This window comes from Parasteatoda tepidariorum, chromosome 2 (genome assembly GCF_043381705.1).
Source record: "Parasteatoda tepidariorum isolate YZ-2023 chromosome 2, CAS_Ptep_4.0, whole genome shotgun sequence".
NCBI lineage: Eukaryota > Metazoa > Arthropoda > Arachnida > Araneae > Theridiidae > Parasteatoda > Parasteatoda tepidariorum.
The window spans coordinates 36989628-37060831 of NC_092205.1; the positions used below are offsets into that span (position 1 = coordinate 36989628).

The 71204-nt window shown below is 29.7% G+C and overlaps 1 protein-coding gene and 1 long non-coding RNA gene across 2 annotated transcripts; one reads left to right on the forward strand and one right to left on the reverse strand.

Annotated features, from left to right (window-relative positions):
* Positions 1-22147: 22147 nt before the first annotated feature.
* On the forward strand, positions 22148-57111 carry LOC139425082 (uncharacterized). The gene is made up of 2 exons (XR_011636281.1): positions 22148-22792; positions 56947-57111. It is a non-coding gene; the product is annotated as an uncharacterized lncRNA (long non-coding RNA).
* LOC107442484 (dynein axonemal intermediate chain 2-like) lies at positions 41093-42822 on the reverse strand. The gene has a single exon (XM_016056060.3). It carries the CDS (start codon positions 42804-42806, stop codon positions 41136-41138), a length of 1671 nt encoding a protein of 556 aa, XP_015911546.2. The 5' UTR covers positions 42807-42822; the 3' UTR covers positions 41093-41135.
* Positions 57112-71204: the final 14093 nt, after the last annotated feature.

Here is a 71204-nt window from a genome sequence, read left to right on the forward strand (position 1 = left end):
TCTTTCATCACTTAATGCATTTTTATACTTAGAAAACGATCTTTCTGCGTCAACGCTGTTTTTAGGCACCGACAAACATCCAATTGCCAATTTTGGAGCGTTCGGCCTTTGATTTCCAAAACTCGATCAATTTTCCTTCACCAACGCGCAATTCCTTGACCGTTGCTTTGTAAGAAGTAATTGCTGTGAAAACTCAAACATTCTACATTCAAACTACTAGTTACAAGTCCCTACTAACTACTAGTCCCCCCCTTCATCTAAGAAACTGATCCATATTTAAGAAATCACAAGAAGCCGCCTTGGAAAAATTAACTGGATATGTAGAAAGGCACTAGAAATTTCATTGCCCAGTGCAATAGCATGTATAAAAAATTTTCTGTCAAAGATTTGATTTATAACATTATCCTTCTGCTGTGATTCCAATTTCATTTGTACTCTTACTGACTTCAGGAAGGTAATTACCCTCCCTAAGTGTAGAAAGACCACCTTAGTAGACAAGATTGTGATTATCTCTTATCTCTGAACTATTTTCATGTCATTTTGCTATTGATTCACTCCCCTAAATATCTAATCAATTTTACATGTTCAATTTAAGGTTCAGGAAAATAAAAAATTCTGTTTAATAAAAATAACAAATAAAACATGGAAAAAAAATCAAATTTTAAGCAATTTTCGGGCAAGTCAAGACATATTGAGAAATTCGCAGATTTTAGGGAAAAAAATGACAATTTCGCGGAAATCATTGCGGAAATTCGTGCCGCGACAAACCTGCAGCCCTAGTAATAGGCTTTGGAGACTGCTTAATACTAGAAACTCTTCATGTGTTGAAGGGAATGGAGGAAACACTGTGGTGTCAACGCTAGGACTCGAGCCCCCATTCTATCAGTTACCCCACCCGGCTATAATATGCACGCAGTTGCAAGAAACTAAGTGCCTTCATTAGGTGGGCTAAGTTGGTGCCATAAAATTCTGTTTGTATAACCGCATTAGGTGAAAGCAGTTAATAAACGATTTTTCTCACGCTTAACATTTTGATTACTATCTTATTTATGGTAATTTGACTGTTTTGTTTAAATGCAGTAAAATGAATATTAAATAATTGCAATTTAAAAAAAAATTTCTGAGAAATTTCTAACAGTTCATTGTTTAGAAATTCTGAAAACTGAATGTATATTTCCTTTTTTTATGTAATACGTTTTTAATTGTACTTTATCGGAACTCAATTGTATCGCAGTGCCTGATACCAATGAAGTTTAAATAATTTCCAGAAGACAACGGGTAGAGCATATTGTTATTTTATCACCAATTAATCAAACAAAATTTCAACTGCTGTCTGCTTCACAAGAATTCCCGAATTCAACTATAAGCTCAGTATAAAGTAACAATATGATTTTCAAATGTTTCCTGATAACTACCAGTCAAATTTCATTCAAAAAAAATTTATTGTCAGCCTAAGTTTGATCAATTTTAAAAATAAAAAAAAACTAACAAAAATCTAAAATTATAGAACAGTAAAAATAAACGTACAAAACTAAACATTATGCACAAAACTAAAAAAAAAAGGAATAAAAAAGAATTTATAATACTTCTCGCATTTTAAATTTTTAATCTGACAATATAACTAATTTCTCCATTTTAATCCTGATAGAAAAAAGTGTTTTAGATTTCGTTAATGTATTTTATTCAATTCAAAATTAATTGGAATAATCTATTATAATAAAAGGATGAGTTTGTGTGTCTACCTGGGTAAGGAATGCATATTGATTTGGATGTTGCATCTTGTTCTCTTTCGCTTCCTTTCATCTCTGCCAAGCAGAGTCAATTTCCATACACAAATTTTCATTCCAACTTCAATTTTATATACACCGAAGAGCCATTACATTATGACCACCCTGCTAATAACATGTAGGACCACCTTTAGCCCTCAAAATTGCTAGCACCCGCCGCGGCATTGATTCCACAAGGTGCTGATAGGTAGTCTGAGGTGTCTGGTACCAAGCGCTCACCAACTGGTCCTGCAATTCCCTCACATTGCGAGGGGGTAGCGTGGCATCGCGAATTTGATTTTCCAAGTAGGACCACAAATGCTCTATTGGATTAAGGTCAGGTGAATTTGGGAGCCAAGACATGACTTGAGAGTCACTGGAATGTTCCTGGAACCAATCCATGACGATTCGACCCTGTTGACATGGTGGATTATCCTGTTGGTAAATATCTTCCCCAGCAGGAAAAACTGTTGCCATGAATGGGTGAACCTGGTCTGCAACTCTGATCAAATAGCTTACAGACGTCAGGGATTGTTCTATGAGGATTATGGGTCCTAATGTGCCCCATGAAAACATTGTTCCTGGGCGAGAAACCATGAAAACTTGGGCGAGCCCATTGTTACAGATGGAGTGTGGTCATAATGCAATGGCTCTTCGGTGTATATTCGTCCAGCTTAACTTCCAAAGACATTTAACAAACCCGTAATTTTTAAAGAAATATACAAATCACGAAATTTAGTTATTTGTATATTGTTAAGTGTATCGTGCAGTTCTTAAAATAAAACACGACCACCCTGAATAACGTTTAATCTAATAGACGGATCTTCACGTTATATTACTATATCTTGAAGGTTCAAGAGGGAGACCTCAAATATGCTAATTTATTAGTGCAAACGATAATTTAGGTTACGAAATCAGACACAAAACTTACTTTCGCTGAATAAGCATACCTTTTTTCGACGGAGTTGGATTTTTTTCTCCAAAAATATAGGGGGTAGCTGCAATCTTATGGTCCCAATAGTTTGATCTGGAGAGCGGCCTAAAGTTGGATCCTTTAATGTTAATTTTACTTTTTATGTATTTCGCCATATCTCCAAAACTTTTCAAACAAATCAAAACTTTTTGCACACAATTATAGAGTTCGTTTATCCTGAGAAAATTTTTTTGCAAAATGTAATTTTTTGTAAAAATTTATTATTTTTTTTTAATATTTTATTTTTTAATATTTTATTTTTTGATATTTTATTTTTTAATATTTTATTTTTAAATATTTAATTGTTTAATACTTTATTTTATAATAATCGAAAACTTTTGAATTGTAAAGTATACAATTTTTTACTTCATTTTAAAGAATGCTATTTTAAATGATGAACTACAAAATTTGATGAGGAAAATCNATTTTATTTTTTAATATTTTATTTTTTAATATTTTATTTTCTAATATTTTATTTTTTAATATTTTATTTTATAATAATCGAAAACTTTTGAATTGTAAAGTATACAATTTTTTACTTCATTTTAAAGAATGCTATTTTAAATGATGAACTACAAAATTTGATGAGGAAAATCAGAAATTTGTAAGAAATCAAATTTTGAAAAAATCGTACATTTAAAATTCGATTTCTCAGGAGCTATTCTACCGATTTCGCTGAAATTTTCTATTTTGTCATTTGAAATTATATTTTTTAAAGTGATGCAAAAGAATTTTATGTCTTATAATTCAAAAGTTTTTCGACTATTATTAAATAAAATTATACAAAATATTAAATAATTTTAAAAGTGATATTTTGCATGGAACTAGATTTGGATCGACGAATTTTATAGTTTTATGGCAGGAATATTTCAAGTTGCTTAAAATGTTACGGAGCTATGGTGAAATACACAAAAAGTAAAATTAACATTAAGTGGTCCATACTTTGGGCGGCTCTAGAAACAAAACTATGGGAACCATATTTCCAAGAATGCTGCGACCTTCTATATTTTGAGGGTTAAAAATCTGAATCTCTCTGGAAAAAAGGCATGTTTATTCAGAAAAACATGATTTTGTGTTTGGTTTCGTAACTTAAAATATCGTCGGCACTAATTAATTAGCATATTTAGAACTCCCCAAAACTATTAAATTGAGTCCTAGGATGTGAAGATCCGAACATTAGATCAAAAGTTATTCAGAGTACTCCATATACTTTTCGTTCTCGCTGTACGTTGTATATCGTCAGTCCCCAGTAACTAAATGGTGAATTTTCGTCATTTAGTTTCTGATGAATTACTATGGAATGACAAATTTTCGCTATGCAGGAGGATATGTGTTAAGTATTTTGTGATTTATATCATATTTCAATGAGAAAAAGCTACAGTTATTTGAAAATTTGGAAATTTTCTACTATAACCGTAACCATGAAAACTGAAAAATCTTTTATGACTCCCTTCATCAGCACTAGCCTTATATTGTCTTCATCCAAAACTGTACCGAATATTTTTGAATAAATTATTATAACTAAAGATATTAATACTAATCTTATTAAATTAACATTTAATTTACTAATTATCTGTTTTATATTGCATTTTGTATTGTTTAGTTAGTTGTTTCAGTATGTAATTTATTAAATTAATTTTAATATAAATTTCATTACGTATACTATAATAACTTTCTTCAATATAAGTACAATAAGTCATTTTTATAAATATCTGTTTCAAAATCCTACTGATCAGAAAATTTACTCTTAAAAACAAGCTTGTGTGAAACAAGTAAATTATTATTTCCTATTTGAAAAATATTAAAGACTTCTAATTTCGCTGGTTTAAGAAACACACTTTACTGCAAGTGAAATTCTAATATTCGAATATAATAAACTTTTATTAAAGAAACCCTAAGAATCAACACTGCACGAAATGAAAGTTTCCTAAACAATGCCCAACAAAAAGGTTTTATGACAAAAAGCTTTTCCAATATTTTTTTCCTATCCTTCATTGAAAGGGAAATATAATGACGAAAAGTTTCTTGCTTTTCTTTGAAAGAAATAATCCGTTCTAGGTTACCCAATTAGATTTGCTAAGTACCTTTTTAAAAAANTCAATGAATTCGGATTTCTGACTCCTAAAATATAGGGGCTAGCCGCAAACATGGTCCCAATAGTTTAGTTAGAAGAGCCATCCAAAGTTTGAACCCTTTAATATTAATTTTACTTTTCACGTATTTCGCTATATCTCGAGAAGTTTTTAAACGAATTGAAAAAATTTTGCTTGAAATTATTAATTGAATTAACTCATTTATTCAAAAATAATTCCATGCAAAAAAAATAACATTTTAGTATATGTTAACCATTTTTTATTATTTTATTTAATATTAATCGAGCAAATTTTAAATTGTAAGGCATATAATATTTTACATCGTTTCAGAAAATTTAATTTTATATGGCAAAAAGCAAAATTAGAGCGAAGTCGGTTGAATACTTCCTGAGAAATTGAATTTCAAAAAAGTCATATTTTAAAAATTCGATTTCTCCAGAACCATTTGACCTATTTCATTCAAATTTCGTATTTTTCCATGTAAAATTCTACTCCTTAAAATGATGTAAGAAATCGTATGCCTTACGATGCAAACTATTTTCAACTCATATTAAATAAAGAAAAATAAATATTAATTTAAAGTTATTTTTTGCTTAGAATTATATTTGGATAGATGAATTTTATAATTGCATATAAAAAGTTTTCAATTCGCTTTTATATTTCTCGAGTTATGGCGAAATACACAAAAAGTAAAATTAATATTAAGGGATCCAAACCTTAGAGCGCTGTCCTGACCACACTATTGGGACCATATTTACTAGATTGTGGCTACCCCCTATATTTTGGGGGTTAAAAATCCGAATCCATTGAAGAAAATCTATGTTTATTCAGATAAAGTATGTTTTTGTGTCTGATTTTGTAACTTAAAATTTCATCTGCACTATTTATTATTTAATTAGCGGTCACCATCTTGAACTTGAAGATCCGATCATTAGATCGAAAGTTATTCAGGGTGGTCAGTTTATTTCTTTGCGCACTTTACATAATTGCGCACATACTTCGTATGAACATATTCTCGCACTTGTATATATTGTATGCAGATACATTTATATATATATATATATACATTTTTGGTGTTCAGGTAAACTAAAATATTTTACAGAGTATTTACTTTTTCACTATTATAGTTTTATTTATTTATTTATTTATTCGTTTATTTTATTTTTGTTTGTTTACTGACAACTTATATTTCATGTGTATTGGAATCAATTTAATGACTTCATTGCAAAAGCATTTCCTTTAAGAAACATGCACATATTTGCTAATATATTCACATTACTTTTCAAAAAAATTTTTATATGGCAATTTATCTACTTTTTGTACGATAACTACAATTCTCTACGTAAAAGAATTTGCTTCAACACCGTAAAAGGTTGCAACTATTCGCCAACTTTTTTTTTTCTTGCTGTGTATGAATATCCTGCCGGGTGCGAAGTGGGCAACAATCAGAAAAGAATCACCGTAAAGGGGTTATGATGATTTTTTTGAGAAAAAAAAGCTTCCTTAATACTGTAAATAATTTCCAATGAAGTATACGAAGGCTTGTATCAGGCAAATAAGCTTTGTTTTGATTTGAGCTATGTATTTGTTCTTTAAATTTTAATTTTCAATATTTTAGGTATTTTCTTTTCTTTCTTTTGATATTTTTCAATCTAGAAATTATTTTTTGATAAAATTCAGTTTGGAAATTTTTTTTATGTGATATATAGCATTTATTATTATTATTATGATTATTATCATCATCATCATTATTATTATTGCTGAAACTTGAATTAGATTTTTCCATTTTGTATTAGTATGGGCCGTTGCGTTCAGAACTTACGTACATTTTTTCGTTCATAGTACAACACTCATTTCAACTGTAAAAAAATAAATATATTTTTTAAAATTATTAGCATAGCATGTCAAGAACCTTTTTTATAAAATAAAATTGAATAAAACTTCTTAGTTTCTTTTTTCTTTGAAAATACAGTAGTTTATAATTTAGAATAAGTTTTATCTTTCCCCATATCTTTTATAGTTTAAAAATTTAAAGTCTCAGTTAAGAAGGACATTTTATTTCCTGTGATGCTTCAAATGATATTTACGAATATTGTCTAGACAAAATAAAATGCATTCTAAATCTCCCGTTTAAGGTCATGAAAAATTGAATAGATTTTTAAATCGTTCTTTGGGAGATTTACAGAGCGAAAGAAAATTTTACTTTAAAAGCTTCTCCTAAACAAATTTCCTAGATTAAAAAGATTGTTTTAAAAAGAATGAAATATACGTTATTTCTGTAAAAAATATATTTGGAAAGTATAAGATGCTCCATAATTGATTAAATATTACATGAAGATAAATTTTTTTTAAGATTGAATTCTGTTCAATTCGGTTTTCCTTAAGTTTATGATATTGCTTCCTGGCATTAAAGATTGTCAAAATTTTTTCATAACAATTTTTTTTTAAATTGGAAGTATTTTTAATTGTATTTTTTGCAAACGTTTTCATGGATTAAAGAGGTTTCAAAAATAAATTTTAAAGTGCTTAGAAAAAAAATTAGCAAACATTTACTTATGTAATTGATCACTTTAAAGTGAGATGACTATTCCAATTGCAAATAAAAAAATAACCCTTTGAATAAAATAGATAAAAAGTCAGGCATTAAAAGTTGCCATAAATTTTCTGTATGTACCGGGAATGTCAATAGCGACAACAAAATACATAGCTTACAGTCTGTTTGTTTTTTTCTGTTTCCCACGGACACAAACCGTGGACCCACGGAAAAAACCATGATTCAGTTTCTTTCTGTTATGCACCCATAAAAAAAAACTATAACTTGAGATTTTTTTTTCCCTCATGGGTGCGGAAATTTCTTAAACATGCATGAAATTTCTGGTACCTTTTACAGCCAGACTTTTTTGTTATATTAAAGAAATATTTTTTACACACAAAAAATTTCTGTCTAGCATTGCCGCTAGAATTTTTTTTTTGTGATGCAGTTTTATATGAGCAAGCATTTTTAATAAAATTCAAGAGATATTGGGAATTTTGAATTCACTCGAGACTTCACTTAATATTTATGAAGTAACATTTTTTCTATGTTCAAAAAATGCATGAATTGGTTGACAATTTAGCAGTTATGTCTGTACCAGTAGTGATTATAATAACTAAAAATAATTACTGAGAAGATAATTGAGTAATTTTAGCATTTCTATGAATAATATTATGATATTCCATGTATTATGTTATATATAATGTATTTATTATTACAGTTGTTTTGCAAAATTATGCTGGGCATCATCCGTTCTGTTACAATTTTCATTCTAAAATTACGTTAAAATAACTTGCAGCAATCTTTCCACCCAATTAACCGTAAAATTTACGTAAGAAACATTTTTTACTTTTACAGTTGAGAAACCATTTACAACTTGTACGGTTAAAAAGCCGTAAATTCAAAACTAAATGGGTTCTTTTGAACTATTACAACAAGCTTGGTTTCAATACCATAAAAAAGAATTTTAGCATAGGATTGGAGCTAGGCTTTTCATTAGCTAATGGGCGTTGTAGTCTGGTTGTGGTTGAATTGTGTTTTGCTAATTGAACCGTGGAGTGTGGTTTAATTAGTTTATCTGGCTGTTAGATTTTTTTAGGATTTTTGTATAAAGCAGCTTTATGGTGCTGCCATCTATGCGTGAATGAGAGTATCGTATTCTAATAGTCCAGGATAACTCATTGGGGATAGCAGGGCACTGGAAATTCTTCATGTATTAAAAGGAATGGGGGAAATATTCTGTACAAATCTAATAGAATAGAATAGAGAAATATTCTGTCACTTACAAGTATAGATAAAATACATGTAATAACAAAAATTTATTATTTATCCATAGATTTTAAAATATAATAAATTAAGCATAATATTAAAAATATTAGAAAAAATATTAGGCTAATGTAACACAATTCTAATTTCTCAACCATTGCATCTAAGTTATGACAAGCACAAAACATTTATAACACAGAATACAAAACAATATCTATAATTATCTTTTAATTCATATTTTAAACAATTTAAAAATGATATTAAAATTTATAAAGCTAACTATAACTATGCTTAAAAGTATTATTAAAATTGAGAGAAAGCAATCTGATTAAGTAAAAATCTTCAAATTTCGGTTTAATTCAAATATTTCATGAACCTTCAATAATTTTCCAGTTTTTAGCCTAAAACAAGATATATTTATAGCCTTATCTTTTTACATCGAAAATTTGATTGATTCACATCTAATACCTAATTTCTTGCTAGATAAAAGCCTTAAGCCATCATCACGCATAGCCAAGGAGAAAACATCTCACCACGTGATTTTCTTTCAGTGAACTGGACTCAGTTTTCCCAACTTAAATCCAGTCATAATCAGGGTAAAATACATTCCCATGCATTATGGAGCATCATTATTCATCCCCCACCTCTCCATAACGCGTGGAAATGCATTTTACTCTGATTTGCCTCTCGGCCACTGTGATTTTCCTTTTTTTGTTTTTCATCTTTTTCTGCCTCTGCTTCGGTAGTTTTTCCAGTTTTGTTTCTCACTTTTATTTTTCCATATTTTGCTAGCTACTTTACGTTTTTATTTCAAATCATTTTTGTTCCGTTACATTCACGTCTGGCAAGTCTAGAAAATGGGAGCCGATTTTTGAAGTGCTTGAAACATATCGACTTTGTATTCATATTTGTGCATTTTTGAAGCGATTGAAGTTTTCAATCAAGTAATATCTTTCCACTTAAGTTTGTTAGGATTATTTATCAAATAATCACGAATTTTGATTTTTTGACTAATTGTCAAAATATTTGCACCCCGTTAGAATTTTAGGACAAAATAATTACCATTGGAAAAAAACATTTAATATTTTTAACTAAGCAAAAGTGTATTCTAAACTTATTTGCAGGTATTTTCAGAAACAATTATTTAAATAACATTTCTCTTATCATGGTTTTTTTTAATCTCCTTCACTAAGGGAAATAAAATTAAAAAAAACAGCATAGCTATAATTTTCTATATAATAATGGAATAACTTTCTATTCCATCTTGCAGTGAAAAATTGTCTGGGCTTTAGAGAGGAAAAATAACTTAAGTATTTTTAAAGTTATTACACTTTTCTTAAAATCACCAATTTTTCAACATTTTCCAGCCAAAGAAAATTTATGAAAATCAATGCCTTATTCTCATTTTTTGAAACTTTTTATGAACCCAGATAATACAGCATTGATGAAAATTTTCAAATAATAAAAAACTTTACCGAAAACGGTTTTTCGTTTTCTCAAAATAATGATTTTTCTCCATATTTACATTTTGCACCATTTTCAGAATAAATATTAGAGGAGGCTAGCTGACTATGAGCTAAATTTGACCTAAAAGTCTTGAGTAATTAATATAAACTCTCAGCAGTTGTGAAAATAGCATATTATTTGCTCAAAAACATCATTTCATGCATCGATAGAGCGTTTAAAAACCAGACTTAATTTTTTTAAGAACAATTTTGTATACTTTTACTACTAAGACATATTGTGGAAACGAAATATTTCTCTACATTTAACTCTAACAAGCAAACTCTAATTGTGCCTTTTAGAAATTTTAAGGATTAGTAGTTATTTAAAAATAGAATCATTAGAAAGTCACGATAAATCGCAATCAGTACTTCAGGATTTGAAGCAATTAAAATAAAGTGCAGAATATGAATTTAGTACCTCAAATATTTTTTACTGTTTTTAGCTCGAACAATCTTTTAAGAACTTATTATGTCGGCGTGGTAATTTATTCCTTTTTGAATTATGCATTGATCACAAATTCCTGTAACAGAAAAACTCTTAATAAGTAATGTTCCGTTTTAAAATATATATTATTGTTTAAACATTGGGAAATCGTTTCATAAATGTCATTTAAAATAGCAAGATAGTCTAATATATATAATTCTCTTACGTGTCTCCCAAATTTTGGCTGTATTTCTTTTCTGCCGGTGGCAACGTTTTCTTTGTTTTGTTTACGTTACTATTTCTCTTACACGGTGAATCGACCAATGATTGCCACTAAAAACATGTAGCGCTTTTAAAAACGGAAACTGAAATAACCAGAGAGCATCAGCTGCGGCAATCTCATACTATTAAGCTAGGCAGAAGTGAGTAGTCTTTGTCGATAGATCTCTATTTTAGTATTTTGTCGAAAGCGCTTTTTTTTCACGAATTTATATATTACGAATTTATTTCACGATTTTTGATTTATATCACGAATAATACTATAGCAAATTTCTAATAAGTTTAACGAATTACATGTCATTTATTTGAATTCAAATTTATTTTAATGACTTAGTATTTACTAGAAAGATGTAATTTTTAAGAAAAAAAAGTTTTTATATGGATTTGAATGATTGTTTTGAATTCTTAGAATTGTGTGCATTTGCAGAGCACCTAAGTTAGTAGCGAGCGAAGCGAGCTTGGTTAGCGAAGCAAACCATATAAGATTGCGTAGCAATTTTCGGGGGTTGGTGAGCGTTAGCGAGCAGGGGGCGCAGCCNATAAGTTTAACGAATTACATGTCATTTATTTGAATTCAAATTTATTTTAATGACTTAGTATTTACTAGAAAGATGTAATTTTTAAGAAAAAAAAGTTTTTATATGGATTTGAATGATTGTTTTGAATTCTTAGAATTGTGTGCATTTGCAGAGTACCTAAGTTAGTAGCGAGCGAAGCGAGCTTGGTTTGCGAAGCAAACCATATAAGATCGCGTAGCAATTTTCGGGGATTGGTGAGCGTTGGCCAGCAGGAGGTGCAGCCCAATAGTTTGTATTAATAACATGCAATGCACGAGATTTCTTTAAATAATAGACAGTATCTAACTTAGTTGAAAATATCGATCCATTTAAAAACATAGGAAAATTTTGAAAATTAAGTAATCTAAATTCACAAAATACCATTTGTATATGACTAAATCATTTTCGTGGAAATTCTACGAGAGAACGTTTTATCAAAACTCAAAAAAATTACTATCTTCACTTGTTTTAGGATATAAAATAGCAACTTAATGTAAGAAATCGATTAACGTAATTTTATAGAAAATACAACATAAGGGAAAATAAATGTAAGTGCTCATCTCTAGTAATCGTGCACGGAGAACCTGATTGATAAACAAGTGCACTAACCTCTATACCATCCCGAAATACTCTGAAAACAGTTTTAAATCAGCTAAAAATATGTAAATAAAAATATAGAGCCGCGATTGGTCAGTGGTTAAGGCACTAAACTGTCAGTGTAAAGAACTGGGGTTCGATCTCTGGTGACGACTTGAATCCCACCCAGCTTCAGATAAACGGGTACCAGTTTATCTAGGAAGTAAAGGCGGCCTTTTCGCAATGCCACAATCATGTTGTTGGTCTCGAAATCGTAGACCCTTCACCTCCATTTCCCTCGAGGCTCAAAACAGGCTGCTGCGAGAATTCTTTACTTTTTAAAAATATGTTATACAATTCTCAGTATCCATAAAGAGTACACACGAGAGAAGAAGTAGTTTCGTCAAACATTTCAGACATTACGTTTCATCAAATATCAGAATTCGTTTCATTAAAAATTACGTGATTTCTTGAAGAAATAATCACTGGATTCTGAAATACAGTCCAATGATAGTTAAATCGTCAAAAATGTTCAAGTTTTCAGAGTGCATGTAGACTTTAAAATTATTACCTTCATATTTTTACTGTATTGCTCACTGTAATGCAGTATATATTCAAGTTGTAGTTATTTCAAAATATCTATACTTCAGTGAACTATATAAGTAAAAGAATATCTTTACAATTTAAAAACTAAACCTGATCAATTAAAATTTTGTCGTTTTATTTCAAGTGCTTGAAACAGAAAAAAAAGTGAATGGAGAAATGTTTTTGCCTAACAACAAAATTTTATTACAGTATTTTAATGCTCATTTATACATTTTAAACAAGATTTAGAAACCGCTACTGAATTTTCAACAACAGAAAAATATTTTTCATGATTTAATAAATACAATTCAGTGCTTAGTTCTGAAGTTTTACTAAAACATAAGTACATTACTTTTCCTTTTTACGACATTTTTTGCCCGGTAACATTTTAAGAATAAATGAACTAAATTTGTAACAAATTGTCCCTTTACTTTACTTAAAAAATTTTTTAAAAATCTGAAGAAATTTCAAATTTGTAATCTTTTAAAAGCTGAAGAAATTGTATAGTCAAGAATATAGATAAGGAATTTAGTTTGTACTATATATTCTAAGCTTCGCTTTAAACCGTTTTAGTTTTTCAAAAATGCTTATGTTAATTTTTTTCAAGGTCATAAATCTTTCTTTTATAATTGTTTCTAAATTATGCAGCATAAACATTCCAAATGCAAACTATTATGCTTTAATTTTGTAATAGATCTAAGATAAAATTATTATGTTGACAAAAGAAATACATAAAAAAAGACATGATTTAAGTTTTAATAAATTATAATATGATCAAAAGAAGTTTTCTAATTTCAAGAGGGAAGGCACATCAATGCAGACATGTAATAATGTAATGTAAGAAGAATTTTAAGTAACTTTAAGAATTTTAAGTAATTGACTAAAAATTAAAAACAACAAGAATTTACTACTTATTTGATAAATTAAAAATGCTATTATAAGAGAAAAAATCATTAACCTTAAATAAAACACTCGTTAAAAATGCTTATTTTAAACATTTCTAATAGTGTCGTAACATGAACAAAAATAAATAATTAAATAAAACTTTTTAAATTCAGTTTACGAATTCAGTATTCCTTAATTTTTCCTGTACATACATATTATACTCGAATAATTCAAATTTTTACACAATTTGTTAGTTTTTCATTTTATGTATCTATAGAAGATCAGAATATTATTTAACGCTTAGGTAAATAAATTTTTGAAAAAATAATGATATCTATATTTTAAAGACTCTGAAATCAAAAAAAAATTATTATTCTATACTTAATGACATTCAGGCTTCTACGATAAAGCTGCTTACGATACTTTGCGTTATGCATTTAAAGTTTGCTTTTTTTAACGATATTTTTTATTTATTTATAATTTAATACCCCTAAAGAATTAAACTTAGAAAAATGGGCTGAAAATTACGTATTTAGACTTTCTCACTGTGGTTTTCTTTTCATCAGGCTCTTTAACAAGTTTTAGTATAAACTGGTTTTCTTAATAGTCACTATGGGGGCAATTTGCATTTCAGAGGAAAATTCGCTTCAAATTTGTTACAAAATAAAGCCGCTGCTTTAATCCAAGAACTATCATTAACTATGAACATTTGCAGCATTAGTTTTGATGAATTACTAGAATAATAAACATAACTTCTCGTACAAGTAAATAAAATAACTTTACTTAATACCTAACTAATGAAATTTCTAAATTAAATAAAATCGAGCTATATTACAATCTGAATTATTCACATTCCCTTTCTGAACTGAACTTATTTTTGCATCTAAGTTAACTGCGTAAATAGAGCCTTTCCCATTCAACTTTATTTATTTAGTTTAATCTTATAAAAGTGGTAAAACATTAAATTTTAAGAAAATTGCTAGAAATTCTTCATTTATTATCCAGACTTTTATTTAAATAAATATCACGAGCAATGTATTGACAAAAATATTTACTTAAAAATTAATTTGTCTTAAATATGCAAGACAATTTCTAATTTGATTCTGCATATGATCATGATGAAAGAGAAAAATGAAACAAGATGAAACAAAGCGCTGAAAATTTAAACCAACTTATTTAAATAAATTTGATCAGTGTGTATACAATTCATCATGCTCTTTTCCGGTATTCATGTTCATACATGGTATTTTTGCTTTTTATTTTTATTTACTTTCATAGTACTATAAAAAAATTTCAAGTAATTTGCAAAGTCAAAAATTGGTAACAATATTGTTAATATGCCCGATGAGTACTGAACTATCATATTCTAAGCAAGCAGGTGATTCAAAAAGCTTGGTTTTGAAATTAGCTTACCAAAACAAAATTTTGAACACCTTCAAAACGCACAGACCTGGTCATTAATTAGCATGTCACTGGAAATTTAATGATATACATGCCGGTAATTTTTTATTAATATTTAAACAATAAAGCAATAAATATTACTAAATATCCCTGATGTGTGTAAGAGTCAAGAAATCTTGCAATCAAAGTTTCTATCACTTTCTAACAAGAACACTCAAATCTCTACAAAACCTCCGCACCTGTCTGTATTAAAGCGAAAGTTTTAATTATTTCCATCCGGTTACAAGCCGGAATTGCGCTATTAATTGCAATTTCAATCATTGTTTAACAAGCTTAAATAGTCAAATTCAACTTGGATTGTGCACCTTCACTAGATTTTGAAAGGTTAAACTGTTAATCAACATTAATGCTTTGACGCCAGTGTTATCATCCATGAAAGAATAAGAATTAAAGAAAGAATGATAAAGCTATTCGAATTGTATAAGAACCAATAATGTGTTCTAAATTAAGACAACATGCCACATAATTTTACATTATCTTTCAAGACATTTCTAGCTAAGTACAACATCCCAGTGTTAGACCATCCGCCCTATTTTCCTGACCTAGCACCATACATTTTTTTATATGTTTCTTACGATTAAATATGAATTAAAAGAAACAAGATGTTGTGAAAGTGATGCACATTATAAAGATACTCTCAGAAGAAGACACCTATATGTGCTTCGAAAAATGAAAAATTTTCAGGCAGCGTAGTAGGGATAGAGGAGGAGTATATATTGAAGATGATATAAACTGAATATATTTTAATACAAAATATAATGTTTTAGAGCTACAATCTCGCTATTTAATAGCCACACATCGCGCAAATTTCATCATACAATAGTTCTCTAAACACTAAAAGCAACTTTGCGCGGCCATCTTATCAACAAATATGCTTCATTGTCAATTAAAACTTTGGCTACTTTTAAACTAACTGCATTACACAAATTTCAACTGGAGCTCTTAACCTCATGCTAATTTAAGCTACAAATGCTTCTAAAAGAGTTTAAGCAGACACTAACTTCCATTTTATAGCTTATCTACAAAAATTTAACCCGTTTCCGATCTAAACAAATTTAAAGATGCGAAACTAAAATAAATAAATACAAAATTTTAGCAACAGCATTTTATTTATAGGAAAAAATAATTTTCTTTCTGACAAACCCAAAATGAAAAATAGAAAGTGCCTTATCCTATCGTATAAAATTTCGATCCCTACCAAGCATTTATCCCACGTCTTCTCTTCAGTTTTGAAGATTTTATTTTTTGATTTTTTATTTTCGGAACAATGCAATAAAAATTTTCGAGCAACCAACTGCAACATAATTTACTAACAGTTACAAAACTGAAGCAAGTGTACTACATTTTCCTATTTTGTTTGCTCATTTTAGTTAAAACTAGTTCTTTATTGCATTCTTATCTTTTATGAAAATGCGAAAATCAATTTTTAACGTCAATAATTTTGAGAACATAGTCTTTCAATTTTAGCTTCACCTTTTTCTTTTAAGATAATCCAAATTTTCTAAATTAAGATTCGATCTGCAACATATGGCTCTTGACATGACTCTTTTATTAAAGACATAATTATACGTCTTTTTCTAGCGAATTTATTCGAAGCTTTTGGAGAAAAATTTCGCGAAGTATCAAAACTATTTTTTTTACCCTTTTATGCCTTTTCTTTTAGTTTCTGTATTAAATGGCGCAGTTTTTTTCTTTTTTCCTTCGGTTAACAAAATAAGTTAAGCTGATGAAATATGAAGTAGGCAAAATATTTGTCTTTGGTGGATAAATATTTACACTTTCTTCTTATTTTTTGTAACTATAAAAAGCGTTTAATTAATTTTAGATAATCATTGTTCCTTTTATTACAATCTTTCTAAAAAAAACTAAGAAAATGCAAGAAAAAATTTAAAAAAGTAAATATGCAAATCATCTCCTAAAAAAATAAGCAAAATGTTTTATTTTTAAAATTACTTATTTAAATAATTATTTTAATTATTAAGTTGAATAATAATTTCAAGAAATTCAATTAATTACTTTTATTCACTATTTTAATTACCTTTTTACTTTTTAATGCAGAAATTTTACTAAGAATATTTTCATACTTTTTACCTTATTATGAATTAATTTTGGTCAACATAAGAAAAATATTATGTTTGGTGGTGATTATGATTATGAAATACAGCAGATTATGATTATGAAATACAGCATGAAACACCAAGGTCTTTTTCTGCGTTAAAGGTAAAATCTTCCACAAACTACTTATTTTTAGTTTTTCAAACTTGTCCTTATTTGCTGTTATTTAGATCTAACAGAAACAGTCCTTTATCATCGAAATTTCTTTAATTTACAAAATTAATTATTGAAATTTTTTTGAATATGAATGAAAAAATTTCTAACTACTTTTATTGGATTTTACCTTTTAGTGCAAATATAATTCCGATAATATTTTTAGTTACTATTTGGTGGTTACAGATTCTCTTTAGTTATTATTTCGTGGTCTTTTATAATGAAAAAGTATTCCTAAATATATTATTTCTTGCAATTAGAGTGTCTGAAAAAACTATATAAATGTAATCGACCCCGTGTCCCATATTCATCAAAAGGTTCACTATACAAATTATACTAATCATATTTTTTGAATAATTTAAATTTTAAACATTAAATTAATTAATCACGAAATGGTACTAATTGAAGTAATATTTTTAATGGGAAAAATTACGCATTTAAAAAAAAATATAAAAACAAAAACTTAATTTTTCAAGCATGTAAACTAAATATAAGTTTGTAAAGATATTGTATACATAGATGACACTTAAGCAGAAGTAGAAAGTACAGTACTTTTTAGCACTTACGTTTTAATTTTTGACTTGCGTTTAAATTGTCTTTCTGTAAAAACTGATTGACAGTTCGTGCATGTATCGCTATCCTGACAATTTCTTTGCAACTTATAACTCGAAATCAAAAAAGAAAAATACTTTCATTAAATAGCTATCGTACAATTATTCTGATGAGTACCTGTAGGTTATTGTCCTTATAAGTTATATTATTACTCCAAATTGAAAAGTTTTTATTAAATAGCTATTGTGCAATTTTTCTGTATAGTACTTAAGTCAGGGCTACTTAAACCCTAAGAGGTTAAGTTGCAAAGGATGAATTTATAGAAATCTTTTCTGACATTTGATTAGTAAATTAGTAGGCGTAGTAGTCACAAAGCAAACTGTTTCTAAAAAATTAGAGAGCTATTGTACAATTTTCCTCCATGGTACTTAAGTCAGGGCTACTTAAACCTTAAGAGGTTAAGTACCCAAAGGATGAATTTATAGAAATCTTTTCTGACATTTGATTAGTAAATTAGTAGGCGTAGGAGTCACAAAACAGTTTGCAAAAAATTTGAAAATATTCATGCAAAAAAACTATCATTCCTTTAGCTCATCTCACCAACTTCTTACCTATTATTTGATTGGCTAGCTGTGATTATTTCATGAATTTTATATTTGTATATTTATGTATTCAACAAATAGTCAAAGTTTAAAAAGTGGTTATTTTAAACGACAGGTTCATATTTTACACCAGTTGTTCAGGAACAAGTTAAGTCTTGATTTCAAATTTAGTCACCAAAAACAAAACTATACTTCAAGTATTCCGAAACCACTAATAATTCAAGTATTTCTGAAAATTTAATAATTTCACCAAAACTGTGAATTTTGCCGAACAAAAACTTTTAAAAATCGATAAATGCTCCAAATTTTAATTATTGATTTTATAACTAAATATTTCTTTGGCATAACTACACATCGGTCATATCACCATTAGAAATGGAATTTCGCAGCTGAAGATTTGAAGGTTTAATTTACATTTCTATAAAATTTCAATTGAATAGGATCCTGGAAAACTCACTAGCACGTAAAATTGAACAATACGGTTAAATAGAAGCTTAAAGAGGATCATTAGATTCGTGCTGAGTTAAACCAGTCATTCTAATGACTCACAATCTTAATTGCAAGGATGTGTTGTGTGTATGTTAATAGCATTTATTTATGAACTTCTTAACGCTCTCAGAAACAACTGATAAATTAAATCGTTCGAATAAGATGATAAACCTATTTGAACAAGCTTCACCCGACATCTAGAATAGAGTAAAAAATTATAGTAAGTGTTAAATACATCATGTTTAAAAAAAGCTAGAATAGTAATAGAAACAGGAAATCATCGGTCAACTACATTGGCACAATTATTACAACACGATAAACTATACCTTAATCAACTGTCAAAGATAAATAATTTTATTCAGTAAGTTATTTCTCTTTATAACTAATTATACGATAATATAGTTCAAATTAAACAAAACACTTGATCCAACTTAATAACTTATTAAGGTTCATTGATAATTCTTCTATCATATGCTTTAAAGAAATGGTATTATAGTTTAAACTTAATACTGATTTTTCTAAAAGTGCATTGAATTAGATATCTGATTTAAAAAATTCTAATAGGAAAGAGGGGCAGAAAAATCCTAACAAACATATACATCGGAGATAGATAATATGTCTCTAGTTCATACTTTTATGTGGAGAAAGTCCTTATTGTATGAAGAGAGCCACCGCGTATTCCCTACCTATCCTTAAATGTTCGAGAAAAAGTTCTTTATGGCAAAAATAGTTTGCTGATATGTTCAAACATGATGTTACATAGCCAAACACTTGTTTGTATGACACTACGTCACCATGGCTATGTCTTTCAGAAGTAGTATGATTTAATCGGGGTTTAGGGTGATATCATGGAACCTTATGTTCACCTTTTTTAGGGATGTAGTTAATCCTGATTTCATGGATTACAGCAAGGTACTTTTTTGATCGTTGATTTTCTGTATAGTAAAGATATTGGCCGACAGGATCTAGAATGAATTTAAACTTGTTGAACATACTGAACATATCAGGATGTTCTGGAAATGGTGACAACTTGCAACTAAACTAAAAATAACTTAACTCAACAACTGGGATCAAATGTCACAGTAATACTGTTAATTTTTCCTGAATGAAATCATGGTCTTTGAGCTGTATGTCATTGAAAACATTAGTATAATAGGTGGCTATAACTTTCTTTCAATTCATTTTGTTGTATGACTTTCTGACCACTGTTTTGTGTTCATCGATGTTACCCTCAATCATGCGCGTATATTACGATTTTGAATCATTATTTTGTTTGCATATTCAACTTATCTGTACTCTAAATTTCAATTAAACTGGTTCAGTGGTTCTAGAGATAATGAGAGTAATTCAATAATTTCTTAATTTTGGATACTAGTATGCTAATATGTCTTGAAAATTTTTCTAAGCCCAAATCTACAATCTTTATCTGATGTTTCAATAGTTAGGTAACGGATGCACTTTAATAGAACAGAAACTTCTATGAATTTAAATACAAACCTAACAAGGAACATTTCTATGAATGAATGGTAAATAAAATTAAATGAGTACGGTTACCTGAAAGGAATACCATAATTAGCATTTATTCCCCAGAAGTTTTAATTAGCATTTCTTATTAAAAATATCCATTGATATTTTTGTAATGAATACGTAATGAGAAAATATATTATTATTCGATGCAATTTTCCTTTGCAATTATTTATTTTGTTTTATATTGTAGAAATTAATTTTTTTATATTGCACAAAGATTCCAACACAGAAAAATCTACACAAATTTACTAATTTTTTGGTCTTACATCAAAATCAAAACAAAAATTGTAGTGACTGTTATTACAAATGGATTTAAAAGCCAATAAAAGAAATAGATTTTTCAAAGTGCCAAATGGGCTATTTCAAGGTGGTAAAGTTATTAACACACATTTCCCATTTTGAATAAAAATTTTAGAGAGTTTAGAGAGTTATTTAAATTTTTAGAGAGAGCTCAAATTCACAGATTTTTTGATCTTACTTCAAAATCAAAAAACAAAAGTCATGATTTTTATTACAAATGGATTTAAAAGCCAATAAAAGAAATAGACTTTTCAAGGTGCTAAATGGGCTATTTCAAGGTGCTAAAGTCATTAACATACATTTCACATTTTAAATAAAAACTTTTGAGAATTTTATTATATTAGGGGGAGCAGAAAGTAATGTTGTTTCGCTTTTATTAAAATTTTCGTTAGTCTTGAAAACCAATTCATTTCTTTCAATTCATTCTCGATTCGGCATTGAAAGGTTGTCGCTAACGAGGGTGAATACATTATTAATTAAAAATAAAATCTTGATAACAAATACCAAATGAGCCGAAATGACATTATTTTCCGGATCCCATAATATGATTTCGAAAAAATACTTTTAATGTCTGAATTAATTATTACTAACTGTTATTTAATGTGCAAAATCTATTTAAAAAACGTATGTTCTCTGAATAGACAGAGCTTTGTTTCCATATATGTATTCTAATTTTTGTCCCTCAAAGTATGGGAGGAAGGGTAATTTATCAAGTTTTATGACCAATTTAATAAATTACTATCAGTCTGAATTAATTATCATGTATAAGCCAATTAATCTTCGAATGCTGGTTTCAAGCAAATAAAATTTGCTTTATACTACATAAAAATCAGACCTTTAGATAAAAAGTTATTAAGAGTTATTTTTTCTGAATGTATTAAAACAATTTTTAAACCACTCACTATTGACTTAATTATTCACTGTATATTTTGTTCAAATTAAATATCAATGCTGAAATAAATTATTCATGAATATAAATTAACTAAAATAGATTTTGAAAGTATAGATTTTAAAAATATATATTTTCTAAATACGGACTCCTAGTCCATTCTATTAAGTAGATATAGCACAACGCGTGTCACATATTTCATCTAAACTTGTTACAAACAGTACTACTGCCACATATGATCAGCATAAAGATGCCACCGAAAAGAAAGAACTGACAGAAAGTAAGCGAAAGAGTAGACAAAAATTTCTCTACTTCTGGAACAATTTTTCACTCTAGACCTACGACAAAAAAAAGAAAGAAAATTGCAGACGTGAAAATATCACGCTACCTAAATTGTATAACAGACATTTTGTTCACATTCAATCTATGGTTTTTCTTTTTGACAGTTAGACACGCAATATCACCATTTTCTTATTTATTTTCCCAGTGGCTGTTATCTATTCACCTGGAGGAATTTTACTCGTGAGAAACGAAACATGGTTTGAGATTAAAAAGATTCTATGAGAGTATCGGATTTGAAATAAATTCAATGTAGGTATACATTGAGAACCTTTCAGAGCTTAAACGCTGTATTACTTTAAGCAAAACTGTTTATGGAAAAGTGTTCTCTACTATAGAACTACAGTTGATTTCGTTAGCCCGGATTCAGCTTGAAAACTTCATATATAGTAGATTGAAACTTGAAAACTTCATATTTAATAACGAGCATTACTTGCGTTCAACAAAAAATTTTACATAGATTTTTGATTTTTTTTCTTAAGCTACCAGAAAAAAAAATAGAATTCGTCTGTTCGGCAAAATTTTATTCCCTTTGAAAAGGTTGAAGACCCGGAGTTATGGCGTGGTTATAGTTGATTGAAATTGTGGATAGTGATTGAAATAAATGATAGAATTTATTGCTAGGTAAACCATTGAATAGATTCTATACCTACTGTGTCTTTGGAGACATGTAACTGTGTTGTAGACATGTAGCTGCGTCTTATTGTAGCTGCTTTTGGAGACATGTAGCTGCAACAACATTCAATCAGAGAAAAGAAAATAAAGCTAGCTGTAGCATCACGTTCATTGACAGCATTTATTTTTAAACATTATTTTCAACGACATTTTCTAGTTCATTTTTGCATATTATGGCTTTTTTTTCTTCCTAATTGTGGCTGACTTGTGTTTAAGGAGCAAACTGCATACATCCTAATGTTTTCTTTGTAAGTAAGTTCAACTGCATTCATCTCAATAAGTAAAATGAAGTAATAAGTTTCTTAATGCAAATAATGCAAAATAATTCAAATTTGTAAAATAGCTCTATACAGATTGTTACTTATAGAATTCACCGTATCATCGTTATATGTAAAAGAATTATTATCATTTTGTCATTACATGCTTCAGAAATTTTAGAGCTCGCTAAACTACAAAATACATAGAAAAAATGGTCGAAACTACCACAATATGGTAACATTTACCATGTTTCTGGTTCTATGGAAACACCAAAAAAAATGAACAAATTTTAACGAAGGGTTATAGTAGTCATTTTGGTAAAGTTAAGAATAAAATGAGGTTTTATAATATGTGATAAAATTTAGTATATGTGAAAAATATTTGGTGATTTTATCATGATACCTTAGAGCAGACATAAAAACCGCTTATTCGGTTAAATTTACTTTTTGGTTGTAAATTCTTTTACTAAACGTGAGTAATAATAGCAATAATTTTGAAAACTAGAATTTTCAATTAAGTTACCCATATGAACGGAAAAATTTCCAAATAAATTGTATTACCGTATATTTTATTAGCTATAATTATGACTTTTATTAACTATAATTATGACTTTTTTTAAACCAGAAATGTCATTACAATACAGTACGATAATTTTACTAATTTCTTTTATCCAAGTAGTTTATATTCGTTACAACCTTAATATAGGACTTAGTTCAACCATATTTTCGTGCAAATAAGCTTAAACTGGAAAACACTCTACTGAGGATCTAATTAAGCAGAAATTTGATAGCAAAATTAGTTTATTTCTTGATTCAAATTTGATTTTTCTAAGAGTTTAAAACAGAAGATAAAATTAAATGAGCAATTCCTTGTTCCCGAGTTATATTTTCTTTAGAAGGAAAATGAAAGAAGGAGTTTATGTCCACTATAATTGGGATTTTTCGTGGATTCGTTAAAATGATGAAAGTTTTAAGTATACTGATCATTTCTTTAAGCTTCTATTTTAAATTTAAATACATATTTTTGCGCTGAATTAGGGCTATTAGTAAAATAGGAGATATTAATGAGATTTTACTGCTTATTGGTGTACGGAAGTGATTATTGGAGTATAAGTGCATTAATCCACCTTTTTTCTATTGGAAATATCATTCGGTTTTAATTACATGTTGCCCAACGGTGTGTTTCTTTTCCTGGTTCTTACACTAGAGATGAGATGGACTCAGACTCAATTAGTAAAAAATAGATTCGAGCTCGGGGGTGCTCGGACTCAGAATGAAATTTTCATATATTTCTTACTATTTTTAAACAAACAATTCTTTCAGTTGGTAAGTCTAAAAAATGTAAATATATAATATATAAAATATCATAGTGATATGTTACATCCATTTGGTGCTTTTCCTTTGTAAGGCGACACTGTAAAAATTACGGATCAAATTACGGTAAAAAGTACGACACCAAAGATGTCGATACATTTTACGGTAGAATCTATTTTTAACGGTACATGTTACTGAACAAAAAATCTGATGTACCATACTTTTAACAAAAATAATTACCGTAAAATCACTGAATCACTCTAATTAAATAAATATTACTGTAAAATCTATGATATAATATTTTGCGGTGAATGATTTGATGCATCCAAGTGAATGTGCTTTGTACCTATTTGATCAGGAATTTTTTACAGTGTGGCACTAATTTAAAACTACTTTTATTTAGCTTCACTCCATTGTTTTTATTTTCCTATTTCTTTGAGACGTATATTTCGGGCTCTAAGTAATCTTTTATCGCCCGTATGGGCTCGGATTAAAATTCTTGGGGCTAGGATCTTCAAAACCAAAGCTAAACTCGTCTCTATTTTACACCGCTAGGAGCATCACATGAGATTGAATTTCGAATCAGGAAAAGACCATTATCATTTCATGTAATTTCGTCATCGAGACTGGTCATTGGGGGTAATTTTGAGTCTGAATCAGAATCTAAAAAAGTCATTGGTTCTGAATTTTAATCTAAAAATAAGCTTTGGTGCTAAATACGAATCATGGAAATCGTCAAATTTGAGTTATCAATAGAGTTGTCAGTTTGTTTAACAAAAGTATGCTTTTTTATTTAATTTTGTAATTTAATTTACAGTATTACGAATTATATAGAATAATTTTGATGATATTCCGAAAAATAAACATTAAAGTTTAGTTTGAAAAATATAATCTTTAAATATTCTGTCTTATTATTTCCAAGATAATAATTTTAAATAATTTTGTTGCAAACAAAAATATCACATTCACTTCCTTAAAGAAGGTGCTGAATTAGAAAACAACTAGGAGGCTCCGCCCCCTGCTCGCTAACGCTCGCCAACCCCCGAGAATTGCTACGCAATCCTATGTGATTCACGCCGTGAACCATGGCTCGCTGCGCTCGCTCGACAATGAACACAATGTTCTAGCACAGTCATGTCAAAGATACGGCCCGCGGGCCACATCCGGCCCCCGGTTCGTATCAATACGGCCCGCGATCGCGATGTGTCACAGAAAGAAGAATCGTGTTTTTTAGAGCTTTTATACTTCACTCGATTCATCTACGGAAGTTTTAAAATGTGCACACTACATTTATAAGTAATTTCAAGGGCAGCGCGTGTCTAGACAAGCGAGAGAGATAGACAGTAACGCCATTTCTTAGCGACAAGCGGAATTTTCGACTGGAATATACTTAGCAGCACTACTACGGATGGCGCTCCTGCCATGGCTGGCAAACATTCGGGAGTTGTAACTAAATTAAAACAGAAAGCATCAGGGAATTTTGTGGGATTTCCCTGTATAATTCATCAGGAATCATTGGCATCCAAACATTCAAAAATGGAGCATGTCATGCAACCTATAATTAAAATAATAAATTTTATAAGGAGCAGAGGACTAAATCACCAACGGTTCAGGCAGTTTTTACAAGATTTGGACGAAAAATTTTTTGATTTCCCTTATTTCACCGAAGTTCGTTGGCTCAGTCGAGGAGTAGCTTTAGAAAGATTTTTTCCATTACGTGACCCTATTCAAGCTTTCATGTTAGAAAAAGGTAACCATGTAAAATGACAATGACTGGTGGATTGATTGTGCCTTTTTGGTAGATATGAATTAACACTTGACTGGTCTGAATGTAAAATCTGATTGTCACTCAAATGTGTTCATGTATTCAAGCCTTTGAAACAAAATTAAGGCTGTATGAAAATCAGGTAAAAAATCAAACTTTGGATCATTTCCCTCATTTAAAATCATTTGGCACAGTGAACCACAGTGAATCAATATTCTCAACTTCTGCAAAATCTTATCACGGAATTCAACAATCGTTTTGAAGACTTCCACAAAATGAATAAAACGGAATTCCCAATTTTCAACAATCCATTCAATTTTAAAGCTTCACAGACACCAGTTCATTGGCAAATGGAGTTGATAAATCTTCAATCGGACAGTATTTTGAAAGANCATACGTACGTATTAGCGTTTTATATAATATAGATTGTTTTCCTCCTAAACTTAGCTCCCAAAATAATTTTTCATATTCATACTTTAGCTTGAAAAAAAAATCCATGAATAAATAACTGAATTAAATTCAGTTCACTAATTAGTTTAATTCCACATCGATATCAACTTAATAATAAAATTCACAAGACAAAAACTATAAAATCTGTCTAATATTATAGCAGACTTGTTAAAACATTGATAAACATTCTACAAGCAATGCAATAGTAATTTTTAAACTTTTTCTCCGTTATTATATTTTAGAAGAAAGGAACAAGAAACGTAAATGTATAAGAAAATAAAATAAAAAAAAGCTAAGTATTGTCTGGAGAAAGAATGTTAACTATCAGACAACATTCTTGTTATTTGATATAGAGCCAAGTTATTTGATTCTTAGCGTATTTCCTTTAGAGCCATTCTAATTCATTTATTTTACCTCGAGATACGTTAAACTAATAACATTCAGCTGAATTTAACAAAACGCACTTATTTTCAAATAAATTAAACAAATTTTCAAAATTTTGATACTCGCTAATTACATTAAAATTTTATTCCAAGGAATACAATGTTTCCCATATCTTTTTTTTTAACGTTTTTGTGAAAAGGTGTAACATGAAGATAAACACATTTGAATGAATTCCGCATATAGCACATTATTATAAACTAATAATAAAAATTAATCGCTAATTCAATTATTAAAATGAATTATTAAAATTAATTATCAATATTAGTTATAAAATTTAAATGTAAAAATAAAATATTAAAAAAATCTATAAAATTAACTACAATAATAATAAAATCAATTTTACTCATTGATTATAAAAATAATTTAAAAAATATATCATAAAATTAATCATTAAAAAATTTAGATTTTTAAACTGATATTTTTGCATTTTGAAAATTATAGGTTTTAACAACATATTTTTTTTCATAACCGAATGTAAATGATTCTATATCTCATATTTCAAGAAGTTTTTACTTAATAATAAGCTACTTAATAATAAAATTCACAAGACAAAAACTATAAAATCTGTATAATATTATAGCAGGCTGGTTAAAACATTGATCAACATTCTACAACCACTACAATAGCAATTTCTAAACTTTTTCTCCGCTATTATATTTTAGAGAAAAATAACAAGAAACGTAAATGTAAAAGAAATATGTATATGCAAATGACCTGAGTATTGTCTTTTTACATAAATGAATGTAAATGAACCTCATATTTCAAGAAGATCATATCATATTTATTTCATATTTATATCATTCAAAAATTATGTTGCTAAAATATAATTGGACAATAATTTACAAGACTACGGAATTGAGCATTGATAGTCGTAAACTCAGAATTGGATTGACTCTTCAACGCCAATTATAAAATATTAAATTGTTTATAATTGAATCCTAACATTTTTCATGCAAGCTCTACCAGAAACCCGTCTATAACATATGCGTGTAGAATCTTTATCAAAATTGAAGAAGAAAATATATTTGGGGTTACAAATTTACATTTAAAACAAGAAAAAAGAAAAACGCTATCATACGCGAGAAAGGCGAGTGTATGCTATGTTAAGACCTCTGCCGGTAAAAATCATCAACACCTCTCTTGCTTCTTTCGTCTATTTTATCATCATCAACACCTCTCTTGCTTCTTTCGTCTATCTTATCCCTTCTTAATTATAATTCGTCTGACTTTGGTAACGTTTTTGTTTTATCCTCTCTTAAATATTAATATAGGACCACCAATGTGCATATTTTCCCCTCCATATTTGATAAGGATTCTAAGAACACATATAAAATTTGGTCATGACAAAACACTATCTGTCAAATATGTTATTTGTCCATGTACTTATATATTTATTTTTTCATTTTTATTTACTTTTCGTTTTCTGTTTCACTCTCGGCTACCACGACTTTTCCAGTTTTATTTTTTATCTTTATATTGTTAATTATTTTTTGTGGGTAACTTTACGTTTTTGGTTTTAAATCACTTTTGCTTTCCTCATTCACGTCTGACGTTAATCTTTAGAATGGGTGCCTATTTTCGAGCGTTCGAAACATGACGACTTTAAATACCATCTCCATATTTTAAAACAAGATTTATTAAATAAAATTTATCTTTATGCTTCAGTTTCTTTGGATTATTCATTTAATACCGTATATAATTGTTCATTTATTTTTTGTACATTTTCTTTATAACTGACTTTGAACAGCTAATCTAATTTTTGATTAACAGTTACCAATGTTCAACTCTGTAGACTTATAATTTTTAACTCGATCAAAATTACAAGAGAATTTGAGAATTGAAAGCATTAAAACAAACTAGCCTTTGTAGAATGCGTTTTGATGGAATAAACCAGCATTATTTGAAGAAAGAAACCATGAAAACCTTCCACAGTTTTCTCCATAACACAAAGGGTTTTTAGCCCATGGATGATCCATCTCCCATTGAGTATATTTTTACGTCAGCAGTGAGCCGGGAACAGAATTCAAATCGACGGGCTGAGGTTCGAACTTAGATCCCCTTATTTGAAGAAGAGCGAAAGCAGATGAAAAGTCTTTCGTGGTTTTTGTTATGACTATTGTAATTCGAAAGCCATCGATTTTCATCAACTTTCCTTAAATCAAAAAATTATTAGAAATCTTAAGATATTTTTTATAAAAGGAATCTTACAATTTGATGAAGATTTTTATTATAAAATGAATATCTAGAAAATTAACTTATCACTACTACTACGACTATATCAATTCGATTCCCATTAATTACAACCAATATTTTATTTTGCATTTTTTCCTCAAAACCTCAGAAAAAAAAAGTTTTTTTTTATTTTTTAAAATTACTTTATTTTTATCAATTATAAAGTAACATCTATCTTACTAAGCAACAAATTTGTATTTCTTAGTACACGAAAGAATACCAGAAAGAAAAAAACTAAATCTGAAAAAATCTAAACATTTTTTAAAAACATATTTTTATTTAGCTAGAAAATAATTCAAAATAAATTTTCAATTGTTTATAAATGCAAGTATTAAATAAAATAGTTTGAATCCGTAATATCTATATTAAAAACAAACTTCGTAAATAATCCTCATTCATCTTCTTACAGTATTTTTCCCCTGCATAAAACATTTTTATTTTAATATTACTTTTTCTATTCAGCCAATATGAACCACATATATTTTTACAAAACTTCGAAATAGTTCTTTTTTTGTGAAGGAAGTAAATTCTATAGAAATGCTTCTATAAATCTCAGTATACAATACCCTGAGGATATAAACCAGCGGTTTGAGTCTTAAATAAGTTGCCAGTTCATTTTTCATGCTTTGTAAGCTTTTGGTTGAAAGACTAAATCGAACTCTTAAACAATTTGAAATGAGATCTGAGGGATCTAAGTATTTTTAAGAAAAATCTTTATGTAAAACAAAAAATGAAAATAAAAATATTTTTTACGTTACAATATGGTAGAAAAACACTTATAATATCAGTTTCAATAGCTGTATACTTTTCAAATCAACAATAAAGATTCAAAGCAAATAGCTATATTTTTAGGGTTCATAATGAAACCAAGAATAATACAGTTTATTTCATAGTCTTATTGTTCATTATTTTGAGCATCAGGGTAGTAGGGAATATTGATTTAAATTTGACTATTATTTAAAAGTCTTAAGTATATTCAGAATTGATTATTTTTTATTTTAAAAACCATTATAAAATTATAAATGGATAGTCGTAGTTTTAGTAATGCTTGAAGGTAAGCTTAGTCGCAGTTTAGTAAGGCACAAAAAAAAGCAAGATTGTCATTCCGGTAACCAATAAGAAGATACACAAATAAATAATCCTGTTATGTTTAAAAACAAGTTTATTCCTCTGTAATTTTTAGGGTTTATACCAGTATGGCGACATGACGATAATCTATAATTGTCGCTAAGATCATACTCATTGGCGACAAATTTGGCGCCATGAAATGTGTGTGGAAGAATTTTTTAATATAATTTATTATATAAAGTAACGCGTCTTAATATGTTTGGAATTTAAAAAAAAATTGCAGGGAATTTAATGAACTTTAAAAAGAAAATGCTGCATTAGTTTTATTGTTCTACGCTTGGAATGGAATTAAAATGCGTGGTATTCAAATGGAAAAACTGACAGTGGTCAGGTATAATTTTTTTTAAAATTAAAAGTTGAATTTTCAAGTTTACATGTTGTGCTGTGTTTTGCATTCATATAGTGACAGTATAATTGCTCATCAATGAAATAATATTTTTTGCTCTTTTAGAATTGACTTTAGTTAAAATTTTATATATTTCAGGTAATTAATTTTTAGTATAATAATTTGTTAGTTCTTACTTCTCCTTTTTCTTCATTTATTTATTTCTTTATTTGGTCTCAGCATTTTAATTTCTACATTGGATATATTTATTAATATTATTTTACCTTTTTTTAAATTTATTAAATACCAATAGTTAAACATTATGGGATAATGAACTTAATTCGTGCTGTTTCACAAAACGTTATGCTTGTTTGTTTTTATGAGAGAAACATGCGTGTTTAAAACTAGTTATTTGCTTGAATTTCTTACAAATTTGTGACAAATACTTATGTTTGAGCTGTAGAATCAGTTAACTTCTCTACGTAACAATATAAAAGATTACACGTTGTCCATTTACTAGAAGTTTGGCGACTTTTCTCCTGCAAAAAAGATACGTGATGGACCATTTTGGATTTAATTTTCGAATCCAGCATCTGTTGTTTATACAGAATCACATGTAGTTTCATCAAAGAAAAGAAAAAATATTAGAATTTGATACCAAGCGCAATAAAATTTATATTTATTACTGCGTTTTCATGAAATTACTCCTATTAATAATCAACTAAAGCAAGAAAATAATTTTTTATTTACTGAAACAGCGCATCATTAAAACTTAAATTTTATTTTACTAAAAAATTTCACGTAAGACATCAAATAAGAACTTTCAATAAAATAAGAAATTAAAACTTTACGAGGAGTAAACTTTAAAAAGAGTTTGGAATATCATTTTCAAAGTTAAATGGCATAGTAATCAATACATGAGAAACTATTTATTCAGCAATCAAAGCATTCAACTGCAATCAGGACACAAAGATAAGACATTTTCAAATGGACACGTTTCGAGTTTCGCTGATCACGACTAAGATTACATGAAGCATGACACGAAACTCTTCATTCTCCAAATGATAGTTTTAAATATATAATAGATAGGGATTCTGAAATAGGTGTTGTTTGCAATTTTAATGACTGATATTACAATAGTTTTAGTTATATGAAAAGGCATTTTTTAAACCTTATAAAATGTTCTTACGAAACATTACTTAACAGCAAATTAAACACTTTTGAAATAAATGTGTTTTTTTTTAAACTTTTGCATTGAATTTTATTTTAACTTAAGACTTAATAAAGCATTACTGCAATAAATTGATGTTGAACTCCTATATAATTGTATTTTCATTTGTGGATTAAAAATTACCATTTTTTCCCAACTGTTTCAACCTTCTAGATGGTAGACCGAAAAAAAAATTAAGTAAATTTAGCTTCAAGAAAGTTTAAGAAAACATTCTTTTGACGTATGAAAACCATTGGGAAAGCACGGAGAGATTTTGCGTGATGAAAAAAAAAAAATTTTCGCAATACGGGCCCATCTTCACTATATAATAACTCTCTGGGAGAACCGATTCTTCTTGTTACTAACGCGTCAAAACTTAGTTATAATCTAATGCAACAGATGGCAATCTACTCGATATTTCTGAGAGAAAATTGAGGTAAACCAATCTTCCCCTTTGGTCTTTGTATGCATGTTGTTTACTTTGAAGAGACTAGGGGGGGGGAGAATGTGAGGAAGAGGCGTGAAAGGGGGTGGAGATATACTGAGGGACCATGGATTTCCGGGTTACATTTTTTGGTGAAACTCAATATTTAAAGGGTGCGCCAAAAGTTGATTACTCATTTATACTTATTACTTTTTCACTATTTTTTGTGTACGAAACGAAGTTAGTGTGATTCCTTGTTACTCCTCTTATTTATTTTATTATTTTTGCACCATTCATATTTCGTCATCATTCCAAATATTGGTAATATCAAATAAAATTTAAATTAATGTATGACACTGTTTTTTATTCCTTCATATTAGGAATGCTTTAAAGCATTTACTCTGCTCTAGAAGAAGACTTATATTATAAATATTAATAGTCTAGCTAATAATAATTTTGTATAAATTGTTTTGGGCCTTTCAATCTTCTTTCTGCGAATCCCCAACAGTAAATAAATATTACAGCCTCGATATCATTTTGAATTTTCTTTCACTCACGTAACTATGTAATATAGCTAGTATATAATTATTACATCTCCGAATATTTCAGACCATATTTTACTTAAGAATTAAAGTGCGCAAGGGTTTTACTAAACGGGGAACAATTAACTTGCATTTAATGGTGATCCTAAAGGTATATTTAAAGGGTTATTCTATATTTCTGATGCTATTGAAAAATGTGAAAACTGTATTTTTCATGATTCACGACGAATAAATCTTAATGTCTTTTCCTACATTCTCTTGGAGTTTCAAATAGACTTTTTTTTCAAATAATTAAATTTTTTCTTATTTAATATATTGTTCATGTTTTGATAAAATAGAAAGCATAATTTGTGTAGTTAGTACAGACGGACAGTAAGTTCGGATCTTTGAGTTGTTGAGATTTTAATTAAATGCACCAGATAATTATCATTATTCTTTTTGTTCCTTTACATTGACTCACATTTTTCAGACTCTTTTCCACATTATCTACGCGTCAGTCTGTTTTGCTTTTTTCTTCTAGCTAATAAAAAGATATTTTTCACAAGGTTATCTATTGCTTTTATAAACTTCACTTAGACTTTAATAAACTTCATTTTTTAACTTTAATTATGTAAAATTTTAAGAATAATTATCATAAATTTGATTTTAAAAAAACATTCTTTGCATTAAGTTTTATATTCTAAAAAAATACAACTGAAAAATTAAATTAAAAGCTTTAAATATGGTAAGTAATATGTGCAGACGAGTGCAGTTTATTCCAAAAGTAGCAATCTGCATGGTAACAATCTGGGAAATATGGTCCAAAAAGTTTGGTCAGGAGAATGCTCCAGAGTTTGGACCCTTTAATGTTACTAATTTTACTTTTCGCGTATATCGCTGTAACTCAAGAACTTTTCATGCGAATTGAAAAATTATTGCACACAATTATAAAATTTATTTATCCAAAGATAATTCCATGTAAAAAATAACTTTTAGTAAATATTTGATATTTTTTATTATTTCATTTAAGAATGGTCAAAAAAATTGTAAGGTATAAGAATATAATTTTAAATAGAAGAATACAAAATTTTAACAAAATTGGTTGTATAGTTCCTGAGAAATAGAATTTCAAAAAAATCAGATATTTAAAATTCAAATTCTCAGGAACTATTGAACCTATTTCACTCACATTTTGTATTTTGCCGTGTAAAATTACATACTTTCAAATGATGTAAGAAATTGTGTACCTTAAAGTTCAAAATTTTATCGACTTTCACTGAATAAAAAAATAAAAAAAATAAACACTTGCTAAAAGTTATTTTTTGCCTGGAATTATCTTTGGATAAACGAATTTTATAACTGTGTGCAAAAATGCTTCAATTCGCTCAAAAAGTTGGCTCAAATGATGGCAAAATATGCAAAAAGTAAAATTAACATTAAGGGGTTCAAACTTTGAATCACTCTCCTGACCAAATTATGGGTAACATATTTCCTAGATTGCCTCTACCCCCTATATTTTGGGGCACAAAACTCCAAATCCATTGAAGAAGAGGCATGTTAATTCAAAGAAAGCGCGGTTTTGCGTCTGGTTTCGTAACTTAAAATATCTACTGCACCAAGTATAGGAGTGACTTTAAATATCGTAACTTAAAATATCATCTCCCTCTCGAGACATTAAGATTGAGTCCTAGAACTTGAAAGTTCGATCATTAGATCAAAAGTTTTTAAAGGTGATTCGTTTTTTATTTTGCGCATGGTGCATAGGTTCGCTAAAAACTTAAAGGTATACATTATAATTTTTTGATGCTTCATAAGTAACGCAGAAGAGATGCGTTCTATCCACAAATATTGGCGATTTTTCTTTCTTTTTTTTTTGTAATTTTATTTTCTAAGCTGTTTTTTGTTCAGTTTTATTCATTTTACAATTTTGTATTAGAAAAAAAGACATAAAACTATCACGTCTCTAAACCCTGAAATTTATAATTGCATATGAAAGGAAATTCTATTATTCTAATATTCTAAATATTTATTATAAAATTATTCCAAATAAATTGAAATGTATACAGGGCGTCCCAGGGTTATTGGCAGAAACTTTAAGGGAGGTAGAGGACAAAACATGGATTTAGAATTGCGTAGCAACCCATGGTTGGAGACGTCATGGAAAAGTAGTATGATAGGCACAAGAAACAAAAAGACACAAGACTCAGATCATTTGAAATATCAAATGGTTTAAGAAATTACCTATCCTGTGCCATATAACAAGTGATGTTCAAAGTTTACTATTCCTAGCGATGCATGCGTTACACCGACTGACCATGAATTGGCGAACTCGCTCAAATACGCCTGGATTTTATTAAGTATCACCAACAACAAGGACGATTCGTGTAAGGATTCTTACAGGCCTGAGGATTTTAATTCGGAATCCACAGATGCTCTGTGCTTGGAAGGAAAGAAATATATACTGTTTAAATCAGGAGAGCGTGGTGGCTATAGAACCGATCCACCACGCCCAATCCGTCTTATGAACAACAGCATCTAGCTGCGAACGAAGACGTTTCCGACAATGGCTTGCTATGCAAATCTGAATTCTCGTGATGTACTTTACATATTAAAATTTGCTCCAATAATCCTAGAATACCTGGTATAAATCAAATCGTTATCTATATGAAGGGAATAAAACTTATATAAACTAAACGTTTCACAGGATGTATTGAATAATTTATGACTTCGTTTAAAAAAGAGAAAGCTTAACAATAAATAAGTGTAAAATGGGCGTGTGAGGCAATCGTATAGGGTTTCAAGTAGTTTCAAGGGGTTGACGAGCGTAGTGACTAAGTGATGAGGATCCTAGTATTTTATAAAACATTAATGTATTCATATATCGCTTAAAAACCGAGAAAATTTCCTTTTCTTGTTGGCAACAAAGAACTCAAAAATCAAGTGAGTGCTTAACATAAACGCTTAAACATATGTAGGTGTTTACATTGTGTTAAGATATAAACTCTCCATAAAAACATTTTTTCCGCATGGGGCGCAAAAAGCTGAAACAAACTGAGCGATAAACTAAGTATAGATAAATAAGCAAGATTAAGATAAATAAGTGAACATATCACATAAGTTAGCAAATTCAGTCAAATTTTTAAATTATACTTAATAATTAAAGCGAGAGAATCAAGTGTTTTATTAAAAGATTGGCCAGAAATGTTCTTTTTTCTTCATTTTTAACCTTTTCCTTTGGTTTTTATTCAGTTTACGAGTTATTATTTTCACAAATTATTTTTATACATTTTACGAAAATTTTTGTTGGGAAAATTATATATACGCAATTAAAAATTTCCTCCTACTCAAACAATGGTCGGCATCCAGAATGTTTTTCTAACCTGAGGTCCCCTGCTGTTTCCCCTATGTCCAAACTGACTGGCCACTTCGTCTTTCGACTACGTCGTGTGGTCAAAATTGTCGCCTAGCTATCCCTTTCTTGAGTCACTCTTATACTTGAGCACTGGGTTTTGAGTTATCAGTATTCCTCAGATGCCCCTTACGAGAGTTGAGCAGGGTTAAGCTGAGTTTTTCTCTAACAATGAAATTTGTAATTGTATATACATCCGTCTTCCACCGACCGCAGTACTGACGTGAAATATCCTCAGTGGTAGACGGATCATGGGTTAGAGTCCCCTTGTCGTCAGGCTAACCGTGGGAGGTTCTCGTGGTCTTCCACTCCATGTAACGCAAATGCGCGTTAGTTCCATCAAAAAGGCTTCCACAAAGGCGAAATTTCTTCCAATACTTGATCCTTGTCTTCTGGATTGGGTTAAAAATTACGAGGTTGTGGAGTTGAACATTAGCAGTCGTAAGCCCAAAAATTGGACAGGCTGTTCAACGACGTTTATTAAAATATAAAATAAAATTATATATACAGCGAAATTATATTTCAAATATTATTTTCAAGTATCATTGAATTGCAAATCAAATCATATCATAACGTATACAAATTGAATGAAATGTATACAAATCAAAGGTTTCATGGGATGCACATATTGCATATTTTTAATAACTCACTTTTATATTTAAAAAAATTATTACAATGCTTTCAAATCAAGCATTTATAAGATATTCTACATAAGCAATTTTACATGTCCAAAAAATCAATTTAAAAGAAATAAAACATCAATACTTTTTCACTGGAGTCAACATATTTCAAAATATTCGAAACTTAGTACCGATTGTACAAATATTATTTCCAAAACTGTTACAAACCAATAAATTTCTTTTTAAAATTTAGTTTATTATGTAACATGCGTAAACCACATTATGATTTAATCGAAATCTAAAAAAAAACTGAAATCATATTTGTATACATGAGTGAGAATTGATATTCTAATGCTCCATAATAATGACTCGATTTATATGCACAAGAAAGTAAATTTTTTAACATAAAATATTCCTGATTCATATGTTTTTATGTCTGTTTATTTTCAAGTATTTGAAATTCCTTCATTTGAAGTAGGAAAAGAAAACAATTCAAGAAAACAATAATATTTCACAAAATATTTCTGAAGACTTTTTTTATTATTACAATTTCTCATTAAGAAAAGTAAGTTTTAAAAGAGAAAATCTTTTTTTGCCATAAGAAATTGTTTTTTTTCTACTAGTAAATATATTTCAATATTTTCAAAATTGTATTTATAAAAAGTACATAGCAGAGTTATGGAATGAAAGGGAAATTTTATTTCAAATGATTTGCCATTTATATTTCATGAATATTTTAAAATGCAATGTTTATCGTCTTTTTGAAATTAATAAACATTCTTGTAATACTCTTGAAAACTTTTACGTGAAAAAATAACTGAAAATCGGCGAATATATTTTCATTACTTCCAAATTTTCTGAATACTATAATTAAGACAAGATATCTGAAGTTAACAAGATATTTTAAATCCGGTATCATATAACCCTAAATAAGATATACACCGAAGAGCCATTACATTATGACCACCCTCCATCCATAACAATGGGCTCTCCCAGGTTTTCATGGTTTCTCGCCCAAGAATAATGTTTTCATGGGGCACATTAGGATCCATAATCCTCATGGAACAATCCCTGGCGTCTTTAAGCTGCTTGAACATAGTTGCAGACCAGGTTCAACCATTCATGGCAACAGTTTTTCCTGCGTTACCAACAGGATAATGCACCATGTCATAAGGGTCGAATCGTGGAGGAACATTCCAATGACTTTCAAGTCATGTCTTAGCACCCAAATTCACCTGACCTAAATCCAATACAGCATTTGTGGTCCTACTTGGAAAACCAAATTCGTGCTGCCACGCTAAGCCCCCCCCCCCGCAATATGAGGGAATTGCAGGACCAGTTGGTGAGCGCTTTGTCCCAGATACTTCAGACTACCTATCAGCACCTTGTGGAATCAATGCCACGGCGGGTGCTAGCAGTTTTGAGGGCTAAAGGTGGTCCTNAATATGAGGGAATTGCAGGACCAGTTGGTAAGCGCTTTGTCCCAGATACTTCAGACTACCTATCAGCACCTTGTGGAATCAATGCCACGGCGGGTGCTAGGAGTTTTGAGGGCTAAAAGTGGTCCTACATATTATTAGCAGGGTGGTCATAATGCAATGGCTCTTCGGTGTAAATTATGACCTAAATAATTTTCAGTACTTTTAAATTTTCTGAATACAATTTAATCAGGATATCAGAATTGAACAAAATATCAACAATCAAGCATCAAATAACCCTGAATAAAATTTAAATTGTAACCTGAATAATTTTCACTACTTTAATTTTCTGAATAACATAATTATAATATTTGTCACAAAGAAATAAGTAATTGAATATCAACAACAAAAGAAACAATGCTTAAAATAAAAACTGTCTGAAAAGTATAAGAATATGAAATTACATTTTTATGCTTTTGTATTGATGTTGCAATGAAATTTCGAAACTTAAATCGAATAATGATGGTAATAATAGTAATAATAATGTGTTTTAAATAAAAGTCACTTTTGTAATTTGATTTATAGCCAATAAATGTTGAATAAAAAATGAGATTTCTTATTTACCCACAGTCACTATTTTTAGCAATGGCAGGTGTACTTAAAGAAATCTTATTTATTGTTGTTTGATCGTTAACATTGTATTACCTTACATTTCTAGCTCATTATCTCAACTTTCTTTGATGTTTTCGTTTCTTATCTGAGCTTTCTTTTATTTCTGTTTCATTTTTCTGTATATACCATTCAGTCACAAAGTATAACTACTTTTTGAACTACTTTTTGAACTACTTAATGTTACTTAAAATCTTTCAAACGTTAAAGAGAAAAATTATTTCAAAAAAAATTATTGAGGTCTACCATTTCAGAACTGTTACTTTCCACGATTCAACAATTTTGGAGTGTATTTTGGATCTAATTTCATCCCAAAATTTTGGCGAAATATAAACTCTTAAACATTTGACAAAACGGCACTCACATTGCGCTGGCTCACATTCTCTATATTTAATGTTGTATTTCTAAATCAATGGTGTTAATAGACGTGCTGCATTGAGCTTAGTACTTTTGATGAAATTATTATGCTCATACAAGTTAAGATGACGAATCTCTCAATAAAATATAATGTTCACTGGGGACATTTCCCATGAAGTTGTTGCATCAGTAACGACGAAAGTTTCGAGGATTTCTATGATCCTTTATTAATAATGTAAAAAATAAGAAAAAAATTCTATGGGTTTAATATATAAACGTTTAGGCAACGAGCACGATCAGCTTATAAATCAATAATAACTGTAACTGTGCATAAAAGTACTATCTTTGACTTATTTACACTTTTTTAAGCAGTTTATTCTATATACTCAAATTTGGCCTTATTCGTTTCTGTGTAAAGATATGCACAGCATTCAACACCGTAGGCTTGTAACTTTGAACTCAATCAGTGTTGATACGAGTCATACATATTGAACCCAACCCAGGTTGATACGAACAAGTCACTGCAACCATAAGTTGATACAGAGCAGTGGTGGAGCAGGGGATGGGGCGGTCGCCTCCCAATTAGTTGACCCGGGTTCGATCCCAGCGATAGCTGATCGATTCGAATTCCACACCTGGCTAGCACCGACCACAGTGCTGATGTAATATATCCTCAGTGGTAGACGAGTCGTGGGTTAGAGTCCCCTTGCCGTCTGTTAACCGTAGGAGGTTCTCGTGGTCTTCCTCTCCATGTAACGCAAATGCAGGTTAGTTCCATCAAAAAGTCCTCCTCGAAGGCAAAATTTCTCCCAATACTTGATCCAGGACTTCCTTCGTCTTCTGGGTTGGATTAAAAATCACAAGGCTACGTAGTTGAATATTAGTTGTCGTAAACCCAAAAATTAGGTCTGATGTTCAAGGACGGTTATAAAATAAAATAAAATAAGTTGGTGCAATATTACTTCCGGGGGTTGTTAGAAAATTTCATTGCCAAAGTATTGAACACTAGGTTATTTGCTTAGGACTTACAAAAAGAAAAAATGTTTTTTTCCAGTCTAGTCCAATCGAAAAACGTTTCTGAATCTATTATTTTGTTAGTATTGGAAAGTTATCGTCATTTCTATTAGCGATAAGGCAGAGCAATGAATTTACGAAACAATCTGTAATTGTACAGACATCTTGCAAAAAACTCCCGTTACAGTTTCAGCTCTCTAGTCAATCCACAAGTTATTAAAATTTTGATTTACGGTAAATTTTTTATGGCAATCAAAGTGCGAAATCTGTTTTTTTTGGGGGGGCAAAAAATACTTGAAACTTACATTTTCATCAAGAAAAAAGTTCCTGTAAAAATTTGAGTGCTCAATATATTTAGAAAATTGTTAGAACTTGGATGGTTAGAACATTTAGAACTTGTTTCTAAAGTATTCATTTTAACAGAAACCAGAGCAAGTTAATAAAAACGAAATAAAAATCTTTTAATCGGTTAATTTGTGGCAAATACCAAATACCTGAAATTGTGTTGTTAGACTTATTTTTCTCATACAAGACAGACTGCCATATTTAATGCTGTAAAAATAGTTAATTTAATAGATTTATTTCAAACATTTCTGCAAAGGAATTAAAACATTTATTATAAAAGTTTAAAAAGTTACACTTAAAGTAGCGACATTTAAAAAAATTTTAATGAATCAAAAGACAAAGCTGTACTTTTCCATTTCGCCACGGCTTAAGTTAATTCAGTTGTTTTATTCATTCCTTTAGTTTTTTTTTTTTAATAGACATTGCCAAAAAAATGAAAAAAAATTAATAAAATAAGAATTTACATGCACTCGGTGACTTTTCTTTGCCAACTATATGACTTGCGCCTACGAAATGGAAAAGTACGAACAAAGTAATTGTATTTAAATTATCCTTTTTATCTAATAATCTTTATTTTACTCATATTATATTGTTTTCTTAGCGTAATTCAAACAATTTTTACATTTCAGCAAGTTTAAATATTTTTTATAACAACTCAATTTTAAAAGCTTCTAGCAATTTCACGAATTTTAAAATTCTTGATAACCATGCACTTTTTTCAATTCCAAAGTATGTTTTTCAAAAATATCTTGTAATTCATTGCGTAAATCTTCAGCTTTTTCTGGAGGATCCCAATACTCTATTAATTTTTCTTCTGTATCATACTCTCTGAGCTCAAGCTGTTGCAGGCGTTGAGCTCGAGGTTTGCCTTCAGCGAAAGTGCCAAGTGTAATACAGTTTGAGGTAAGTTCCAACTCATCTGGCGTTGTTGATTTGTATGAGTTTGGTACCGTTGAAATATTTATGTTCCCATTGAGAGAACCACAAGCTATAGCACTATCGATATCACTGATACAAATACTACAGAGAGCTTCTTTTCCCAATGTTATACGCTTAAGAGGTTGGATCGGCTTTACAGGTACACTCCAAATATCTAAATCTCCAGTAGTGTTGATGGTATAAAGCAAACAAGGTTTAAGTGGACTCCAAGCAAAGTCAGTAAAATATCCGTTCCCTGTTCGTATATTTAATATAGGAAACTCACTAAAACCTTCTGACCAAACTTGAATAACCCAAGGATTACAAGAAGCGAATAGTTGAGGAAAGAATGCATTACGCTCGACAGAAATTACTGGTCCCGATTGAGTTTTATACATGTTTTCAATCTTTTCTTCTGATTTTCTATTCAGGCATAAAATTGTTCCTTGCTCGGTACCAAGCATGCATTTATTAGGGACTGTGCGGTCGTACTCAGAACAAGTAACGCTGCAGTTTTCACCAATGTCTTTAAAAGTACTTGGCTCTAGTGTTACTACCTGAGTTGCTTTTAATAGGTAACGTGCATCCCAAGATAAAACTTTTCGATCCGTAGATACGGAAAAGAAATCCATTTTACTTGTAGTTTCCAGCCAATTGATGCCAGTTACAACTTGCGAATGGCTTTCGTGCACTTCTGTCATTTGCTGTGCATGTCCAGAGATTCTAATGTCCCATAAACCAATTTGACCATTACTGAGGCCAGCTAGAAGTAAGTTCAAGTCATTTGGAGAGAAGCTAACGCAGTTTAATTGAAACTCTGGTGTTAAAGAGCAGAAAGGGGCAACGTTGTTTTGTATGTCCCACACAAAAGAATCTGTACAAGCTGTATCAAAATCACTTATGGAATAAGCACCTGCTATTTTTGTTGCATCTAACGCCCATGACAAATCTACCACTTTTCTTGCAATCTTCGATGGATCACGCAATACATACGAGAAATTAAAAGATCCTTCGTCACTAACCTCTATACCTTCTTCTTTGAAGTACTCCTCGTAGATGTCAATGGAATTGTTTTCCTTGATAAAAGTTTCAAGAAACTCACCCATTGCTTTCACAGAATTCACATAATTTTTATCTTTGTCGATTTTCTTCCGAAATCTTGCAGTGCTGTCCTCGTCGGTTATGTCAATTGAAGCTGGCCATCCACCTTCAGTGTGATTCATGCCTCTGTTTTCTTTTTGTCGAGATTCTGTATTGACTTCATGTATGCCAACTTTAGTAGAGTTGTCTACTTCTCTACTCACTGAAGAGACTACATAAAACTCGTCTTGAAGTGCCTTATTAGAAGGAATTTCTGCTAATATGTGTGGTCCAACGTCTGTAAAATTGCAAGGCTTTCCAAATTCTTTTCTCTTCTGCGTATATATGTAAGAAATATCCATCTTATATTAAAAATGAAGATTGACAAATGAATCTGTTAGCAAACTATGTTTTTACATTGCTTTCTTGCTTCTTATGCTTATGCAATCTGAAATTGGAAATCTTTTTCAAAAAAATCATTTTAATTTAAATCTTCGAAAAAAGTCAATTCGGCGTTGTTTTACAAAAATTTCTTTTAATTTTTACTAAGTGTTTAATTTTTACTAAGTGTATATTTCCAATTTGTCATACTTTGAAAAAGACGAGTAGCTCTTTTATTTGCTATGGAATGTTTTGGCAAGATACTTTAACCTAAAGGTAAAATACAGTTATTTTTTTCTAGAGAATATGAATCTGCAATAAAAAATAGGGGTTCTTATTTAAGATTTCAAAGTCTCCCCTCACCCAAACTTCAGGGATCGAAGGTAGATCAAGTTTTATATCGTTGAGTATCTCTTAAAAATATAGAATGCATCAATTTTTCCTTTTTGGATCCGATGTATATTTCTTGATATATTTGACAGTTTCGAAACTTTTTTACACCCTGCATATCGAATAAAAAAAATTTAAAAAATTAAAGAAGTTTTTTCTATGCACGAAAAAGTAAGAGATAAAATATTGCATGCAACTAATTAGTCTCGGCTAATTTTCCAAGCACATTTTATATAACTTTACCATATATTTTATATAACTATAGTGATACTTCCGTATCACTAATTTCAAATCTGTGATCGTTTTCTCTCCCCAAGCTACAGTTTATTTTTTTAAATTACACTTTTAACTTATGTTTTGTTGAAATGTACAAGTTTAAAAACCTTATGTATTACAGGGGGTCGCATAAATGTTTTGACTAACTTCTGGCAGAATTAAGGCACATCATCAGGATTAAAATAACATAGCAACCAATGTCTGGAAATGTCCTGAAGCACTGTGTGCTTCTGAACATGCCATGACAGGGAAGATGAACTAGCCGACGTTTCCGGACATGGGCTCCTATGCACTTTTAATCCTGGTGATGTGCCCTAACCCCCTAGAACTTTGTTGCAATATTTATGCCACCCCTTGTTATATATAACATTTTAAACATGTACATTTCGACAAATAATTTACAAAAAGTGTCATTTAAAAAAATCTGCACCTTTAGGAGCCTAACCATATTCAGATTCGAAATTCCCACACCAGAATTAAGCAAGATCAAGTATTTGTATAAATGCAGAAAAAAAGATTCTTTCCCAGTGTTATCAAAATTGCATAATTTCATCAGTTTATTCAAATCTTTATGAGTCGGCAAAAAAAGGAAACAATATTACTTTTAATATACAAAGCATATTATACTATATAAACCAATTTTCACTCTGATAAATTGTAATAAATAATTAAAAATAATATTAATATTTTATACATGTTGAAAATTTAACCAAACTTTCGTAGAATTTCTTTGGAAATTACTTGTTCATGAAAAATTTTATTATATTGATTTTGTATACTTTTATATCAACCATGTAATTGTTTAGTGATTAATTTAAGTGTTACGTTGCAATTATTATCAATTTAGGCATAGTGTATGATTTTGAAACTATCATAAACTATAAACTTTTATTCTTTATTCGATAAAACTTTCCGAATTCCTAATTAAAAATATGCATTAGCTTTATATTGCCTTGCTTTATATTCTCTTATTAAAAAATTCTAATTAGATTTAGTGTAAATTATTAGTTTAGCATCGTTTCATATCTTCATTATGAGAGAAATCTGAAGGAAGAGGAACTTCATTTCAGTATATATTCTAATCTCTTGAAGTAGTATAAATGAATGCAATGACAGGAAAAAAAGTTATTATTGATAAAAATTTGCTGATAATTCATGCTTAATAATTCCTTTATGAGCGTGTAATAAGCATTACAAACGCTTATTAAGTTCCATTTATGCGTATAAAATAATATTTAATTAAAATTTTTAATTGTAAGGCTGTTGATCATTTCAAAATAAAAGTTCTTTTCTCGTAGAATAATTTTAAATACTAAAGAAAAGATAAGCTTTTAAGCACTAAATAGAAACTAATTTTACTATTTATTTTGACAGTAAGATTTTTTAAAAATTTTAAACTATAATATGAATGCTGCAGTATTAAAGTTAAACCATGCCGATGATCTTAAATCTTTCAAAAATTATTAGTTGAAAGATAGAATTTGTTCGAACATTTCAACTAATAATATTTTTTCCTTTTTTGCCCAACAATTTCTTATGAAAATAAGGAGCCACATAATATAAATTCAAAAATTAAAAAGGGTAGAAAATTTACATTTTAATACATATTTTTTTCTTAAAATAAAGATGATTCTGGAACAAAATAACGTAAGAAGACTTCTTGCAGTAAAAATGTATTGAATATGTGTGGAGTATAATAGCGAAACCATCGGGACTGATGTTTTGAAAGTGGGAAATAATTTATTTTTATCTCAGATATTAATCCTAGTTAAAGCCCACAATACTATATAAATTATCAAAGTGCTGTAGTAAATTTGAATTTAAACATATAGATTTATACTTATTCGGTTAGTGAAAATATTCTTCATATGTATTGTTTACCTCTAATTATTCATTTTATTTTCTTATAACGCATATCAAATTTATAGTTCCGTTGCAATGAATATTTTGCTACTTTAAATTTCAGAAATCTTTAAAATGTCCGAGAAACAAAATTGAGTTGAAAGTTTGCAAGTGACCTAATGCAGATAACCCCCATTTTACAGTGTTTAAGTCAACCAAAAGGTCAAACATCTTAAGAAATATGGACCAAAAATCTAATATTCAGTAGATAAATATTTTTAAAAGATGCATGACTTGACCCCGTAATTCACCCCTTGGGGTGAGGTGAAGGTTACATCAAAATCTTAAATAAAAAGATTTGATTTTGGTTTGATTAAGAATATTTTGATTTTACAGAAAAATGCACTCCAATTTTACAAACAAGATTTTGTATTCTGGTTGAGAGTTGGCCCTGTTACTCCAAAAAAATGAAGCTTAAACTGTTTAAATAGAGTTATCTCTGACAATGCAAGTAAAAAAAGATAATAAATAATAAATAATGTGTTTATTGTTTTTTATAAACCTATCTCATGACACCAAACTTGATTCTAGCCCACCTCCTGGGAAGACTTCCACGGAAGAAGCTAAAGTAAAGGGTGGGAACGAGCTAGCACTATTTTTCGAAGCTCTGTCACCAAGGAAAATAAAAAAGCCATAGTTTAAGTGCTTTTCACTTAAAGCAATTTGATGATTTTAAACTATATATTTAATCTTGCTGTGAAGAATTATCTGGGCTTCAGAACAGCAAATTACTCAAATATTTTAAAAATTATTAAAGTTTTTAAAAAATCGCGAATTTGGTGACATTTTTCCACCTAGATGAAGGTTATCAAAATCACTGCCGTATTCTTATGTTTTGCAAATTTTTATGAGCCCAGGTAGAGCAACATTGAAGTAAGTTTTTAAATATTAAAAAATTAGACCACAAACAGTTTTTATTTTCACTTTTGGCTTTTCTTCATGCTGACGTTTTGCGCCATTTTCAAAATAAGCATAGACAGAGCTGGCTTTAGATAAGCTAAAGTTGACCCTAACAGTCATGAGTAACAGTTGCAAGCTCAAAATTTTATAGAGTAAATAGAATTTAACAAGTTTAATTTAAATTGCAACTCAAATAGTTGTTTTATATTAGTGAAATAAAAACAAATCATTGTGTAATATAATATATTTATCAGACACTGAGGATACCACTTTTAAAATGAGTCAATTTTTACTTGATTTGGGCAATTCCATGAAAAAGGGGGAAAGTATTGGAAAATTTAAATAAGAATAATGTTATTAATTTGAATTTTTTCTGAATTAGAAAGGTTTGAAGTTTGATAATTTATAATAATTTTTTCTTGAGACTTTAGTGTTGGCAACCCATTGAACATTGGCATTTGCTTGCTCTGATTTGGGGGAAAAACTTGGTCAGATTTTGAAAATCAGTAAGTTAACATTATCCTCCTTTCGAAATGTTTCAAAGAATAAATATTGTTTATTACACTTAATAGAAATATTGTGTAGTGTTAAAATAAGTTTTTGTTGTTAAACTCACTTAATTATATAAATTTCAACTAAACATTAATGCATGTAACGTAAGTTGCCATAAACTAGGAAAAGTTTTTATGTGTAAAAAGTAAGACGTGATACAAAAGTAGGAATAATATTTTTTCTTTCTTAGAGGCTAGCACTAAATAAGCAGCAATAGTTTTTCTTTCAAATATTATTTATTTGTTGTTTTGTGCACTAATCAATATGTGTAACGTAAGTTACTGACTTGCATGTAATGTAAGTTACCAATGTGAAATGAGCTTATTTCTCTTGAAAATTAGCATATAAACTAAATAAGATGTATCTCGTTGCAATACCGAAGTTTCAATAAATAAACACTGCCTTAAGATATTAATTTTATTGAAAATCTTTGCATTAAGTTATTTAATTGGGTGTTCGCATTCATATATTTTCAAAGTCGACGAAATCTCTCGACAAGCACCAGGAGTTAAGGATGTGATGGAGTTAAGGTGGCAAAAAGGAAGCACTGCATCTTCTTCATTCAGTTCGAGAAATGCATCAAATGTTTATAGAAAAAATCCAGAATGCCAGTTCAGGAATCAATATACAGCTTCGGTCTTACCTGTTCTTGAGCTTCATTATGGAAAATATTAATGTGGAATTATTTTGCCCCGTCACACAGCAAAGGTTCTGTTGATGGGAAAGGTGGATCTACTGAAAGGAGTGGGAGAAATGTCGTATTGAGAAGAAAACATATTGTCACCAATGTCTCTGAGTTTGCGGTAGCAACACAAGAGCATTCAACAAAAATAAATGTGTTAGAAATCACACCAGAAGATATTAAGAACAGTCAGAAAAAGTTACATCTGTCTAGTCTCAAAAGCTCTACAGATTAAAAACATTAAGCAGATCCACCATTTAAAAGTACAAGAAGGCATACCAGATGGTTTTTTTAGTGAAAGATGTTGAAAAACAAAATGATGAATCCAAGATAAAAGCTGGATATTGGTATATGGTTAGATACGAGGACATGTTATATCCTGGTCTGGTTATGTCTGTTGAAGAGCGAAAATTTAAAGTCAATGTAATGGTTGCTGTGGGAATCTATTGAAAATTGCCTCAAGCAAAAAGAGATGAAATATTCCACCAGAAAGAAAGCATGATAAAAATAATTGGGCCCCTGTACTAGTTAATAACAGAGGGCGTTATAAGTGGGCGTAGTAATGTATGAATCAAGTGTGTAAATCAAAAATTTCTGAATTTACTTCATGTACACTCTGTCTCCCTTGCACTATACTGTTTAAATATCTTAATTTGCATTTGTACATTATTGGAATCAAAGTTTGATGCAAAGTGAATTTCGTAACGTAAGTTACCCATTTAAAAAAGTATATTTAATTTAACTTTTGAAATAAAATCTTATATATAGGAATAAGAAATATTTAAGAAAGTCAGTAAAATGATACATATAATCTAAATCAATTAACATTTGTATAAGAACAGAATTTTGCATTCAAGCATATTGCAAAATTNAGTTACATCTGTCTAGTCTCAAAAGCTCTACAGATTAAAAACAATAAGCAGATCCACCATTTAAAAGTACAAGAAGGCATACCAGAGGGTTTTTTTTAGTGAAAGATGTTGAAAAACAAAATGATGAATCCAAGATAAAAGCTGGATATTGGTATATGGTTAGATACGAGGACATGTTATATCCTGGTGTGGTTATGTCTGTTGAAGAGCAAGAATTTAAAGTCAATGTAATGGTTGCTATGGGAATCTATTGAAAATTGCCTCAGGCAAAAAGAGATGAAATATTCTACCAGAAAGAAAGCATGATAAAGAGAATTGAGCCCCTGTACTAGTTAATAACAGAGGGCGTTATAAGTGGGCATAGTAATGTATGAATCAAGTGTGTAAATCAAAAATTTCTGAATTTACTTCAGGTACACTCTTTCTCCCTTGCACTATACTGTTTAAATATCTTAATTTGCATTTGTACATTATTGGAATCAAAGTTTGATGCAAAGTGAATTTCGTAACGTAAGTTACCCATTTAAAAAAGTATATTTAATTTAACTTTTGAAATAAAATCTTAGATGTAGGCATAAGAAATATTTAAGAAAGTCAGTAAAATGATACATATAATCTAAATCAATTAACATTGTATAAGAACAGAATTTTGCATTCAAGCATATTGCAAAATTATGCCATTCCTTTTTTTGTAACGTAAGTTACCACACTAATTTTAGGTTTTTACGCTGTTTAAATTGAAAAATATTAATTACTCTAATTAGGTTCCTTTTGGTTTCGATTGTAATTTTAATAAATCACTTTATTTTAATTTGTATATTAGTATTATTTGTTTGCTTCTAAGTACTCAGCGCAATAAAGCTTATGCGAATGTAACGTAAGTTACCGTGGAATAGCCCATTTACAATCTTCCTAAATGCTTATTTCTCATTCCTTCCTTACGGTCTGTTTCTAAGATACCAATTTGTGCTTCTGGTTTAATAAAAATCTAGTTTTGCCACCACTAAATTTTTATCGTTTCAAATAATGTAACTTCGGATTAGCCTTTTAAATATTAGCAAATTGAATCATAAAAGATTTTCATTTCCAAAAACCTGTGGCTTTTCTCCGTTTCGTACAATTTTCATAAATAGCATTGATGACTCTAGTTAAAGATGAGCAAAATATAACCTATTAATAACTGTTATAATTTCACAACCGTTATATAAATAGCATATAATTTGCTAAAAAGGTTTATTTCATGTGACGGCACAGCTTTCTTAAAACAACTTTAATTAGTTTTTAGCTGTTAAAAATGATGCTTCAGGGAGAATTTTGAGAGAATTATTTTTCAAAGTGTTTTTCGTATCTAAATATGTAAAATTTTTCAATCCTTACGTTCTAAGACTATTAACTAATTTCCATCATTTACTAAACTATATAAGATTTCGAGTGCAGAAACTGAATCAAACTTGAACAAACTAGCCCATTTTAGTTTAAGCTAAACGAAAAACAAGAAGATCATTAGTTAAAATACTATGCAATTTTATTAACATTTACTCCTTCAATATTCACACAACCTCGTTACTAATCACCATGTTTCCTTATAGTTACTATCATTTTCAAGAAAAAAATAATATCTACTTCCAAAAAAATCAAAAGCTCTTTTCAAAGTAATAAAGGAAGAATTATTTAAGTGTAAATACTTTAAATTCAAAAGAGATGCTTCTAGATCTTGAGAGAAAGAGATTTTAGTTTCTGAGTCACGTTCCTTAAAATAAATTGCTGTGATACATTTCACACGTTAAAGACTTAATTAATACTTGAAACGAGATATACATTTCAATGGCGTATATTTCATATATTCACCTTAAAATAAAATTTAAACTTTGATCAGCAACAAATAATTCAGAAGCTTGGCTATATTTCTGTAAAATGTCTATGTGTACTTACAGTTTATTTTGTCTAATATTATACTCACTTAAATAAGTTTTAGTAAAAACTTAAGAGTATTGAGGGGGAAATAAGAGATATACAAAATTTATGCATTATTAGAACTTGCTGTAACATTATTATGGTGATAAGTTGGATCATATAATTATTCATACTTGTTAAATTTAATTACACAATCGAAAGGTTCAACTGGAGCTGAAATAATTTTCATTTTAACACTTTATTATAGTTGCAGCCAATTTACGCCGTACTATTGTTCAATGATTCAATTATGATGTAATGCTGAATTGAATTTATTATATCGAAGGAATTTGTTGTTAACCTAATATAACTATAAGTTGGACCCTATTATTGTACATACTTCTCAAATTTAATTACACTAGAATCATTCAATTTGAGCTGAGAAAATATACATTTTAACACAGGCTAAGAGGCTACAACCAATTTACACTGCACTATTGTTCAAAGTATCAGTTATTATGCAATGCTGAAACCTAATATTTTTTGAAGTGTTAGCCATTTAGAGTTATACACTTTAGACTTCTATACTCCCAGAGTTTACTTTAACTTTTTTTACCCTAGTTTTTATTTCATGCTTCATGAATTTCTTAAATGGTTTTTAACAAAATTTCATAAAACTAAACTGGTAGATTTTCAAAAAAAAAAGAAATTCGTGTTTTTTTTTCATACTTATCTAAAATAAATGCCATTTTTTTCTTTAAGTGGTGAGAGTGGCAACCACTTGAAATTGGTGGTTAAAACTCAATCTCAGATTAATGACAGAATAGTGAATGTAAAGTTGAATAATAGCATGCCATACCATGCCATTGTAGGCAATACATATTTCCTATCTTTTAAATTTAATTTATTTCCTATTCATATTTATTTTTAATCAGTATTTCTTTTTTCAGTAATATATTATAACGCTAACTTTCTATGCAATATGCATAAATACGAACGAATCATTATTCCATGCCACCATAACTGGATGTCATGCTCATTTTAGATTTCATTTCCAGCAACTTCTTCTAACGCGCTACAGGTTGCTTTTATGGAAGTTTCCTCTCTGTCAAGTTATTTAGAATATTAGCCTTAAATGTAGTCGTGTTGACTCTATTGGTTTGACTTCTGGAAAAATTCATTTCTCGATAAATCACAGAAAAAAAGATTCTAAAATAAATCCAAGCTTGAAAGCGTAATTTAACATTCTTACTTTACTTTTAATTTGGACAAGGCAGCTAAAAGGTTTTTGTGGCTAAAATGGTAGATAAAATGGCTTCTATAATTAGCGGTTTCATTACCTGGACGCATTTTTCATATTTATCATTCTAAGTAAGATAAGTGAAATTTGTGTTATTATCAATAAAAGAAATTGCATTGATGCAAATCATCAGTCAGTACATTTTACACATAATTTAGCTGAGTATCCGTTCTTCTTACGGGGTAAAACAAATAATAAATTATGAATCAATATTAATTAACACCGCGTTATTATTCAAAGCTAAATGGAACCAAGGACTTAATTTTTATCCTTTTACACGCAAATTGGAAGCTGCAATGTGTGTCGCAGTAACATAAAAACTTTATGTGAGACTGAAACTCCTCATCTTTTCATGATTTTATCTTGCTCATCATTTCTGACACGATACTTTTTAATGCATTGTGTCATAAATAGCAATCTACAAATACGTGATTAATAACAAGTTAGTAAAATTTGAGTTTGATCATCATCTGACTTAACTACCACATTGCATTATAAATAGCAAACTACAAACACGTGATTGCCGATAAGCTAGGAAAATTAGAATTTGATCACCATCTGACTTAACTACCACAATGCGTCATAAATAGCAATTTACAAATACGTGATTGCTAACAAGTTAGTAAAATTTGAGTTTGATCACCATCTGACTTAACTACCACATTGCATTATAAATAGCAAACTACAAGCACGTGATTGCCGATAAGCTAGGAAAATTAGAATTTGATCACCATCTGACTTAACTACCTCATTGCGTCATAAATAGCAATTTACAAACACGTGATTGCTAAAAAGTTAGTAAAATTTGAGTTTGATCACCATCTGACTTAACTACCACATTTCATTATAAATAGCAAACTACAAACACGTGATTGCCGATAAGCTAGGAAAATTAGAATTTGATCACCATCTCACTTAACTACCACATTGCGTCATAAGTAGCAATTCACAAACACGTGATTGCTAACAAGTTAGTAAAATATGAGTTTGATCACCATCTGACTTAACTACCACATTGCATTATAAATAGCAAACTACAAACACATGATTGCTGATAAACTAGGAAAATTAGAATTTGATCACCATCTGAGTTAACTACCACATTGCGTTCTAAATAGCAATTCACAAACACTTGATTGCTAACAAGTTAGTAAAATTTGAGTTTGATCACCATCTGACTTAACTACCACATTGCATTATAAGTAGCAAACTACGAACACGTGATTGCCGATAAGCTAGGAAAATTAGAATTTGATCACCATCGGACTTAACTACAACATTGCGTCATAAATAGCAATTTACAAACAAGTTAGTAAAATTAGAATTTTATTACCATCTGACTTATATACGACATTGCGTCATGAATAGAAATCTATAAATACGTGATTGCCTACAAGCTAGTAAAATCAGAATTTAATTCCCACCGGAATTATGTCTCACATAACATTTCAAACATCGAATTAAACTGTCGTCTATATCTTAACGAATTCCCTTAAAATTTAATAAAGTGAATAGACCTAACTTTTTTTTTTTCAAAATCATGTTGCCCGGAGCTATTGCTTTTTTTTTTTTTGCTGGATTGCCCTATTTTTCTTGCCCTATTGCTTTTTCTTGCGACTTTCTTCTTTTGGAAGGAGAAAGTATAACTTTTTCTTCATTTTTCTGACAACTACGTTGCTTTCTAATATGTCAAATAGAAATTATGGGGGTGTGACCATCTTCCTAACCCTACTCACTGAATGGAAAAATTAAGTTGTGTAAATATTTACTCCGCTCCAAGGTACAATACTCTTCCTTAATATATTTCATTCTTATTTTGAACAATTTTGTTTGTTTCTTTTTATAACCAGATCAATACCTGTAAAAAGTTTGTGTTGAATATATTTTTTTCAATACGCAATATTGAACTTTTCAGAACGATTAGTTTAAATGAAGTTACGAGAATTAAATTTAAGAACTTTACCTAACTCTGCATCTAATAACAATCCGAAATCTAACTAGAATATTACTATCGGTTTCATTAATAGCAACAGTTAATTGCGCAACGTTAATGAAGCGCATTCATCATGATGTAGGACACTATTGCAGTATTTTCACTTTATTATTCGGACAAATATTAACTCTAACGTAACAAACTGAAATATGGTACTAGACTTTGAATTACAGTATAGACATTTGGCAAATATTGCATTCTCGTGTTTATACAACGTGGTTATAACAAAACTTTTTGCTAAGCTATAAAGGAATATTGAGATATAGTTAATAGTATAAAATCTGAATTAATATTAATCAAAATGTATCTCTTTTAAGTTAATAAAAAGGTGAAATTTATAATAGAACATTTCCAATTTTATCAAAAACAATTTCAATTAAGATCTTATATTTCAATAAATGTTCTTGCACAAAGTGAATTTTAAAAAAAAATTTAAATTCCTTAAATTCTAATTAGTAAGAAGCTACTTAGGATGAAATTGGAAGAAATTTAGAGAAAAAAATAACTCATATGTATTTATGAATGGTCTATGTAATTGGAGTGTCTATTGAGTATTAATCTTGATGTGTTTCTTACAAATATGCGAACAAAAAAAGTCGATAAGTAATACTTTTAACACAATATAGTACACAAAATTTTAAGTTACTTTTACAGAGAATATTAAGAAAGTAATGTTAAAAATAAAATAAAATTAATTTAATTATTTTTAAAAGATATTAACTTTCTTAAGAAAAACAATTCAAAACTTTCTGAGAATGTTTTCAAAAAAGTATTTATTACTTTTAACTTTTCGAAAGTATTGTACTTGAACTGTGTTTATTTCTATTTCTTGATGACCCTCAAAACCTGTTTTTTTTAAAGGTTTTAATTTGACTCATCTAACAATCAGGTACTTGCAATTCAAAAAGAAGAAGATCACAGATATCAACACATGTGGTCTATGACGTCAGCACCAGCTGATAGTTTATAAGCAAAATGGCGTGTTAAAGTTGAGCTGAGTTTCACCACATAAGTTAGAAAGTTAATTAACTTGAAGTTAATTAAATACAGCGTCGCGTCACACGTCGAATTTATTGAAATATAATCCTTTCTCGTCTGCGTCTTTTACTCAATTTAGATTTATTATTTGTTTATGTATTTTATTGTAACCGTGATATATATTTTGTTTTATGCATCTGGCAACTGCAATGCATAATTAGTTTGTTTACGTTCTACATAGCTTCATGTCTGTCTTTGTGTTAAATAAGAAATATATAGAGAAAGAATCGAAATCTTTATGAAAGAATCTTTGTGAAAGATTTTAGAATGAGGTACATAAAAGAATTAATACTTGACGGCGTTACTCGAAATATAATAAAAAGAACAGTCGCCTTTGTAAACAAATGCCCGGTTTCAACATCCAATCAGAATCGAGATACTCACACTACGTCACTTGCAGGTATCTCTTTGAATTTTGTTTGCAAAATACTGTTTATGTGGTTATTAGTGAAATTAAGATGATTTATGCTTTGATAAATTTAATGACACAAATCATATACTTTTATTAAATTCTACAATCAGGATAACTTCACTTGTTACCACGAGGAATATTTATGACAAGAATGTTGAGACGTTTACGACGATAACAAAATCTCTCGTTAAATCACAATGCTTGTTAATCCTATGTCGACCGAAATTATGAAATAAAATCAATAAATATATAAAGTTTCACAACTTTTTCATTGATAATTTCATTCCAAACACATTGTTCAATGAATGACGCATACAGCAAGAAATACAGTAACACTAACATCGATTGATTCCAGAAAAGTTTGCAATTTATTGTCAAACTATTTGTCTTTGGATGTGAGTAGTGATGGTTCAATTATTTCCCTCACTGTCAGGTTCTGTTCTTTGAAATTACTTGGTGAAGAGCATTCACTTAGAAACATGATCAACAATTACTTAGTGAATCTATCCAATAGTATGTCTTCCAACATCCAACATCTTCTATTACGTTATTGTAGTTGAGTAATGCATGTTGAAACATACAAAGAACTTACCATTGTTTATTCGTATTGTTATCGAATTACAGTTTTCGGACAAGTTGAATTTTAATTAGAGTTTTCACACCCCTTTGAAGGGAATGAAAACTTCACATACGCATTGTAAAAAACTCTAGTGAAAGTTACGGTAAAAAGTAAGAGCACAATGACTGCTGCATCCACAAAATTTATACCGTACTTTTTATCGAAATATTTATTTAATTAGTGATCTAGTAATTTTACGATAACGTAAACGATACAGTAAAAATTTCGGTATAATAGATTTCCAAGTTCTATAAAAATGTAAGGTAAAAATGAATTTTACGGTAAAATGCACAGACACCCTGAGTACCGGTACTTTTTATCTTAATTTAATTCGGAATTTTATTCAATGCTGTTGAACATTAACGAGGAATTCAGGAAAAATTCCTCGTTAAAACCGAATCATGCTAGAATGTGAATTTTGTGAACTTATATGAATTTCGTGAATATGTGAATTTTTTGTAACATACACTTAAGTATTTGTTACAGTTTTTCTCGTTAAACTCGGTATAACGTTAAATCTAAACTTAGTATTAACGAGATTGACTATATTCTGTGATTAAATACGTACAAGTTAGATAGAAAACAAATTAAAACATTTCTCCATGTAATTGTCCCATATTTTCATTCTAATAAAGTTATCATATGTCTTAAGATATATATAATCAGATACATTCATTTGAAGAAGAAAAAAAGGATATAAATGAAGAATATGCTAATAATCCCAATTACTGAATCAATTTCTCCACAATTAGTACTTTAATGTCAATTAAACCACTTACATGTTTTTTTTTATTAAATCTAATCAAATCTTAATATATCCATTTACATACATTACTTATCTTTGCGTTTTTAAGAACAAATAATATAATAGATTATTTTTCCCATTCAATTTCTAAGAATAATCAAACCAATTTACCCATAATTTAAATAAAAAGAGATGCAATAAATCACATTAATCCAATTATTTAATTAATTCCTGAATTATGTTTTAAGTATAGCATTTTTTGTTACCTTGTACCTAACAACCATCATATTCAGTATCAATTTGTATGAAAAACTATTTTCTCAGAAATAATACTCTGATAAATAAAGTACAATTTCCAGTCTATACGACTAATCACTTTCTTAAACAAAACTTATTTCGATGTTTGCTACTCGAAATATTTCACAACTTGTTTAGTTATTTTCCTTTTATATCATGTTTGTCGGAAGTAATTCTTTTAATTGAGCCAAGAGAAGTAGTTTTTGTTACATTATCCTATCCGAAATACTAATCTTTCCTTTCGTTCCAGCTGTACTTTGGATAGTTTCAAGTGTCGAATAAAAGAAAGATTAGAGAAGAGCCTGGTTGAGCATCAAGCGCAAGAAAAAAACTAAACAGGAGAAACTTCGAACTGTTACTAAATCTTGAACGTGTAATAAAGTGTGTGTAATTGAAAAAGTAATGATACAAGAGGTACTGTTATTTTATTTTATTGTGGGTGGAATGACCTAAATAATAATAGAGATAATAGCGATAAAAGGGATAATAAAGAGATGATAATAGAAATGATGCAATTTATAACAAAAATAAAAAAATTTACTAAACTTTGAGTGTATTTTATGTTAAATTCAAATGAATAATTGAAATAAATGTTGAATTGAATTAAATTGTTGATCAAAAGTATTAAAAATGAATCATAATGTGCAGATGAGACATTTCGGCATAACTTCATAAGTGAAACGAAGTTTTGAATTGTTACAAAATAATAATCGTGTAATAAAATACATGTAATTGAAAAGGAACTGATATTAAAGGTATTATGAAATAAATAGTCCCAGAAAATGAAAGTGGTAAGATATTACTTAATTAAGAAACGTTTTTATTCAAAAGTATACAGGTGGAAACAAACGGTAACACGCTTCAAGCGCTCAAAAATAGGCGCCCATTCTCAAAACTTCCCTCGGAAGTCTTGAGAATAGGCTCATTGAGTAAAAAAGGGAATCACGGCTAAAAAAATTATTTAAAATATCCTCTTTTTTCGTAATGATATATTTGGTAAAATAAAGAAAAAAACACACCATTTTTACAACATGTTTCAACCTAGAATTGTTTACCAAAAATTCTGGTTTTCAAAGTTATGCTTCTTAATACTACACGTTTGAAAAAAATACTAACTGAAAATTAAATTTATCCGAATAAAGGTTTTTATGCCATTTTCTAAGGTTTCATAATAAAATTAGCAAATTTTACCACATATACTTACAAACAGCAACAGCACTGGTAATATATCTGTGATAGTAAGAACAGCACATTTTATTGTTAATTTTACCTAAAGTAAAGTATTATGGTAGGATGAATGCTGTGCTATGGTAGAATGAATACTATTCGTAAAAAAGATGATTGTTTAATTTTTAAATAACAAATAGTCTTCTAATAAAGTAATGAATAGTTTAATATTTGTTTAAGAGCAAGAATTCGGTTTGAGAATTCACTGTTTTTAAAAATTAAGTTATTTTACGAAATCCATGCTAATATAATGAATTTCTAATTAATTTTAAATAATCTGCAGTTATAATCCATAAACTAAAACAAAGCACTTTTTATTTCTATTTTTAGTTTAAATTATTTTAAATCATTTTTTGCTCTCACCTACTCTATGAATTTGCTTACGAAAAACTAACAACAAACTTTTCTGAGATTGGAAAGAAAAAGTTTTACAAACAAACAAGGGGAAATTGCTTTCAAGAATTTATGTGCAAGCTCTTCCTTTTCCTTCTATCCAACCATGAATAATGAGTCTAGAAGAATAAATGGAACAGAAAAGGGTATAAAACCGGAGCAAACTGCGAAAATTTTATAAAGTTTATTATGTGAAAAAAAATACAAAACATATTGCCCTAATACTTTGAACTAATACTTTTTATTCAAAGAAAGCTCTAAAGTTATGTTCGGAAATGATACGTAAAAACACTTAAGAAAATTAATACGCTAGTAATATAAATATACAGGCTATTTCGTAATATCCGCCTGTAATATATACAGGGTTATTCATAATTCCCTCCGGGATTTCGAAACGTTATAGTAAAAAAACGAAGACGAATATGGCAAAAAAGAACATATGAAATTATTCCGAAAGTATTCAAGTTTTAATTTAAGCAGTTTCTGGTAGATGGCAGTAACATGTACCACTGAAGCCAGTTGTAGTAAATATAAGGTTGTAGTAAACAGAGGAAATTATGAATAGCCCTGTATTTTAAAAATCCTTGTTAAAAGTGAAATCAAGAAAAAGGATTGACATTTGGTGTCTCAAATCTAAATTTAAGCCCAGAAAAATCAATCAAAATGCAACTAGTCACTAATAAGGAAACCGGGACTGAAAAGATCGAAACCTGCTCAGTTGCTGGAATATAGAGAGAACTAGAAAGAGATAGTTAGAAACACTTCCAAGTTTCATCCGGCTATCAAACTGGTTTCGATGCTTTCCTTATCAGTTTTCTCACAAGTGATTCAATAGTTTAATATTTTTTTCAAATATTAATTTTCGACACCTTCTATGTATACGGGGATTTACTTTTTACAAAGACTCTAAAACTGTTGGTTACGAACACTCTTTATTTATAAGTTTATATAGCACTATATAAAATATTTATATGCTAAAATTTATCTAAATAACATATGGTAAACATCTCAAAGTTTCTGTTTGATTTTATGTCATATCAAAGATTATAGGAGTAATTATCACTGCAAGAAGAAATAAATAAAATAATTCTTCATGCCTCGTAAATTGATGAATTTTCATATAAAAAGCAAAAAGACAACTTTCAGTCGTCAGAAATATTTTTTAAATTTAAACTCATCAAATCATCTCACATCAAATACGCCATTTCTCTTTAGTTTATTTGATATTGAAAAGTACCCATAAACGTCCATATGAATTCAGGGCACGTATTGTACAAAACCACGCTAGGTTTTCAAGTGTAATTTTACTCGTGGTCACGATTTCTAAACATGTTTGTGATTTGTTTGATACAAAGGTTCAAACGTCTTTACTTATTTATTTTATTTGAGATTTAATAGAAAAATTTCTACACGAAAAATTTATTTAAGCGTCAGAATCTGGGGGGGGGCATACATTTTTCATTTAACGATAAACCAAGTCTAGGAAAATAATAATAATTTAAGATCAAGGGAAAAAAACAGTTTATGTCCATTTTTTAAAAAAAATGACGATTTGATTGCCATCAGTTTCATTTGGGAGTATACTATTGTAAGTATAAAATATTATATTGATGTATTTGGTGATTATTAGAACTGCGCCAATTCTAAGCAGTTTTAATACCGATACTTTAGAATTAAGAATTTTACAGCACCTCGAAAGGGATATTTACCTGGGAAAATCACTTAATAGTGGTAAATTTTAACTATAATGGATTGGCCGTGAGCAATAGCATCATGCTAAGTGATGCTAAATAGATTTTATCTTTATTCCAACGATATGAATTGCAAACAACGAACTTTGCTTACTTCAATAACGTAAAGCCACAGAAGATTACAACTTATATTAAATAAAACAAATTGAAATTATTTTAGCTATATTAATTGAAAAACTTAGTAGAAGCACCAGGCAAGTGACATTTTCAAAACGAAAAACGAAGTTGTATCCGAATTATTTTATTACCAATTTATTAGAGAGTGGGACTAACAACTATTTGCTTTATTTTATTTACCACAGCGTAATTTGAAATAAAAATCATGCAAGCATACTAAAAACTAATATGAATTTGTTATGTTAAGATAAAAGTGAAAGAAAAAACAGTTCTGCTACATTAAACATATTGACGCTACCACTTTATGTTATTTTCTCTAATTCAATAATTTCCCTAAAAATGTCATTCATCTGGTTCTTCCATCAAGTTCTTTAATTGTGTCGGTATATGCCTTTCAGTTTTGACCGTGATTGCGTCGTGCTTCTCACTACTGATATTTTGATTCTTTTCTTTTTTTTTATTCACCTCGTGTGAAGAACTGGTATTCAGCTAGCTATTTATAAAAACATAGCAAAGCTTTTTGTAAAAAAATATTTCGAAAAATTATAAGAGGTTACAAATTATTCGTAAGCTAGGATTCATCAATTTACATTGCTCTGACGCTTAAGTGGAAAATAATTAACCAGTTACTTTCTATCTACAGCAGCAGGAAATTTTTTTATTGAGTGATAACTTCGGTTAAAATGTCGTGTCCATAGAAAGCATTCCGTATTTTTTAATTATTTAAAAAAATAAACAAAAGATGAGAAACACGCAAATAATAAGCTAACCTTAAGGAAAACTAGTCAATCCTGATTGTACTTGATTAATATATATGGTCAAGTTTAAGTCAAAGATGGATCAGCGACATTTTGGGGCTTTTTTCTTGTTAAGGTAAGGCTTGTTAAGGCTTTTTTCCTGTACTCACTCACTAATTTGACAAATGAAATGAAAAAAAGTTGGGTGTTTCTTTTAACATTCGGAGTGATCAGATGCTGTCTTTCAGTAGATATCTTTACGATGAGTATCGCAATGATATTCCTATTTTTCAAGAAAACACCAGCAAAATTCATTGGTATAAAAAACTTTGTGACTGCTTTCATAAATACTCAAACATCCTTTTATATCTCAATTAACTTGCAAAATCACCTGACTTGAACATCATAGAAAATTTAATGGGTCATATTTGAACAACAGAAAAATGTCATTATTCAGCATCTTTGCAATCTTGTGAATTTGGGTTATCAAATTCTCAGGATGTGGTATAAAATGAACTTATAGTACCATCAAAACATTGTGCGCTCAATTGTTTACCGAATCGAGGTTGTTATAAAGTCAAGAGGTGGAGCAAAATTGCATTAAATTATACTGTTCATGTATTTCACTGATAGGTAACATTTTTTGATGATTACTAAAAAAATGCACTCGAAGTCAAGCACAGTTTTACAAGGACCAATACCACACAACAGTAGTCCCTTCGCAGGTTGATCAAAGTGGTCAACCACCTGCACACTGACCGCTGCTCGAGCGAAGCTACGAATGCTTAACTCCAGTGATCTACTAGAAACCATGTCATCATAATCAATCCACTGAGGGACGCTGCACCATAAGCATAGGCCATGTGATTTTTAAGATCACAAGCAGTTTTTAAAGTAATCATAATTGCGTTCTATTTCATAAAATATATAATAATAAGTAGAACACAATAAGTCAAACACAATACGCAAACAAAATAAGATGAGCCATGATAGAGCGTTCGCCTTCCAATGAGGTGAACCGGGTTCGAATCCCACCGATGGTTGGTCGATAGGAATCCGCATCCGAATTGCACCGACCACAGTGCTGAAGTGAAATATCCACAATGGTAGACGGATCATAGGTTTGAGTCCCTTTTCTATCAGGCTAACTGTTGGAGGTTCTCGTGGTCTTCCTCTCCACGTAACACAAATACAGGTTACTTACATCAAAAAGTCTTCCACGGAGGCAAATTGCTGCCAATACTTGATCCAGAAGTTCTCTTGTCTTCTGAATTGGGTTCAAAATTACAAGGCTACGGAGTTGAACATTAGTAGTCGTAAGCCCAAAAATTGGTTGGCTGTTCAACGACGGTTATTAAAAAAAATAAGCTTATTTATTTAGAAGCTCCAAAAAATATGGATTTATGATCAAATTAAAGTAATAATTATTTTTAGGAAATCATACATCATTGAAACATATGTCATTAACTATTTTCATCATAAGATTTCCGAAAGCGTTTGACCGAATCTTTAGCAAATATTTCGCTGACATTAACATAAATCTTTGTAAACAGTGAAAGTAAAGCTTACTTGAAAAGCCCTTTCTTTTAACTGATATAACTTCAAAGCTCTATTCATCCGTAAATGGTTTTCCACCTTATTTGTTTGAGAAAGCAATATGAAATCCTTTAGAAACACTCTAACAATATTCAAAATACTTTATGCTTCATAAACATTTGCGTTCTTAAAGGTATGCATGGTTAAATACAGAACTTCCATCCAATATGTTAAAACATTTTCTCTATTTAAAGTGGGAAGGATTTTTGCTTGGAAAATTTTTTTGACTGGAAGATAGGGTATAAAACTGTTTATTTTTAAAAACATTATTTTTTCCCTTCATATTTCAAAAACTGTGCTATTAAAATTCTATTTTATTCTAGACATAAAAATTTCAAACTTTAAATTTCTTTACTATAAAATAAAGTTTAAGTAACTAAATCAATTTGAAATCGTTGAATTTTACTTCACGGTGCATTTTTAAATCGACTATTCCATTTATTGTTTAATGGAGTGAATAAAAACGTCTGGAAAGGCTGACACCTTTAATTTTAGTAAAACAAAGTTATTTTTAGTTAGTAATAATCATATTTTATCAACAAAGCAGCAAAATGTGGAAATATCATATATTTACTGTATATTTTATTGTCTCATATTTAAAGTGCCTTAAGAAATGTGAAATATTGAATATTTAAAACAGTTTTATAATTCTGACATTCTTTTTTATGAAATTGAATAAAAGTTAACATGTTAGCATTTAATTTACACGATCATTGAAGTTTTCAGAAAGTTCATGTTTAAATAATTGTATAGCTTTCATTAAAATAACATAGATATACTCACCTAAATGTTGAACATGTTTACCTATATGCATAAGTAAGCGCAATATTCCTTTATTTAAAAATTTCTTTCATTTCAAAAAATTTAAAACAGATCTCAAAAAAGCATCATTCATAAAAGGATATTTTGGAATAATCTATTTGAAGCAGCTATTCATATATAGCTGCAGTTATTTCAGATTTTCCTCTAAGTAATGATAATATAGTAACCGATGTAACTGCAGTAGACTTGCGTCCATTCACTTTCAAAGAAAAATTAGAGCTGTGCTTCAACCAACAATACAATTTATTTATTTAGTCATTAATAAAGCTATTAAATAGGTATTTTTGATAATAATGTGATTGTTTTGATTTTTGTGAGTCTAAACAAGATTGTTAATAAATGGTTATTTAAGATAAGACTATTATGATTGCTCTGGTTTTAGGGAGTCTAAATTGGATCCTAAGACTATTATGATTACTTTGATTTCATTTAGTTTAAATCCGATTGTTAAATGGGTAGTTTTGATAAGAATATTATGATTGTTTCAATTTTAGATTATCAAACTAGGATCATTAACATTGTATTTATCATTGCTCGGATCATATTATTGTTATGATTCATGAGACATAATTGTAAAACCTTCTACAAGTTCATAAAAAACGTAACATTTTTCAAGATTCTATAAGAAATAAAGTAATTATTATTCATACATTTTATAACTATAAGCAATTTGACATTATGTTAAAAAATTTATATGTATAATATCTCCTATCTTTGATCAAAACTTTTACACAATTAAGTAAATAAAAATAATTTAATTGCTTAATTGGTCTTTTATAGGTTTTCGAGTTTCAAAAAAAAGAGAATGTTTACTTTTAAAAATATTTGTTTAAGTTTTAAATCTAGATTACTTTTCTCGGAACAAACAAATTTAATTAATTCATTCACCGTTTACGATGATAATCTAAGTTGCGAAAGGTTGAATTAATATTATTATAAGATCTTGGTAACCTTCATCAAGAGAAAATAAATGAAGTTTTGATAATTGACTTGGAAAATTAAAGCAAGACTTTCTATGGAAACAACAGCTTTGCATTTCACGCACTACAGATTTAATTAAAAGTTTAAAAGCTTTCAGCATTAATGCTCAATGACCGTAAGTATATTATAAAGGTAGTCCAGAATGCTTTTGTAATAGGCACTGGAATAGCTTTTAAACAGTAAAAAGATGGTCACTGTCACACGAAAAAACTATATTTCATTTCAAAATTTCTGTAAAACTGTTATTGGTTTTTATTACGTTTTCAATATCTCGCTTTCATTTGCGTGATAGTGCAATCTTACAATTCATATTTCGACTATATTTTCTTTATCTACAGGGAAATTCAGTTCAGTAGTTAAACGCTTAGAAGTGATGTAGAGCAGTTCATAAGAATGTAAAATTACAACTAATAACCCAAGATTAGAATTGTCATTGTACATCGCAAAAGCTCTCCTTATTATAGACTAGCAGTTTGCATGTATTTAAACTGGTACTTTTATTTATTTAAATTACAATAGAGGCCGGGATAGCCTCTACGGGTCGGTAGGGAGCTGGGTCCGTGTCCGAGAGTTCGAGGGTTCGAACCCCGCCGGCCGACTCCCCGTGCGGTTGGTGACTGATGCACGCTAAATTCTGTCGAGTCGCAAAAGTCCTCCATGTTCCCATAGCAAGTCGATACCTCTGGGGGTACTGGATTGGAGATCGATCGTTCTCTGATTCAGGTCAAAATTATGATCCGTGGATGAATGAATAGATGCATGAATGAGTCCGCCTTATAAACAGGAGTGACGTATGGTGTGGCAGAAGTCGAATTCTTGGCCATAGATGGCGCCACTGAAAAACAAGAATCGCACACTCTGCCTTAAATTTGCTCGTTTCACCAAGCAGGCTTGTCCGTGTGGCAAGCGGCATTAGAACCAACCAACCAACCAAATTATAATAGTTTATGTTACCTATTACTCGATAATTGTATTTTAATAGGTTCGAAAATAACTGCTTTATCGCAGTTTTATTTTTCTTTATGACTTCACGTGTGACTAGTGACTCCTGTTTAGAACCGGTTCAAATGCTCTCGAACAATTATCCCATTGTAGGGTATTGCCGGGGACAATATTTTGCAAAAAGGGCTAAGTAATTCTTAATCCGTATAATATGCCCTAACTCACCACAGAGCTTGCAACAGCTTAACTAAGCCATTCTATACATATAACAAACCTTTACTGGAGGTCTGTGCTTAATGACAATGCAAGTTTCAATATCCGGTGAATTATACTTTAGAAAATGGTTTGAAACAACGTGTTTAGTTACTTTTTTTATTTTATTTTAAAACCATTGGCGTTAAACAACCGACCCAATGCGGAATAAACGATTATCAATGTTCAACTCTGTAGCCTTGTAATAAACCAAACCCATAAGACGAAGGAATTTTTTGATCAAGCATTGGGACAAACTGCCATTAGATTTTTGAAGGACGGACTTTTTCATGGAACTAACCCGCATATGGGTTGCATGTAGAGGAAACCCGCGAAAGACTCTCACAATTAGCCCAATGGCAAGAAGATTCCGACTCATGATCCATGAGGATATTTTACGATTACGTCTTGGGGTGCAGCGTACTCGCAACGCAGCGTAATCGCAACGCAGCGTAATCGCAACGCAGCATACTCGGATCGGTTGGAATCGTTGAAGGAGGAACTGGAACCTAGATATTCGTGATTAATTCGATTTCTCCAGATTTCTCCAAGGACTGGAGTCGTTAAGTTTGCCGTTTATTTTGGCAAACTTAACCAAGTAATACTCCTGGGAAAAAATTGGTCTTTTTAAAGAATTGTTTACTTGAACACCAAGTCGGTCGGTGACACAAGACAATGCGCCAGAAGGCCATCAACCACCAATAATAAAAAAAGAACGCATATAACTAATTGAACTCAGACCTTTGTAAAAGTGTTCTGAGAGTTTCAGAGGCATTAAAAATTCGAGAAAGAACAGTGCACGTGGTTGTGAAGAATAATCTGCACGTGAAAAGTGTGTGTAAGGAAACGGCGTGCCATTTCGCTTTCCTGATCGCCGATCTATAAGTGTCCCGGTCGTTTAACCGTTCTTACTTGTGTCCCTTAAACTAATCGTTCCCATACTTTCAAACTCTCGAGTAAATATTTCCGGACATTTGACAAAATCAAAGACGCTTTCTAGAAGTATCTGGGAAAGGCCTACCATAACGAATTCGATGTCTGAAAATTTTCTGGAAATGATGTATCGACGCAAGAGGAAAGTTTATTTCAAAAAATTTAATGTGTTGTATCAATTGTACCAGACTGTATTTTTAATCACCTTACTGACATAGCCGTAAGATTAAGTTATTTCAACTCGATTCTCATCATTTATATGGGTCATTCTCACAAAAACAGTCATTTTCATGTCCCCAGTATATTTTATGTTTGTTTTACAGCTTACGNTTTACACGGTCCAATTTTTCGTTCATAAAAAAATATGTTTTGTTTAGTTACCTTTTTTTAAATTATTTTAATTTATAATTTTTGTCTTAGGATTGATTTTTTTTTAAATGCGCTTTATTTATTTTTTTTCAATACTTTCTTATCCTTGTAAATTTGGTAAACCGACAGTAAATCTCGATTTGGGGTCAGCAATACTTATTTGTATTTTATATAACTAGAGAGAAAAACTCATTTAAATCTGCTTATATACATAATTATTACTAATTAAGTAGTCATTAGAATATTTTCATTAGTGAACCACAATAGCAAGAACTGACAAAAATTACCGATCGTGATTACGATTGCAACACTGGCCAATAAGATGAAGGATCGAATCCATGACATTTCACGTTATTAACATTATTATTAACTTAGCTTACTTTCAACTAATTTATAATCCGAACTCATTCTGATATAGATGGACAACAATACAGACTAACAATAAAATAAAAGTTTAAATAACTAATTACAGATAAGAGGAAAGGATAAGAAAAAGCAGTTCAAGAAATCAGGATATTTATTCTCATCCAATATCAAAATTATTTAAAAAAAAGTTCGTTAATAGATGGTTCGTATAACATACAACAGAAAATATTATTATATATTTTTTCAGAATCAGCAGCGCTACATACTGAAAAACTATGTTATTAATTTTAAAATTTGGGTGAAAGTAAGTTCTCTGGTTTCCTGAGCAGAAAGCAAACTTCCAGGACACCCGATAACTAAAAAAAAGCGATCGTTGTTAAAGGTATTTGTCGAATTAATTGTTCTTTCTAGGAAATTTGGTGTTTCACGTCACAATGTAAGTAACTTTATTCTCGCCAAACTGTAAAATAAAATTTTTTCAAAATTATGGCGTTATTTCACTATATTGTTACACATTTCAGTAAAAATTTTTTGAAATTTATTGCTTAATTCTGCCAAATTTTAAAACCACGGGTCCCACAAAATGTTATTTCAGAAAGAAAACTGACACCACTGAACAACGTAAAAAATGTGCTTCAGATGAAAATATGACTTACTTGTATATTTTTGGTTGAAAATAACAAATCTGCAACTTATTTTCGTTTGCTACTCATCATTTTCTCGAAAATACACTTCTTAATTAAGTAACTTTAAGTATTTTAACTACGCACAATAACACTTACGGGAATAGCACTCCATCTCCAGCTTGGTAACATTCGCAACATTCTTTAGGCTCAAGCCTTATCTACCTTCCAAATTTTTCGAGGCTCTAAATGCATTAGGAAGCGAGATATCCGAGAATTTACTGAAAACAGACCGACTTTCTCTTATAAAAAGGTGTGATGCACTGTTTCAGTTTTGGTACATGAATAAAACACTTTTTAAATAAATGATCAAAGGAAAATGAAGTAGTAATGTCCATCAAGTAGTAAAGCCAAGTGTCCATCAAGTAGTCCAAGAAGTAGTAAAGCCCATTGTCCTTGTCAATGGGATCTTGGCTACATCGGACAATCTAGACGCGATTTAAAATTTAGACTCATGAAACGCGATAGTTTTCTCCGTCATCAAGTCTGCGAAAAATCATCAAATTCAATTTCGACAATGCTAAGATTATTTCCATCCCAATCACATCAGCTCATCTTGATGCCCTGGAATGTTTCTTATTCATATCAATGCTGATTCCCTTGTTAACGATGTTAGTTCCTCATCACCTCTCCATAGCGCGTGGAAATGCGTTTTACCCTGATTTGTCCCTCTGGGCTACTGTTGTTTTTCTAGTTTTGATTCTCACCTTTATTTTCCATTTTTCATTTCACCAAAAAAATAGAGAAAAAAGTTCACATTTACGTACAGTACTTGATTACTTTTATTCCATCATTGCTTTCAATGAATTAAATGATAGTTCATCTGATACTTATAACATTTTTCCTTTGTTTTCACTTAAATATTCAATTTTCTATTTCTAATATATAAGTATTTTTCTTCATTTTTACAGAAATTCTAAAATCTACAGAGTTCGGTAATTACAATACAGCTTGTACTTTTAATAACAAATATTTATCCAAAATTTTTCTGTGCTTCAGCATTACGAACAATAACCTTAAGAGAAATTGCACCAAACATAATCATCCAAAATAAAAATGTTTTGGAAATATTCTTTGTTTGGCTACCTTTGCATTAACCTCACACTATACTCATAACTCGAAAATCTGCATTACTAATAATAGGCTCAGATTTATTTGATCCTTGACCTTATCTAAGCTGTCAATTCACGGATGTCTTAACAATGGCACGATCTCTGAATCGTCGTTTATATGCAGCTATCTGACCGAAGATTTCATTCCCAATAGAACATGGGATAAATTCAGTTGTCGGCTTTAATTATCATTCCATACTTTCTCATTTCCTCTCATCATTATTGGGGATAAACAAAAGCACATACTCGTATTTGAAAACCAAATTAGTTGCTTTTAAGATCTTTGGCGCTTAATTGTTCCAAAATGTGCTAGGAACAACTTTTCAAAATGTTAGCGTTCTTTTTAATAATTCTTCTAAAAGTTAGTAATTAAATTTGATCATAATTATTTATTATAAAAGAAAAAGTCTTTTGTTGTAAGGGAATAATAATTATTCATTATAAAAAATATATAAAGTGTATTGGATACTTCACTTTCAAAATTTTATTTGTTTTTATACGGTGTGTACCATAATGTATATTTTCAGAACCCTGGTGAAGTAAATTCAAAAATATCGAGTTAGGTAAAAACTGAAAACACCAAGACCAGTTTGATTAACAAGAGAAGTTTAGAAGTGATGTTGCTTATAATCGTCTTTCTGCCCCCTTTTTCATCCAGCAATCAAACAGGTTTTGATCCTTTTAGTTCCGCCTTTCTTTAGCACACTTAATTAGTTTCTTTATTCAGGTTATCCACGTAAAGGCCTGTTTACACGGTCCAATTTCTTGAATCCGAGAAATTGGACGGATTTCTCTGTCCAAGAAATTGGATGATTCGTTGACACTCTCCAAGTTCTTGAAAGTCGCTGATTCGTTGAAAGAAAAACTTGAGCATGCGCATTGTTCATATTCAACATTATAAAATAATACTTACATAAGTTTAAAATTACTAAATAAATTCAAATAAAATCATAATAACACAAATAACAACAGATCAATTTATTTGGACTAAAATATATGAAAACAGACAAGAAGATGACATAATTTGCTGCCAGAATGTTGACGACACAAAACCTAAGACGCTGATTGGTTAAGGCAGAAAAAACTTGGATGGAAAGTAGAACATGCTCTACTATCGTCCAAGAAGTTGGACCAAGTTCTTGGATGTTTGTTTACACGATCAAAGCTCAAAGTCAAACAAGTTTCCATCAATATCAATCAATCTCTGTCCAAGAAATTGGATCGTCTAAACAGGCCTTATAAAACCCGTCTTCTAATTCGCCCCTTGTAAAAGCCATATCTTCACCTTTATATCTTTGATAGATGATGTAGTATTGTTGCATTCAGCAAGAAAGTAATATACCTTATGACATTATTTCTGTACCTGAAGATTGGAGATTTAATTCTTTAACTAATCCAGTTTCAATATATTAGAGGTGCTATCAATCATACAATAAAGATTTTTCACAAATCTCTTTACCATTATTACGAAGTCTTAACATAGCAGTCTTGAGGTATACTTCTTGTTAAGAAGACTGAGAAGAAAGTATTGCTGCGGCCTTATTTTTTTCATGCTCAAGCTCTTTGGTAGGAGAACTTAAAGATTTTTTGCTGAGATTTGGAAACATTACCACATGATGTCGGTGATTGCACCACAAACACCTTACTTTGCTTCCACAATCTCGGAAAAAATGCCCTTTTTTTAAAACATAATAAGCAACCTTTTGCATGCTTAACCGCATTTTTCCTCTCTTCCAAACTCATTGCAGTAGCCTTTCGACAATTTTGACTATTGTGAGGTTTATCGCAAAGATTTTCCTAAAGATTTATCATTAAGTAACGATATTGAAGTATCTGCTGTTAGTTCGTCTGGTTCAGAAGGCTTTCATTTCTCGCTTGCATTTCTGTCTTCCGAAACAGTTTTCCGCCAAAATTCTGAGCTCTTCACCTTCCACATCATATGATAAAAAAGGCTAATAACAATTCCAAGAATTTTTCTCTTGTCATGCTCATCACATCTTCTTCATAAACATTGACGTTCGAACTGCATTTGTCCCACTCTTTCAAAACTTCAACGGGTTAACATGATTCGACCATCGGGTATAACATTGGTGCGTAATTTTTTGAACCCAATTTGTCATATAGTTCAGAAAGCCAGACATTTTAACGATTCCGCACTAAAGATCTCTATATACGTCAATTATTAAATCCCTCCTTCGAAAATAGATAGATAGATAGATAGATAGAT

Coding starts and splice junctions, on each gene's coding strand:
- LOC107442484 (XM_016056060.3), bottom strand. CDS start 42,806: ATGGATATTTCTTACATATATACGCAGAAGAGAAAAGAATTTGGAAAG.